General features: G+C 41.8%; 2 protein-coding genes and 2 long non-coding RNA genes across 5 annotated transcripts in view; 1 reads left to right on the plus strand and 3 right to left on the minus strand.

The window, feature by feature from the left end:
* Nucleotides 1-8,532, minus strand: part of DNAH7 (dynein axonemal heavy chain 7) — a 153,138-nt gene extending 144,606 nt beyond the window's left edge. The window contains exons 1-3 of the mRNA XM_081886711.1: nt 8,396-8,532; nt 2,288-2,353; nt 959-1,067 (exon numbers count right to left, since the gene is read on the minus strand). Coding sequence (XP_081742837.1) covers nt 959-1,067; nt 2,288-2,353; nt 8,396-8,410 — 190 coding nt within the window. The 5' untranslated portion in view covers nt 8,411-8,532. The remainder of the gene's footprint in view (nt 1-958; nt 1,068-2,287; nt 2,354-8,395) is intronic.
* A 21,142-nt stretch (nt 8,533-29,674) lies between these two features.
* Nucleotides 29,675-31,923, minus strand: LOC309363441. The gene is made up of 2 exons (XR_014165349.1): nt 30,488-31,923; nt 29,675-30,457 (listed from the first exon to the last, which is right to left on the minus strand). It is a non-coding gene; the product is annotated as an uncharacterized lncRNA (long non-coding RNA).
* A 1,698-nt stretch (nt 31,924-33,621) lies between these two features.
* STK17B (serine/threonine kinase 17b) lies at nt 33,622-57,834 on the minus strand. Its single transcript, XM_081898092.1, has 8 exons — nt 57,570-57,834; nt 51,151-51,316; nt 43,858-44,070; nt 39,647-39,791; nt 39,233-39,359; nt 38,466-38,514; nt 35,910-36,089; nt 33,622-34,357 (listed from the first exon to the last, which is right to left on the minus strand). The coding sequence occupies exons 2-8, from the start codon at nt 51,270-51,272 to the stop codon at nt 34,072-34,074; spliced, it is 1,122 nt and encodes a 373-aa protein (XP_081754218.1). The 5' UTR covers nt 51,273-51,316; nt 57,570-57,834; the 3' UTR covers nt 33,622-34,071.
* Nucleotides 57,835-58,100: 266 nt separating this feature from the next.
* LOC309363431 lies at nt 58,101-59,504 on the plus strand. Of its 2 annotated transcripts, none has more exons than XR_014165339.1 (2): nt 58,101-58,552; nt 59,040-59,504. It is a non-coding gene; the product is annotated as an uncharacterized lncRNA (long non-coding RNA). The 2 variants fall into 2 exon arrangements; XR_014165340.1 differs by having other exon boundaries at nt 58,101-58,546.
* Nucleotides 59,505-64,365: the final 4,861 nt, after the last annotated feature.

Here is a 64,365-nt window from a genome sequence, read left to right on the forward strand (position 1 = left end):
GCAAGAGTGTTACTGGCCCAGAAATGGAAATAGCAAGAAATACCGACTGTGAAAGGCGAAAGATTTATACGATCTGAAGAGAAACCAGTGAGGTTGGATAGAAAGTAAGTGGTTTCCAGCTGTAATGTTTTAAGAGATATGAACAATAAGATTTGGGAATAAGCAAAATTAATGGCGAGAATTAATAATTTGCTGAGTTAACAATTTGAACTGGAATATAAGGAAGGGAGGTATGAGGAGGTCTGGAAAATAAGTTAAAAGAAAATAAGTAAATGGAAATTTTATGTGTTTTTATTATTTATTTTTTTATTGTTTTTTTCCGTATTTTATGTATGATGTATTTTTGTTGTGTGTTTTTTTTTTACAATGTATTTCTTTTGAGAAAGTTTAATAAATATTTATTTTAAAAAAAGAAATACCGACTGTGGAAGAATGGAGAATGAAGTTGTTGGACTATATGGAGCTGGACAAATTGACAGGAAAGATTAGATACTTAAGAGACCAAAAGTTCATCGAGGACTGGGGGAAATTCGTGGAATATCTGGAACATATAACTGAGGGACAGATAACGCTAACGGGATTTAAAGAAGCACTGTGAAGGACTATGAAATATTGTCTAAAGGGAATAGAAAGAAAGATATAAACAATGTCAATACAAAATTAAGAAATGCGTAACTTAAATTATAACTACGGATGATTTACGGATAAGCTGGAGGAAGTCCTAAAAAGGTATATGTTGTGAAATTTTGATGTGAAACTAATATGTTTTTTGTTTGTTTTTTCTTTTGATGTAAATTAATAAAAATTCATTTTTTAAAAAAGAGAGAAATGCAAAAATACAATCCAGTAAATGATCGATAGAGCACCCACATATCTTCCAGGTTATTATAATGGGCAAAAAACAATGCATGCCTAGAGATATAACCATTTTCATCTGTACACAAGCAAGTATGCTTACCTGGTGTCACCTCGTTTCTTATCATAAACTCCTCTGGAACATGTGCCTCTTCCTCTCCCCGCAGGTGAAACGAAGGAGGATTCTGATGCCATATCGGCTTACAGTTTATCTGAAACATTTAATTTCTCATTTGTAGAAAGATGCCAGCAACTATTTCCTGACAGTCCTTAATGCCATTTGTAAGCCATTTCAAAGAAATTAATTCAACGATATCAGTAAGCAGGCAAATGAAAAATAAAAATTTGCAAATCGAATCCATTTGCAAACAAACATGCAACTAATTCAATTGTCTGGATGACCACTGCATTTTGGACAGGGATGTGCATTCAGATACGCAGTTGCCTTGTCAAACAACACAGGAAAGGATGCAGAGATCTCTCTTGCTGGATGTGTAGATCTCTTTCCCGATCTAGAAATCAGTTTATGGTTACAGTAAGGGATCTGTACTCCTGAAATTGCTGTCCAGCAACTACAAACCTGTATTTGATACTGCTGCACAGGGAAGGGACAATACCAGCAGATGCAAATATCTGCCTTGTGTAGACAAAGGCAGTACTCAGTGCTGATCTCACAGATCTACTCACAGATCTACAGAGCCAGTGTGATGTAGTGGTTAAGAGTGGTAGACTCGTAATCTGGTGAACTGGGTTCGCTTCCCTGCTCCTCCACATGCAGCTGCTGGGTAACCTTGGGCCAGTCACACTTCTCTGAAATCTCTCAGCCCCACTCACCTCACAGAGTGTTTGTTGTGGGGGAGGAAGGGAAAGGAGAATGTTAGCCGCTTTGAGACTCCTTAAAGGGAGTGAAAGGCGGGATACCAAATCCAAACTCTTCTTCTTCTTCTATGTGAGTGGTGATCCATGCACAGACAGCCATATGCACAGAGGCAAAGCAGTTGCAGCCCTGAACTTCCTTTCTAATAGATGTGAATGGTACCTTGCTATCCTTCAATGGAAATGAAAGCCAAAACCATTATGAGTGGTTATGCCATGTATTTCACTACGGGGATGCATGAGTTTTGCTGCTTATGGCTGTATCTGGATCAAAGGCACTGCCATAACCTTCAGTAGAATCAGGGCATTCATAAAGCTCACTGGGAGAATTTGGGCCTGCCAGCATCTTTTGCAGACTAGCCTACCTCCCAGGGATGCTGTGAAGATAAAAGGGAAGGGGGCTCTGTATACTGCCTTGAGCTCCTTGGGAGAAAGGGAGGGTATAAACGCAATAAACGGAGAAACTATTCAAGATAGATGCTTGTACGCATTTGCTATTCACCAGAATTTTCTCTCCAAAGGCATGCTTAAAAATGTTTAGCAAAGCAAAAATTACCTTATCCACCAGTGGTAAGAATTTTGCTATAGGCTTCTCCAATTTCCCTTTGTTGGGTGGCTTGGGCTGCAAGGTAGTGAAAACAGTAGGCAAAATAAGACATGTATACTTTTAATATGAAACTTTAAAAACGTTTTTACAGCTGCAGTCCTAATCGCATTTACGAGGCGCAAGCCCTGTACAGGACTGCAGGGCTTGCTTCTGAATAAACATGCCTAAGCTTAGGTTCTTGCTCGTTTATTGCAGTACACTGTCATCTTTTTTCCTCAGCATTCAACAGCTACATGCACACCAGTATATATTTCTCCCATTAACGTTAGCAGAGCATTTGAAAGAAACACATTCAAATGAAAGATGGAAGTGCTGCTGCTGCTGCATCAGTTTCACTAAAACGAATGAGCTTGCACAAGAACTGCGGCTGCATCCATTTCGCTCCATTGAAAATGCTCCACAGTCTAAGAGGCAACAGCTCACTCCTGAGTACTCCCAGGACCCGGGTAGCACTGTGGTCTAAACTACTGAGCCTCTTGGGCTTGCCTATCGCAAGGTTGGCAGTTCAAATCTCTGCGAAGGGGTGAGCTCCTGTTGCTCACTCACCTCACAGAGTGTTTGTTGTGAGAGAGGAAGGGAAAATGAGATTGTTCACCGCTTTGAGACTCCTTAGCGTAGTGATAAAGCGGGATATCAAATCCAAACCTCCTCCTTCTTCTTTGCCCCAGCTCCTGCCAACCTAGCAGTCCAAAAGCACGCCAGTGCAAGTAGATAAATAGGTACCACTGCAGCGGGAAGGTAAACAGCGTTTTCGTGCGCCCTGGCACTCATTATGATATCTCGTTGTGCCAAAAGTGGTTTAGTCATGCTGGCCACATGACCCAGAAAACTATCTGTGGACAAACGCCGGCTCCCTCATCCTGAAAGCAAGATGAGCGCCACAACCCCATAATCACCTTTGACTGGACTTAACCATCCAGGGCTCCTTTACTCCCTGATTGCTAGGTAAAGGTAAAAGGACCCCTGACCATTAGGTCCAGTCGTGGCCGACTCTGGGTTTGCGGTGCTCATCTCGCTTTATTGGCCGAGGGAGCCGGCGTACAGCTTCCGGGTCATGTGGCCAGCATGACTAAGCTGTTTCTGGCGAACCAGAGCAGCTCATGGAAACGCCGTTTACATTCCCGCCAGAGCGGTACCTATGTATCTACTTGCACTTTGACATGCTTTCAAACTGCTGGGTTGGCAGGAGCAGGGACCGAGCAACGGGAGCCCACCCCGTCGCCGGGATTCGAACCGCCAACCTTCTGATCGGCAAGTCCTAGGCTCTGTGGGTTAAACCCACAGAGTTTGATTGTTGATTGTTAGGAGCTACAAATTCACCTTTCTCTGGATTTTGAGCTAACCAACTAAAAAACGACCCAATCACCAATCAAACCATTATCTCTCAAACTGTTTCACAGACACATCTCCTGGAATCAAAGATGGAAATCTCCAAAATGGTGTAATGGGTGCCTTTCAAAAACAATGCAACACATACCCAAGGCTGCCACCACCACAATGCATAGAGATGCATGCTTGATGTGAGCTGGTTTCCCCATTCAGTTCAGTGGAACAGAATTCCATTGTGCAGTGCATCCTTGCACTTGCAAAACACTTTAGCTGGATACCACCCACAGAAATTTAGCCTCTGAAGCTTTCACATCCTTTAATCTCCATAGCTAAAAAAAATAAAAGCTTTACCTTAAATATTTACACCGTGGGGTGATGTTTACAGGCACCAGAGCAGCATCACTGGACTGGAGCAGAAAATTGTTATAGAAATACCAAATGAATTATTGGAAATAGCATCCAGCTTCCAACAGCTTTGTTCCTTCAAGGTATAACCTATTCTATACAGTGGTACTTTGGTTCTCAAACGCCTTGGTTCCCAAATGCTGAAAATCCAGAAGTAAGTGTTCTGCCAACAAAGGTCCACATAGTTAAAGCCATGGTTTTCCCAGTAGTGATGTATGGAAGTGAGAGCTGGACCATAAAGAAGGCTGATCGCCGAAGAATTGATGCTTTTGAATTCTGGTGCTGGAGGAGACTCTTGAGAGTCCCATGGACTGCAAGAAGACCAAACCTATCCATTCTAAAGGAAATCAGCCCTAAGTGCTCACTGGAAGGACAGATCCTGAATACTTTGGCCACCTCGTGAGAAGAGAAGACTCCCTGGAAAAGACCCTGGTGTTGGGAAAGATGGAAGGCACAAGGAGAAGGGGACGACAGAGGACGAAATGGTTGGACAGTGTTCTCGAAGCTACCAGCATGAGTTTAACCAAACTGCGGGAGGCAGTGGAAGACAGGAGTGCCTGGCGTGCTCTGGTCCAGGGGATCACAAAGAGGCGGACACGACTAAACGACTAAACAACAAAAGTGTTCTAGTTTCCAAATGTTTTCTGGAAGCCGAACGTCCAATGCAGCTGTCAGCTATTCTTTCTGGGCAACTGCACTAATCAGAAGCCATGCCTTGGTTTTCAAACATTTCAGAAGTCAAATGGACTTCTGGCGCGGATTAAATTTGGTGCATTTGTTTTTGCTATTTATTTTGCGTTTTTGTTTTTGAGGCTTTTCCAGTTAATTTGTTGTTGTGACTGTGTGGAACCCAGTTCAGCTACTGACTGACTGACTGACTGACTGACTGTGTCACTGTGGAAATGGATAAAAGCCCCCCATCCAAACAATGACTATCATCAGTGTATGTAAGAAAAAATAATAATTTTAATTGTTATCATGTACAATACTGTCTTATTTATTTTATAGTACAGTACATTGATTATTGCTTTCGTTTTATGGATCCATGGTCTCATTAGATAGTAAAATTCATGGTAAATTGCTGTTTTAGGGGTTGTTTTTAAAAGTCTGGAACAGATTAATCCGTTTTGCATTACTTTCTGTGGGAAAGCGCACCTTGGTTTTGGAACGCTTTGGTTTTGGAATGGACTCCCAGAACGGATTAAGTTTGAGAACCAAGGTACCACTGTATTCTATATTTATGCAATCCATGATTTTGGAAGAAATTATGAGCCGAAGTTTCCTAACTCTGCCCTACCTACCTACCTACCTACCTATTTATTTCTTTATTTCCTTATGTATTTTTGCAAAGGAATCTGCTTCCTCTCTTATTGGAAATGCTTCTAGGGAAAAAAGCGCTGCCACTTTAAGGTGTTATGAGAGCACCAGCCCCCCCCCCATACAAACTCCCTGCTTAAGTTTATTTTTCAAAAACTAATTTAAAAATTATATGAACAGCTGCAAGGAGGATTACATCCCTTTTAAATGCCTGACTTTGAAGAGCTTGGGCTGCATTCTTGTTTTCCTAGAGGATGTCATCCTGCAATCAACTTTCCGCTAATGAGATGAATATATTAAAGTCTCCTTCAACAAATATGGCTACACCACCTGCTCCTTCCTCAAACAGCACGGATGTTTAAGTAAATGTCAGGAAGGGAGGGGGGGAAAGGCATTTCGAAAAAAAGAAAGCTTATGCCATCTATTTGCTTTATACTAAATAGCAAAAAGAGAGAGAGAGAGAGCTCCATCAACTTCTGGGGGAAAAACACACAACCTCCTATTCTAGAGTAACATTAAGTGGCAAGCCTTACCGGTACTTTTTAAAATAAATTTCGGTAACCAAGCTAGTGAAAGACCGCCCCCTACTGCTGAAAACAATGATGCGCGGATATTTTTGTCCATGTGGACACTGGTCCACCACACTGACAGGTCTTGTGCAAAATCATTTCTCTTATCATCTCTCCTTATTTGATTTCTGTGTACATCAGATGTTAATTCCTGACCAACTAATCTCTCTGCCTTACCTTGAGAAACATGTACGGTTACACGATGCATGGTTATTATCTCAGTAGGTCTACAATTTACTTCAAGGTGACATGATCTGGCATAGTCCCAAGATGTTTCAATTTCTTACCGGTCATTCATCAGCACATTAACAACAATTGAAACAAATTACAGTCACAGGACTATTGACCAGGAATTATAAATAGTCTGGAATATCCAGTTTAATAAATCTGTGGCTAAGACTGAGTTCTACAACTGACTTTTTAAAACGGCACTTTAAAAATCTGCTTTTGCTTTTTTTTTTTATAAAGGAGCCTGATTGGGGTAAGTGTTAATATTAGTGCAGCCTCTTTGCATTTTTGTAGACCCAAACTCCTCATGAGCTGAAGAGTTTAAAATTTTGCCTGACAATTTCACCACCCATTGCTAATGACTCTCTCTTCACCTCCAAGCAAGAGTCTCTTGGTAGCTCTGCCAACTTCAGAAATGACAGGAATGTCCGCTTAAGAGGGCCTTCTCTGTAGCAGCCCCTAAATTCTCCTGCAACATCTGTCATGTGTCAAAAATGCACCTCTTTACCCCTGGCCTTTTGACCGTTAAGGTACTGGGACTCACCCCTTCTGTTTTGGTTAATCTACACTGTGCTGCTTTTGCTTGGAATCGTTTTCCTTGTTTTCATAGGCGCCGACTCCATGGGGCTTGAGGGGGCCCGAGCCCCCTCAAAAATTCGTTTGGGGGGCTCCGCCCCCCCAATAATCTCCGGCGCCCCTCCAGCAGAGCGCCATCGCCGCCCCTCCCCCAGCCCAAAATGCACAGGGAGGGGCGGGCTGCATGCCTCCTGCCCTCCCTCCCGAGCAAAAGCTCCACCCAATTTCCTTTGGAGCTGATTAATAGGCGCAGCACGCTCTCCCCTATTCGCTCACGAGGAGGCGGCGCCACTTTATTTGCATATTCATGAGCTTATTTATTATTCATGAGCTTTCCCGGGCCCCCCCAATATTTTTTATAAGTCCGCGTCCCTGCTTGTTTTTCCTGGTATATTTAAACTTATTTACCGGTACTCCTTTTGGATTGCATGATTTGATTGCATGTAACCTGCCCTGGGACTTAACAGTGAAGGGTGAGTAAGAAATCACTTGAATGAATGAATGAATAAATAAGACCCCGCACCAAGCCAAGCATAGCCCACCCCCCCTCCACATATTGTGGTCTGCCTGCTGTACACTGCCCTTCATCCATAGATCTCAGGGCGGTTCACAGCATAAAAATACAAGATAAAAACACATATGAGCATACCAAGTAATAATAATAATAATAATAATAATATCAGTGACCTGCAAACCACTGAGCCTAGGGCTTGCTGATCGGAAGGTTGGCCATTCGAACCCCCGTGACAGGGTGAGCTCTCGTTGTTTGGCCCCTGCTCCTGCCAACCTAGCAGTTCGAAAGCACACCAGTGCAAGTAGATAAATAGGTACCGCTCCAGCAGGAAGGTTAACGGTGTTTCTGTGTGCTTCTCTGGTTCACCAGAAGAGGCTTAGTCATGCTGGCCACATGACCCGGAAAAACTGTCTGTGGACAGTTGGCTCCCTCGGCCAGTAAAGCAAGATGAGCGCCGCAACCCCAGAGTCGTTCGTGACTGCACTTAACTGTCCGGGGTCCTTTACCTTTAATATTGACCCTCCAAGTGTCCCTATTTTCCAGTCCCGGATTCATTTATTTAATTTATTTATTGAGTTTATATACCGCCCTAGACCCGGAAGTTCTCAGGGAGGTTTACAGAACAAAATCAAAATACAAAACCACAAAATAAACAATCAAAATTTTTAAAAAAACAAGAACAGCCCAATAACACACACCCATTTACAGAAGCCGTCCCAGTTTCTGATTTGATCCTGGAACGTCCTGTTTTTCCTTATGTCCCTATTTTCATCGGAGAAATGTCGGGTGCTTTGCTCAGAGCGGAAGGGAATGAGTTTCCCTGGGGGACAGTGAGCCGGGAACGGGGAGGAAAGCTAGTTGCGAAGTTCAAGAGAGAGACACCGAAAAGTAGCCAAGTTTTTAAAAACACTTTTAAATGACAAGCGGTGCCTCCTTTTTTGTGGCTCTTGGAGATCACTGCTAGCCAGGATCGACATTGGAAGCACTTCGAAGAGGGGGTTTCCATGTGATTTTTTTTTGGGGGGGGAGGCGAAGCAGCACTGGGGGGAAAGAGGGAAAGCTGAATTGTAACTACAAGACACACAAACAATCACACAAAAATACTTTTCCATCCCTCACCTGCTCGCTACTCATGGCTGGGTGGCCAGCTGCTTGCCCCTACGCTGAATACAAAGGGAGTGGGTGTTTTTGGGGGGGATGCGGGGGCGCCTCCCGCTCATCCGCGCGTCTCCCTGCTCTCGGTTCCCCTGCGGGGATGTTGTGCTGAGCAGGGAAACCCCGTCGCCTAGCAACGCCTCCGACTCAAACCGCGCTTTCCCCCCTTTCTTTCCTTCGGGAGCGAATGAGAGAGCGGAATCTCAACAATCCAGTCGCCGAAGCAGCGAACCCAGAGTTCCCATTGGCTCAGAGGGAGAGAGGGGCGTGTCCCCCCAGGAGTGAAAGTTCTGCTGAAACAAAGAGCTTCCCGCTTTGGCTTTTGTAAAAACAAACACCATGAGTTGGACTCCAACTCCCATTAGCGCTCTGCGTCAGACTGGGTGATGGGAGTTGTTGGGCTGGTCACCTTGTGTGGACGCCGGATTGTTGTCTTCCAAAGCAAGGACTCTGTTCCGAACTTAAAAATTGGAAAACAAAAGAGGTTCAAAGACTCTCGCAAGGCAAATACAGTGGTACCTCGGGTTAAGTACTTAATTCGTTCCGGAGGTCCGTACTTAACCTGAAACTGTTCTTAACCTGAAGCACCATTTTAGCTAATGGGGCCTCCCGCTGCTGCCATGCCACCGGAGCACGATTTCTGTTCTCATCCTGAAGCAAAGTTCTTAACCAGAGGTACTATTTCTGGGTTAGCGGAGTATGTAACCTGAAGCACGTGTAACCCGAGGTAAGGTAAAGGTAAAGGGACCCCTGACCATTAGGTCCAGTCGTGACTGACTCTGGGGTTGCGGCGCTCATCTCGCTTTATTGGCCAAGGGAGCCGGTGTACAGCTTCCGGGTCTTGTGGCCAGCATGACTAAGCCGCTACTGGCGAACCAGAGCTTTTCATGGAAATGCCGTTTACCTTCCCTATTTATCTACTTGCACTTTGATGTGCTTTTGAACTGCTAGGTTGGCAGGAGCAGGGACTGAACAACGGGAGCTCGCCCCGCCCTGGGGATTCGAACCACCGACCTTCTGATGGGCAAGTCCTAGGCTCTGTGGTTTAACCCACAGCGCCACCCGCATCCCTAACCCGAGGTACCACTGTATAAAAAAAGTAGTATAAACACTGACAACTGGGAAACACTGGCCTGCAAGCGCTCCAGCTGGAGAACAGCCTTTAGCAAAAGGCATTGTAGGCTTTGAAGACACTTGAGCTCAAGACAAGAGGGAGAAACGTGCTAAGAGGAAGGCACGCTTGGCAAACCCTCAACTGCCACCTGGAAACCTTTGTCCCCACTGTGGAAGGACGTGTGGGTCCAGAATTGGCCTCCACAGTCACTTACAGACTCACTGTTAAAACCGTGTTTATGGAAGACAATCTTACTTGGCTACAAGAAGTCCCCACAGCCTGCCAGGAAAAACAAAAACACAGTTAATATTTCGCCTGGCATGGAGACTGCTCACATGCTAGAAGAGAGTGCAGCAAACACACCCGTAAGCTAAACAACTAGAATTCTACTAAGTGGGAGGGGGGTCTAAAAGCTGCAACAAAATGTTGCAGTTTCTCACCACTAAGGAAATACAACAAGCGAATACATAGTAAGAGAACCCACACAAGTGACGCTGACACAAAACCCCACACATACACTAAGCAGAAGAAGAGAAGCATTGCCACCCCTGACTCCAGCCCACTCACCGCTCCCCTTTCCCCCTCTTTCTCCCTTTTCTTCCTAATCTAACAGTAATGCAGGCTTCCTCAACTTTGGCCCTCCAGATGTTTTGCGACTACAATTGCCATCATCCCTGACCCACTGGTCCTGCTAGCTAGGGATCATGGGAGTTGTAGGTCAAAAACAACTGGAGGGTCAATTATGTTACAAAATGAATATGGATTTTGAGTTTGATGTTTGTAATTCTTTTTCAGTTTTGGAATAAAGTTTAAAAAAAATCTGGAGGGCAGAGGTTGAGGAAGCCTGCACTAATGCCTCACAACAAATGAAGCTGATCTGTCGGAAACGCAACTTTAAAAAAGAGACAATTTTTGTAAACTAAGAACTCTTTAACAAATATATATATATATATATATATATATATATCTCAATATGTTCAGTGTGTCAGCCAGCCATGACTCCCCCACCCCACCCCCACAAGCTACTCCATTCCAGAAATCACTCGCTTTCCACTCCGAGTAGAATTTATTTCTAAATAAACATGACTAAGGAATATTTATGACTGAAGGACTGCAATGCCAAAGTTAATGTGAGGAAAGCTCTGCATGATTGTCCCTGGAACTTCACACACCAGCCCTTAGAGGCATTAGTGAGTGTAAATACTGTTATATACTGAAGTTCTCACCCTGGGCCAGCAAGGAGATACTGTAGATAGTTATGCAAATGAAGGATCGAAAGTGACGTTCAGTGATTGGATAGTTTTAGAAAATGGCAACAGTTACATTGTTCTGGAGCTCTATATAAGCAGGCTGCCTGAGCTCCTCAGATCAGTTCTGTTCCAGCTTACAAATAAAGAGCTGCTTTGGAAGAATCACTGTGTTGTCTGATATGTTCGCCCACGACTTAACAAATACCACATCCCAAGCTTTTAAAGGAAAGATTCCAACAGCCTACAGGGACACGGGTGGCACTGTGGGTTAAACCACAGAGCCTAGGACTTACCGATCAGAAGGACTTGCGATCAGAAGATCGCGAATCCCCACGATGGGGTGAGCTCCCATTGCTCGGTCCCAGCTCCTGTCAACCTAGTAGTTCAAAAGCATGTTAAGTGCAAGTAGATAAATAGGTACCGCTCCGGCAGGAAGGTAAACCGCGTTTCCGTGCACGGCTCTGGTTCGCCAGAAGTAGCTTAGTCATGCTGGCCACATGACCTGGAAGCTGTACGCCAGCTCCCTCGGCCAATAAAACGAGATGAGCGCCGCAACCCCAGAGTCAGTCACGACTGGACCTAATGGCCAGGGGTCCCTTTACCTTTACCTTTAATATAGACCCTCCAAAGTGTCCCTATTTTCCAGTCCCGGATTCATTTATTTAATTTATTTATTGAGTTTATATACCGCCCTATACCTGGAAGTTCTCAGGGCGGAAGTTCTTTACCTTTACCTTTACCTTTACCTTCCAACACCCTTGCATCATTCCTGAGCTTTAGCTGGGGTTGAGGGGCGTCTTAGTCCAACAATAGCTGCTGGGCTGCCCCTGCCCATAGGTTACTGAGAGACTAGCAAATATGTTTTTGTTGTTCAGTCGTGTCCGACTCTTCGTGACCCCATGGACCAGAGCACACCAGGCACTCCTGTCTTCCACTGCCTCCTGCAGTTTGGTCAAACTCATGCTGGTAGCTTCAAGAACACTGTCCCACCATCTCGTCCTCTGTTGTCCCCTTCTCCTTGTGCCCTCCATCTTTCCCAACATCAGGGTCTTTTCCAGGGAGTCTCCTCTTCTCATGAGGTGGCCAAAGTATTGGAGCCTCAGCTTCATGATCTGTCCTTCCAGTGAGCACTCAGGGCTGATTTCCTTCAGAATGGATAGGTCTGATCTTCTTGAAGACTAGCAAATATAACTAATAATATACACCATCCCTGAAACATCACAAAACACACACATGCACACACCACCCAGCCATAAAATCTTCCCACAGCTTCTGGTTTTTTATTAGGAGTTGTAGTTAAAGCTATGGTTTTCCCAGTAGTGATGTATGGAAGTGAGAGCTGGACCATAAAGAAGGCTGATCACCGAAGAATTAATGCTTTTGAATTATGGTGCTGGAGGAGACTCTTGAGAGTCCCCTGGACTGCAAGAAGATCAAAAGATTTTTTATGTATGCGACAACAGCCGCACAGATGTTAGTAGCCCAGAGATGGAAAGAAGACGAAGTCCCTATTAGAGAAGAATGGCAAACTAAGCAGCTGGATTATGCCAAAATGGCAAAACTGACCGGAAGGCTCTGGAACCAAGAAGACCAAAACTTCAATAAAGAATGAGGGGGAAATGCAATAACTTATCTAGGAGACCACTGTAAGCAGATGAAAACATTAGCAGGATTGCAATAACACTTGTAATGTAGCAAATATTACAGACAAAATGGATTATGGATTATGAAATAATATGCAGTTAAAAAGGTTGACAATAGGATCCAGGGAGGGGAAGGTGGGAAGTCCAGAGATTTGAAGAAATCTCTAAATATGGGTCTATATTTTGTATTGTTATAATTCTATATTTGTAAAACCAAATTTAAAAAAACCTCAAAAACCTTTCCACAACCTTTGAGACAGCCGCCATTTAAACCATCTGATTACAGACAATTAGAAGTTGCAAAGTATATTTGCATACGGAAAGGTCCTTTGAACTGTGAAATGTGAAAGTGACAGTGGTACTTCATTTTAGATTAAAAGTGAGAGCTTTTTATGTCTCCCAGAGTGTAGAATCAAGATCTTGTATGCTGTACCACCTGTTAGTAGTACTCACTAACTGGGTAGTCAACAAGGGGATATGATGGCTATTCTCAATTTATCAAGAGTAAAAAGGCTGTGTGAGCTTGTCTATGCTTCCTTAATCACCACCAGTAAAAAGGTAAAGGAAAAGGACCCCTGGATGGTTAAGTCCAGTCAAAGGTGACTATGGGATTGCGGCGCTCATCTCACTTTCAGGCCAAGGGAGCTGGCGTTTGTCTTTTTTTAAAAAATAATAATATTTATTAAGGTTTTGAAAGGTTACAAAATTAAAGAAAAAAGAAAAAAAGAAAAAACACAGAAAAATAAAAACAATTAAGAAAAAAAACAAATCAATCCTTCCATAACTTATCTTTCATTTGCTTGTTCCCTTGACCTCCTCACACCTCCCTTTTTTGTATTCTAGTTCAATTAGCTATTTCAGCAAATCCTTTCCATCTTTGTTTTTATCTTAATAATTTATCTTAATATAATGTAACTTTACATTCTCACCAATTAACAATCTATTTTTACTTAATCCTTTATAACATTTCTGCTAAAACCACGTAACTTCATTCCAACATCCTTCTAACATTCCTTAATTTTACAATGTTTCTGTAAATAAACTTTAAATTTCTTCCAATCTTCTTCCACTGACTCTTCTCCCTGGTCTCGGATTCTGCCCGTCATTTCCGCCAGTTCCATGTAGTCCATCACCTTCATCTGCCATTCTTCCCGGGTGGGTAGATCTTGTGTCTTCCAATACTTTGCAATAAGTATTCTTGCTGCTGTTGTAGCATACATAAAAAAAGTTCTATCCTTCTTTGACACCGATTGGCCGACCATGCCCAAGAGAAAGGCCTCTGGTTTCTTCAGAAAGGTATATTTAAATACCTTTTTCATTTCATTATAGATCATCTCCCAGAAAGTCTTAATTCTTGGGCATGTCCACCAAAGGTGAAAGAATGTACCTTCAGTCTCTTTACATTTCCAGCATTTATTACCAGGCAAGTGATATATTTTTGCAAGCTTGACTGGTGTCATGTACCACCTGTAAATCATTTTCATTATATTCTCTCTTGGAGCATTACATGCCGTGAACTTCATACCTGTGGTCCATAACCGTTCCCAGTCAGCCATCATAAGGGAGCTGGCGTTTGTCCACAGGCAGCTTTCCGGGTCATGTGGCCAGCATGAATAAACCGCCTCTGGCGCAACAGAACACCATGACGGAAACCACGGAAACGCCGTTTACCTTCCCACTGCAGCGGTACCTATTTATCTACTTGCACTGGTGTGCTTTCGAACTGCTAGTTAGGCAGGAGCTGGGACAGAGCAACAGGAGCACACCCCATCGCAGGGATTTGAACCACTGATTTCTGATTGGCAAGCCCAAGAGGCTCAGTGGTTTAGACCACAGCGCCACCTATATCCCAGTACGGAAACTCGTAGCCCTAAGTTTCCAAGGAAAGGTTGGGCATATTAAAGGGATACTAGGGAAACTACCTCACTTGCCCTGTTCTCAGACATTTGGGTTGTTTCTTAATACAGCTTTTTCCATCTCTCGCACTGGGGATTCAAATAGCTGTTGACTCATCATTACAGTGCAAGCAAAATCAGAAAGTTTTGCTAATAGGGAAGAATTGGAACTCTTGTTATGATTAAGTGTAATAATATTATTTGACCACTAAGGGGCATGTGCTCCCTTTCAAACCAACTTCTACACCAGGAAATGCTCTGCATTACATGAATGTTTGTGTACAGGGTTTTCCCTTAGAATATCAATCCCCGCTGCCTAATCTCCATGAAGTTGCTCAAAATATTACCACGGTCTTCCATTAATGTTTTGCACATTGCCTTGGGACTTATGTGGAAAGCAATTAATAAATAACAATCAGTACTTCTGTTGTTAAAAAAATTAGGGGCTGGTACACGGATGGCGCTGTGGGTTAATCCACAGAACCTAGGGCCTGCCAATCAGAAGGTTGGCCATTCGAATCCCTGCGACGGGGTGAGCTCCCATTGCTTGGTCCCTCCTCCTGCCAACCTAGCAGTTCAAAAGCACACCAGTGCAAGTAGATAAATAGGTACCGCTGCGGCAGGAAAGTAAATGGTTTTCTGTGCACTGCTCTGGTTCGCCAGAAGCGGCTTAGTCATGCAGTCCATATGACCCAGAAGCTGTACGCCGGCTCCCTCGGCCAATAAAGCGAGATGAGCGCCGCAAGCCCAGAGTCGTCCGCGACTGGACCTAATGGTCAGGGGTCCCTTTACCTTTACTTTTGCCCTTATCTTGAAAGTAGTGTTATGGCTGCCAGAACAATGGGGCAGTAAAAAAAAAAAAAGAGGCACCAGTACTCCATACCAGTAAGAACTGGCAGAATTACTTATAACAATAATAATTGCAATATATGATTAAGACATGTGTCTGGTCTGCTATATGTGGCTTGACGTACACTGGAAGAAGCAAAGATCACCAGTGTTGAAGCAATGATTCTTCAACATCAACTTCGTTGGACCAGTCATGTTGTGCGGATGCCTAATTATCATCTTCCAAAGCAACTACTCTATTCTGAACTTAAAAATGCAAAGCGTAATGCTGGTGGTCAACAAAAGAGGTTTAAAGACTCTGTCAAGGCAAATCTTAAAAAATTTAGTATAAGCACTGACAACTGGGAAACACTGGCCTGTGAGTGCTCCAATTGGAGAACAGTCTTTACCAAAGGTGTCATGGGCTTTGAAGATGCTCAAACTCAGGATGAAAGGGAGAAACGTGCTAAGAGGAAAGCACGCTTGGCAAACCCTCACTGTGATCAACTTCCGCCTGGAAACCTATGTCCCCACTGTGGAAGGACGTGTGGATCCAGAATTGGTCACCACAGTCACTTACAGACACACCATTAAGACCGTGTTTATGGAAGACAATCTTGGCTCCAAGCGATTGCCAAAGAAGAAGAAGTGGCTTTACATCAAACAGTTTGTTGTTTATGTTAAAGGGTTTGCACCAAGAAAAAAGAGGTGCTGGACCTCACCATGAACGCCTCCCCATTTCTCTTCTAATGGCAATGGTGCCCACCTGAGAAGTTATGGCTGGGAGGAGGGAGCCCTGATTTGCACTGCTTACTTTCCATGTGCCCTAATCTTGGAGGGATGGAGCCCTGACAGATTCGGAATGAGTCTGTCAAAAGCATCTGAGTTGATGTTTCTACCAAATGCCATATATGAAGCTGTTGTCGTGGAAGTTCACTTCCCCCATCTTCTCATCAGAAAAAAAATATGCCTTGCTTGGCTCCTCTGTGACATGAAGAGCAGAGATGGGGAACCTCTGGCCCTCCAATTGTCGCTGGACTACAACTCCCATCATCCTTCACCACTGGTGACGCTGCCTGAGAACAACAAGTTCCCCGCCCTACTAAAGTCAGAAGTGCACTAGGCCTCAATGCCAGGAGCAAGTGGTTGGTCATTGAGAGAACAGAATACTGGACTAGTTGGCCCGTTGTCCTGAGTCAGCTGGACTTTTTTGTGTACTTATGTGGGGTGGGGGGATTTTAATTTGCACTAGGCAGCAAAAGCAAAGCATAATACCCTCCAACATTTCTCCAGTGCACATACCCTATTTCATCAGCAGCAGCATTTTATTATTTATACCTCACCCATCTGATTGAGTTGCCCCAGGCGCTCTGGGCGGCTTTCAACATATAAAAAAAGGCAAATAAACATTAAAAACCTTCCCCATACAGTTACAGATAGGTAGCCGTGTTGGTCTACCATAGTCAAAACAAAAAAAATTCCTTCCAGTAGCACCTTAAAGACCAACTAAGTTAGTTCTTGGTATGAGCTTTCGTGTGCTTGCACATGTATCTGAAGAAGTGTGCATGCACATGAAAGCTCATACCAAGAACTAACTTAGTTGGTCTTTAAGGTGCTACTGGAAGGATTTTTTTTTGTCTTCCCCATACAGGGCTGCCTTCATGTCTTCTAAAGGTTGTATAGTTACTCATCTCCTGGACTCAGGGGTTGCACAATTCCATACCCTCCAGCATTTCTTCAATGAAAATAAGTACATCCTAAGGAAAAGCAGGACATTCTAGGACTGTTCCTGGAAAATAGGGAGACTTGGAGGGCTTGAAACACCCTATCCCTGACAGTTCTGTATTTCTCTTAGTTTTGACATGTAACAATCATTGATAATTTTGTGGGGTATGTGTTTCATTTAGCACATCTTACTGCACCTGATGAGTTACTGTTCTCATTCCAGCCCATTTGCACAATTTCTCATTTCCTTGCCCTTTATCGCCAACTGCCTGAACTTTACACCTAATCTATTATGTCATGTGTCAGTCCCTTCCTCACCTGCTGCCACCAGTATTTATAAGATAAGCTAGCGGGTGTCACAGCTAGGTTCATATTCCATCTTTTTTTCCCCCTTCATTTTATTTAGTGCAATAAAACACCTTATCACATTCTTTTAGTCCTTGACCTCACTGCTATGGAATTGTGTTTACATAATTGCCTGTGACAACAACCAACAAGAAATTTCCTGCCACTTCTGTCAAGCGGGATGTCGTAACAGATCGCCAAGCAAATGACTGCAAGTGGCAAAAACAGAATTTCATATGCTGAGAAGGAATTTGACAGCAACATCTTTCCAATGTCTGCAAGTGATTAAAAAAAGAATGTGGTTTTGGAAGGAAAAAAACATTATGTGAGGAAGACACACACTAACCAAGGCCTATGTGCAAAGATAACATTTTCTTCACCGATAAGTAACCCAGCAAAGGCACTTTTTGACAGCATAGTACAGTGGTACCTCAGGTTAAGTACTTAATTCGTTCTGGAGGTCCGTTCTTAACCTGAAACTGTTCTTAACCTGAAGCACCACTTTAGCTAATGGGGCCTCCCACTGCTGCTGTGCTGCCACTGCTCTACCTCTCTTTTAAATCAGAACCAGTGAAGGCGGTAAAGGTCCTGTGTGAGTGTCTGGAAGCGGTTGGAGGATGGATGGCGGCTAACAGATTGAGGTTGAATCCTGACAAGACAGAAGTACTGTTTTTGGGGGACAGGAGGCGGGCAGGTGTGGAGGATTCCCTGGTCCTGAATGGGGTAACTGTGCCCCTGCAGGACCAGGTGCGCAGCCTGGGAGTCATTTTGGACTCACAGCTGTCCATGGAGGCACAGGTCAAATCTGTATCCAGGGCAGCTGTTTACCAGCTCCATCTGGTACGTAGGCTGAGACCCTATCTGCCTGCGGACTGTCTTGCCAGAGTGGTACATGCTCTGGTTATCTCCCGCTTGGACTACTGCAATGCGCTCTACGTGGGGCTACCTTTGAAGGTGACCCGGAAACTACAACTAATCCAGAATGCGGCAGCTAGACTGGTGACTGGGAGCGGCCGCCGAGACCATATAACACCGGTCTTGAAAGACCTACATTGGCTCCCAGTACGTTTCCGAGCACAATTCAAAGTGTTGGTGCTGACCTTTAAAGCCCTAAATGGCCTCGGTCCAGTATATCTGAAGGAGCGTCTCCTCCCCCATCGGTCTGCCCGGACACTGAGGTCCAGCTCCGAGGGCCTTCTGGCGGTTCCCTCCCTGCGAGAGGCCAAGTTGCAGGGAACCAGGCAGAGGGCCTTCTCGGTGGTGGCGCCCGCCCTGTGGAATGCCCTCCCACCGGATGTCAAGGCGATGGAGAACTACCTGACATTCAGAAGACATCTGAAGGCAGCCCTGTTCAGGGAAGTTTTTATTATGTGACATTTTAGTGTATTTTTCATTTCTGTTGAAAGCCGCCCAGAGTGGCTGGGGAAACCCAGCCAGATGGGCGGGGTACAAATAATAAATTATTATTATTATTATTATTATTATTATTTCTGTTCTCATCCTGAAGCAACGTTCTTAACCCGAGGTACTATTCCTGGGTTAGCGGAGTCTGTAACCTGAAGCGTATGTAACCTGAAGCGTATGTAATCCGGGGTACCACTGTACCTCTACATGTTTAAAATTCTCTCTCTCTCTCTCTCTCTCTCTCTCTCTCACACACACACACACACACACACACACACACACACACACAGAGAGCACTCTCAGTACTTGGGCATGTTACAGACATGTTATAAATTCAGACATTATTATAAATTCACATAAGATTGTGACTTTGCAAAACATTATCTGGATTTTATTAAACCTACTTGGTATGCTTTAGTTCAATGTTCTTCAGCCTTGGGTTCCCAGATGTTGTTGGACTACAACTCTCATCATCCCTGACCATTGACTAAGTTGTCTGGGGATGATGAGAGTTGCAGTCTGTGATATTGGGAGTTGCTGCTCTTCCATTTGGGAACCAGTAGGTATCTTCTATTTTGACGTTTTCCGGCTTATGCAGACAGTTAAGGAAACGTCTTTTGTAACACTAGTTAGCTGATGGGCTAAATTTTTATGTGCATTTTTGTAACCTTTGTATATAACGAAATTGTAAGGCTGTCGTCATGCTGCAGTTCACACAGATGCCTATAGGCAGCAATGGGAACTGCAGTGCGACAACAGAACAGTAGGTGTGCAGGCATGCAGGCAAGCGACTAAATGAGCAGGCAGCCCAGGCAACCTGCAGAGCAACAGCTAGAACAGGCCGGGGCAATTCCCCAGTAACCATACTGCTGAGCTGTTGCTGCACACCTCACACCAACGATGACGTTTTGGCCACAGCAATGTAGGAGTCTGAGGAGGAAGGGAGCAGAAGCAGTCTTGACCTGGCTGTCTTTTGTGGCTCACCTGGGCCGTGGTTTGGCTGAGCTGGAAGGGGTGTGGTTTGGATGTACCAGAAGAATTGAAGTGGGGTCAGGAAGACAGGGTGGAACGGATCAGCAAAGATTGGGCTGTGCAAGCTCTCCTGCACTCCCCCTGTCACCACAGCCTTTGGCAGTAGGGAGTGGTGTTAAGTTGTGGGTGAACATATCAGACGACACAGCGATTCTTCAAACAGCTCTTGTTTATTCACAGGCCAGAACAGAACTGAACTGAAGGGTTCAGCCAACCTGCTTATATAGAGCTCCACTACAAAGCAACAGTAACAACTTTCTGTAACTATCCAATTACTGAACATCACTTTCAATTCCTTATTTGCATATGTGGACCTGAGTGAAAACTATCTACAGTATCCCCCCTGCTGGCCCAGGGTGAGAACTTCAGTACATAACAAGCGGGAAAGGAGGGGAAGTCTCTCCCCCATCATTGTCCCCATGCTGCTGCCACTTCCAAGGCTGCTGCTGTGGCAAGGAGAGAGAGAAAACCCTGCATTGTAAAATTAAGGCTTCCTTCTCTTCAGGCACTGACAGCAACAGCGGCAGCGGCGGCGACAACAGGAGGAAACAAAATGGGAAAATAAACTTTTTTATCTCCTTCGTTCCCAGCAGCAGCGAGATGAAAAGGGAGGGAGGTTTGGTGAGGTGTAAGCAAAGGGGTGGTTTGAGAGACTTGTGAGGGGAACAGGTTTTGGGGTGAGCTGTGAGGGAAAGGGGGGGTTGGTGGGGGTGGAGGGGTTGTGGGCAAACTGTAAAGGGAAGAGGTTCTTCAGGTGTAAAGTGAGGGGGTTGATGGGGTGGGGGGGTAAATGAGGATGGTTAGGTGGTTTTGAATGCTTGATATTATATTGTGTTTTTATTTATGTTGGAAGCCGCCCAGAGTGACTGGGGCAACCCAGCGAGATGGGTGAAGTATATTATTATTATTATTATTATTATTATTATTATTATTATTATTATTATTATTATCAACAATAAGAGCAGGGGCACAATCCCCAGTATATACCTAATTGCTGTACATTGCTTTGATATTTTAAACGAAATTGCAATATATAATTTAAAAAAAATCACCTTTGGTTCTGTGACAGAAGAAAGGCGGGATATAAATGAGTAAATAGAATGCATTTGGGGGGAAATATGGAAAACAGAGACTAAAGGATTATCTAGCAGGCCCACACACTTTGACCCATTGTTGTCCAGTGGAATATAGGCAGCTATGTTCCCAGTCCTGTTATCACCCTGATCCATTTATTTAAGTAAAAATTTTCAATTAAAAGGAGTGGCTCCTTTTCAACCATCCAAAAATATAATGTAAGATGGAACGATGTTACTGGGTTGTTTTCCCCACACCATAAAACCCCCAACAAATTAATAAAACAAACTGTATTTATTACATTTCTGTTCCATGGATTCCCAGGGTAGCATGCAAGCCATTCCCCCATCCAGGCCCGGCCTGATCCAGACCTGCTTAGCTTCAGCAAGGTTGCTACATCATGTGCCTTCTTCTCATCAATCCATCTTTGCTGGGCAAAGTTTACGAAAAGCCATAAATGTTCACATGCGTGTTTAAAGACAACAGCAGGATAAACTCTGCCCTTGCCAACGAAGGTTCACAGAGCACGTCGGCTGTGTGTCAAAGGGCTCTTACAGCCTATCAAATAAGTGCTAGTGAAAGAAATAGGACTTTACACATCATAACAGGTATGGAGTAGTTTGGTGGAGAGGCCATAAATACCAGAACATTTTTATTATATGCCTGAAAAAATAATAATTAAGGGGTCCTTTCTGTATAACACCAGGAATACATTTCAAAGTGAGATGGGGACAGTGTGGCTGTATCATAATGTATCATAATGCAAAGCTATTTCTCTCAAGTTTACTGGTATATCTGTTATCTAACATTAATGTTTTGATGCGACACGGTGGTAGAATCCCAGACTGTATCGCCTCAGGTAGAAAATAGATTTTTGGACTGAACTGCTTTGAGTGGCAGGATGGTCGTATCAAAAGGATGTTGTAAAATTAGCATCAGGGAGGGGGCTACACTAATAATTTTCTCTATTATGTGCTCATTATCATGAGTAAAGGTACCCCTGACTGTTAGGTCCAGTTGCGGACAACTCTGGAGTTGTGGCTGGCACTCATCTCACTTAACCGGCCGAGGGAGCCAGTTTTTGTCCATAGACAGCTTCCAGGTCATGTGGCCAGCATGACTAAGCCGCTTCTGGCAAACCAGAGCAGCGCACGGAAACGCCATTTACCTTCCCGCCAGAGCAGTACCTATTTATCTACTTGCACTTTGACGTGCTTTCGAACTGCTAGGTTGGCAGGAGCAGGGACTGAGCAACAGGAGCTCACCCCGTCACGGGGATTTGAACTGCCGACCTTCTGATCAGCAAGTTCTAGGCTCTGTGGTTTAACCCACAGCGCCACCCACATCCCGGTAGCCAAGGTGGTACCCTCCAAATTCTGTTGGACTACAGCTCCCATCACCCCTCTCCATTGACCATGCTGGCTGGGGCTGATGGGACTAGGAATCCAATAACATCAGGAGGGGGCACAGATACATTAGCTACCCCTGTGCCGTACATTTACTACGAGGGGAATCTAATTAGGCTGAAAACCTGCTGCTTCTAGGAAGCAAGTCATATGTTTTAGAAATAACATGACTGAAGTATGTAAATTCTTGAATGGATAAAGGAAAGTGAATGGGGAAATTGATTTGCCAAATTATTAGCAGTGGAAATATCTGCTGTCTGCTAGTGGGTTGTATCAAAACAAGTTCTCCCTTGGCCCAATTAAATTCATGGAACTGTGCTAAGCATGCCCATTCATTTCAATTGGGCTCCTCTGAGTTCAGGGCCAACCCACCCTGAGGCAAGGTGAAGTGATCACCCCAGGCAATTTAAAAATATATGTATTATTATGTATATTCTGCCCATCTCTGACGGGGTTACCCCAGCCACTCTGGGCAGTTTCCAACAAATTAAAATACAGTAAGACATGAAACATTAAGAACTTCCCTAAACAGGGCTGCCTTCAGATGTCTTCTAAAAGTCAGATAGTTGTTTATTTCCTTGACACTGATGGGAGGGCGTTCCACAGGGCAGGCGCCACTACTGAGAAGGCCCTCTGCCTGCTTTCACCGGAGCAGCAGATCCCAATGTCGATCTTTCTTACCCTCCTTGTTTCTGAGGTAGATCATCCTTCACCCCTTTTTCCCTGGTGGGGAGGAGGGGTGCCATTTTGGGGTCTGCCTTAGATGTTCAAATATCTTGGGCTGGCCTTGCCTGAGTATGAACAACACTGGATGCAGCCCACTATATCTGAATTCAGGAGTTTGCAGACTTCTGGAGAAGTTCATTGTGCCGTTTCCGGCATTGCTCTGGCTTGCTAACAAGAGGAATAAATTTGTGACCGGCAAGGGGAGGGGGGCATTTTGTGTTGCCAGCTGTTACCCACCCACAGAAATTGAATTATTGCTGTGCTTTCCAAAAATAGGCTGCAAGCAACTACATGTTTATTACATGAGCCAGCCACCTGTGCCGTACAATGTTGCCGCGAGAAAGGAACCGGTTTCCTCAGAGCATACTTTTGTCTTCTGTGTGCATGGAATGCACTTGCTGGTAGAGCCTTACGTGCCATAAATATAAAGCGTTCAAGCTCTTCTGAGAAACCTGAAGGCTGCTGTAATGCCAAAGCAAATACATGGGAACATTGTTCCTTCTACTGAAGACACAAGAATGCAGTCATGCATTTCTCCCCCACCCCCCCAGCAAGGTCAAACTTCCACTGATGTCAACAGAAGATTTGTCTGGTGAGGGTTTGCTGCAGCAGGACATCGGCAGCAGTGAACTTTTACTCACAAATGTTGTCGCTGGCTATGCCAAGTTGTCTGCTATGCCAAGAAACCAACCTTCCCTTTTTTATTAGTCTAAAATGTAAGATTATGTTTACATCATCCCCCTTTCACCTATTACTCATGGAATACGAAGGCATCAACTGGACCATTTATTGTATTTTAATCTTTTGTTGGAAGCCACCCAGAGTGGCTGGGGAATCCCAGCCAGATGGACTGGGTATAAATATTATTATTATTATTATTATTATTATTATTATTATTATTATTATTGGTTCAAATCGAGATGCTCTCAAGTTCTTTTCCTTTCCCCGTATTAATTGCACCACATCTAGCTCCATGGCATCTCCTTCGCTAATTATTTGGCTTCTGTTTTGCACACACACTAAAACAGTGTGCCATTTTTAATCACGCACACACACCCCAATTCCTGTGTGCACTAGCTAGTCTATATACCTTTCCCGTGAGAAACTGCAGAAATAGTGAACATACCAACAAGACTTTTTAGTTAAATGAGTTTTGACCAGGTAACCACCAGTGATTGCTTAAAAACAACAACAAACAACAGTTATTTCTCCCAGCTGTACCTGTCTTTCTTCACTTTATTTCGTTTTCTTATGAGTTGCTCTATATGCGTTTGCCAAGCGACAAATACACAGCAGCTTAACAAAACCATAGGATACCAATCAACCATACAAACCAATAACCAAGGCAATAAAACCATTACCTGACTCCTTTTATTGCACTGTAATATTTTATTGTATTGCTAACCTTAAATAAAGGTCATTTTACATTCTTGAAAGCTGCCCAGAGCACTGTGATTACAGTGGAAGGGTGGAATAAATAGTTCCTTAAATTAGGGGTAGTTTGGAACACATTGCTGGATTCCAACACTCATCAGCCCCAGCCAGCATCACTAATTGGGAATGATGGGAGTTGTAGTCTAGCAGCACCGGGAGGGCAACAGGTTCCTGCATCCCTGCCATAAATAAATGCACAAACAAATACCATTTGCACAACTATCCAGGTAAAGAAAAGAAGTTACTCTGTAGCTGAATCCTTCTTTTGATCCTGGCTGCCTTTGTACAGAGCAGGCATGGGGTGTGGTGCTGATAACGCCAAGGTCACAGGTTTGATCCCCATATGGGACAGCTGTACATTCCTGCCTTGCAGAGGGCTGGACTAGATGATCCTCAGGGTCCCTTCCAACGCCACCATTCTATGATTCTATAACTCCCATCAGTCCCAATCTGGCAAAACATTCCACTTTAACTTGGCCTTTGGCTGATTGACATCCAATGCCCTTTTAAAATGTGTTGGGGAGGTTATTGGGTTGTTGTTGTTCATTTTACACTGTATTTTGTGTTGTAATTTTATGTCATTAGGTAAAAGGTAAAGGTACCCCTGCCCGTACGGGCCAGTCTTGACAGACTCTAGGGTTGTGCGCCCATCTCACTTAAGAGGCTGGGTCACGTGGCCAGCGTGACAAAGCTGCATCTGGCGAGCCAGCGCAGCACTCGGAAACGCCTTTTACCTTCCCGCCAGTAAGCGGTCCCTATTTATCTACTTGCACCTGGGGGTGCTTTCGAACTGCTAGGTTGGCAGGAGCAGGGACCGAGCAACGGAAGCGCACTCCACCGTGGGGATTCGAACCGCCGACCTTTCGATCGGCAAGCCCTAGGCGCTGAGGCTTTTACCCACAGCGCCACCCGCGTTTATGTCGTTACCACCTACCTATTGGTCTAGAGCCATATACAAATTTAATAAATAACAATAAATCAGGGTGGCAATGATCAAGGGTGATGGAATTCATAGGTACAAAGGTGCCATGGGCTTTGAAGATGCTCAAACTCAGGACGAAACAGAGAAACGTGCTAGGAGGAAGGCACATTGGGCAAACCCTCACCTGATCAACTCCCACCTGGAAACCTATGTCCCCACTGTGGAAGGACGTGTGGATCCAGAATTGGCCTCCACGGTCACTTACGGACTTGCTGTTAAAACCGTGTTTATGGAAGACAATCTTACTCGGCTACGAGTTATCGCCAAAGAAGAGATTCATAGAATTGTAAAGTTGGAAGGGACCGTGAGATGCAGGAATTTTTTTCTCAAACCCATGACTCTGAGGTTAAGAGTCTTATGCTCTACTTGCAAACAACGCTAGTGGGGTTTCAAGAAGCACTGTAAAACTCTAAGAGGTATTGTTTAAAGGAAATAGGAAAAATGAGGGAAGATAAATGGCAATATAATGAAAGAAATGTGTATTGAATGGTAAAAATGGATGATTACCAGAGAAGCTGAAGGAAGACCAAAATTTGAACTTTGTTAAAATCAGATAAAATGTGTATGAGTGTGATGTATTGAAAATTAATAAAAATAATTTTTTTAAAAAAGAGTCTTATGCTCTACCGACTGAGCTATCCTTGCAAATGTGCCTGATTGAGCACAGCTCACCCACATCTGGAGGGACACCGATGTCCCATCCCTGATAGAGAACTTTTCATTGCTAGATCATAAAAAAAGTTCTCAGCCTAACCACCAGCAAGGAGCACTCGTAACAGTAGCTACAGCAATAAATGCACTCCCTTTGTTTGTTACCTATGTTAATAAAGCTTTTTATTTAACTGTGAGCCAACAGGGAAGTATGTTGGTGCCTTGCACTACATTCCTCAAAGCCACAAGGTTGCTTTCTTTTGAAATGTCAGAGGCAGGTCAGCTTTTTTCAGAACAACATCGACGGTTCTGAGTGCAAACCATGACGTTTGTTATGCAGAAGCCAATGGACTGGTCTTTGCCAATATCTAGCCCACTTCAGCAGATCAGAAACGAGTCTTTATTCAAACCAGGAAAGTGTTCAGAAATACATTACTGCAGCTTCAAAACGTTTTAGTCCTGTTCAGAAGGAAATATCCTTGGAAATGTATTCTTTAGAATGGAATTGAAAATTAATAATGGGGAAGACAAATGCATCTCACTGAGGAGGGTACTACACAGAGAACGACCACTTAGGAAGTCCATCATGGGCCAACTGATAGCCCTCAGTGGCAGCAGAACCAATAGGGCAAAAAAAGGTAAAGGACCCCTGGATGGCTAAGTCCAGCCCAAGGTGACTGTGGGATGCAGCGCTCATCTCACTTTCAGGCAGAGGGAGCCGGCGTTTGTTCACAGACAGCTTTCCGGGTCATGTGGCCAGCATGACTAAACCAATTCTGGCACAATGCAACATCATGACAGAAACCTTGGTTACCTTTCCTCTGCAGCGTTACCTATTCATCTACTTGCACTGGTGTGCTTTCGAACTGCTAGGTTGGCAGGAGCTGGGACAGAGCAAGGTGAGCTCACCCCGTCGCAGGGATTTGAACCGCTGACCTTCTGATTGGCAAGCCCAAGAGGCTCAGTGGTTTAAACCACAGCGCCACCCGTGTCCCCTGTTGATCGTAGGGTCCCAGGTGGTTATATTGAAGAAGGTGCTTGGGTACTTAGGTCTCAAGCTATTTAGGGTTTTGTATGCTGACACCTCGAATTGGGCATGATAGCTCACTGGCAGCCTGCACAGCACTTTCAAGGCCAGTGGTCCCATCAGGCTACCAAGCAAGCAGCCGCATTCTGCACCAGCAGCAGCCTCTGGATTGTCTTCAAGAGAACCCCCATGGAGAGTGTGTTGCAATTGTTGAAGCAGGTCACCAAGGATGGATAACTGAGGCCAAGCTATCCCCATCCAAGAACATTGACAAGGGCCGAACCAGCTTCACCTGGCCATACACAATCCTAGCCACCGAGGCCACGAGGCTCCAGTGAGAGGCTGGAATCCAAGCCTGTTCCTTCAGAGGAAGTGCAATCTCTTCCAGAACATGCTGTCCACCTAATTCCCAGGCATGGGAACTCTCCAGCCACAGCACTGCTCTTTTTCCAGGATTCAGCTTTGGTTTATTGACCCTCCGTCCTCCAGCCCAACACCAAACCAGCACCAATTCAGATGGAGAGAGCAGTGTGTCATGAACATACTGATGACACCATCCTCCAAATCCCAATGACAAATCCCCACAGCTCAAAAGCCTGTTGCCTCTGCTCCTGCAGCTACTCAGGAGACACCCACTCACTCATAAGGGACTATGTAGTAAAATGAGTCCACCCCCCACAAAGTCCCTGGACCTATTGATCTGCAAAATGGCAGGCTTAATCCACTTTGGAGGGGACACTTTTGACTTGATATTGACTAGTCCTTTTAGTATTTAAAAGATGGAAAGTTAATTCTTAGAATGGAAAGTTAATTCTTAGAATCATCTCAGGTGCCCCCAAAAGAACTCCAGTGGTTTAACAAAACAAAAAAAAACCCTGGGATCTTGCCAGTTAAAATGGAAACTTATTTTCTTATTTTCAACTACTGGTTTAAGATCATCCAGCTGGTGAGGAGAGGCTGCCAAAACTCCTTCTTCAGGATCAGAGTTCAATTACTGTTATGAAACAAATTATGGCTCCAGAACATCACAGCTTTTGTATTCATTTGGATTTTTCTGGGCTCTCTTTGGTATGAAACAACACACTAAATTACATTCTGGTGCAATTAATTTGTCAATGGTCAAAGAACATGGGTTCTTTGGTACATGCTGAGATTTTAGTATACGAGAACTTTAACAGAGATCATGAAGTTTCATCAAGAAAATGTTGATGTTTTAAAGGAGGGTGTAAGAGAATCAGCCCCACTTTATGAGGGGAGATTTACATACTTAGTGCACCAGATATCAAATACTAGTCACTCGTCAGATGAACAAAAAACATTTAATCATCTTACATAGACTCATAGATTCTATGATACTATGTAAGCTGATTAAATATTTTTCTGTTGAGTTGCTAATATTTAGACAAGTGGAAAGATGGTTTCTTTTGTGGCTACCTCTGTTCAGTAGAAATATTTCTTAAACAAAAATACTGGGCTGGTTAAAAGCGTATGAATGTGTACCTGTTTTCGCTACCTTGGTGAAGCTTGCCCTTCTGTTGTGACCTTTAGTCTAAACAATTATTTGTCCGTCCTGCACACACAACAGGTGAATCTTACCTGTGAAGCGGCAGTCAGCTCCAGAGCTTCTCCCACCCTCCCCTCCCTCAGTTAAGTCATCTTTTTGCAAGATAACCTCTTCTTCACAGGTACGCGGGCGCTGCTACGTCAGGGTCACTGTTGAAGGGCCAGAAAGGAATTTTTCTGCATTGGCAGGTTTTGCCTTTTGCATAGCAAAATGTCACAACTTTGGCGGTTTCAGACCTTGGGCAGAATCCTTTAGTCTTATCTCCCTAAATGGGGGGGGGGGCATGAAGCAGTGACCCATGCCCCCCTTGCAGTGGTTATACCAGGGTTCCCCGTTAAAGGGGTCTTGAGGGGAGGCATTCCCCATACACCGAGAAGTTGTCATTGCTCTCCCCTGCGACGGCAGCAAAACGGGGGGCGGGCTCTCTGCTTGAACATATGTTCTCCAGAGCCAGCCCAAACCCCACACATTCTGGATAACCCTGATGTCTCCTAGCTCTCTGGCTGGGGACTGGGAAGGATAAATGCCCAATGCCTGAGCCAAGGTCTCCCTACATCTGAAACTTAATATAGGTTGTGGCCAATTTTAATCCCATAGCACATTGTCTTGAGTCATTATTCTGCTCGGGAGTCACCTGGGGTTGGGGGGACTCCGCCTGTCCACGCAAATGCTCTTCCCTTTTTAAACTTCAAACAGCTTCTCCAGTGGCAATGTTCTGCGAGGAACATTAATGGGGTGGTGATGTTGTCAGTTTATCTGGACGCCACTGAAATAGAGTCCCAGTGATCAGGAGCAGTTGAGAATTTGATCCACACAATTTTAAATTATTTACATGGTAGACCAAAGGGTGTTATGTTAAAAGTCCGTTTGAAAGGAAGATGATGAGTATATTATTATAAGGGTGGCCCCATTTTAAAGTTTGGCAATCAAGTACTTAATATGATCTCAGTGAGTTTAAGATGGATAGTTTTGTATTTTCATTTGTATTATACTTCATGCTATATGTAACATTCCATGTTGTTTGTGGTCTATTATTTCCCCTCTGTTTTTATACTAATGGTCTTATGACCTTATATATAAACCTCACCTGATATAGTCACTTTTATCAACTTACCAAGACCCACACATTCTGAACACAAAACAGAGAACTCAGAGAATACTTATAATTTGAATAAAATTATATACAAACTTATGGCATAAACAAGCAAGAAAACTTACAAAATTAGAGATAGTCAAACAAATCTTAGCATTGTCAGAAGCAAGTGATATCCTGAATTTACATACATATATACAAGTGCTTATAAAATCCAAAAACCTCTTGACTAGAGACAAAAAACTGACTTCTTCAAAAAAATTAAAAGTGGTAAGACTAAAAGGAGTAAGAAATGTAAACATTTGTTGAAAATACCACAATGGAAACACTTATTTTTACTATATTCTGTTTTATAAAGTGCTGGCATAACTTATTGTGGCATGCTCATTTCACTTTTTTTCCATATTAAAAGTGTATTTATGCAAGATGATCTTCTATTTTAAACCATCTAAAATTAACACTTTTAGGAAGGAAAAAAGGAAAGCAATATTAATATCCAATATGACATCCACCAGGGGGAAAAACAGAAGAACGAAAGGCATCCTTAGATACCCAGAGTACAGTTGATTTGATACAGAAGATGATGAATGAGCAGATGGAAATTCTTAAAACAGAAATGAATGAATTCAAAAATGAATCTTAAAAAGACACAGCCATTTTTCAAATACAAAATGTCAATGACTGGAGGAGACAATAAATAAAATACCATCATCTTATGCACAAATGTCTGGAGAAATGAAACAAGTAAAGGACAGAGTGGAAATGTTGGAAAGTGGAAGTCAAGTGGCAAATAGAGACATGGAAAGATATTGGATGACATAGCATTATTGGAACTGAGAGAAAAAGAGCTCTACTTATGACACAGAGCACTTCCAGAAGATGATGATGATGAAGACGATACTAGGTATAAAGTCAGTATAAAGAGAGTTATGGTAATGGTTTAAAAAGAAACTTACAAACTAAGAGCACCTGCAAACAATTTGATGTTAACTTAAGAAAACCCATTGCAGAGAATAGGAATTATTATGGATAAATTAAATGATTTTGGTATGTTGGCAGGCTTTAAGATTTATTGCCAGAAAACAAATTTTAACAAAAATCTGACAACAGAAAACCAGAAGGTTCTGATGGAGAAAAAAGGGTTACAATTTTTAAAAAAGTTAAATACTTCGGTATTACTATGACAAATATGAACTGTGCATTTTTAATAATTATGCTAAAACATCGTCTGAAGTTAAAAAAGGTATGTCAAGATGAGAGAAGTTAAAACTCTTGCTGTTAGGTAGAATTTCAGTGATAAAGATTAATGTTCTGCCTAGAATGATGTTTTTATTCCAAACAATACCTATTGTGAATATTTAAAGGCAAAAAGATTTATCTAAGTTCTTATGGAAAGGGGGGGAAAACACAAGTCAAAATGAAAGTGTTGCAAGATGCAAAAGAAAGGAAAGCGGAGGTTTGGGTCTGCCTGATTTGAATCAGTATGTTTTGGCCTGTTTAGTGTGGATGAAAGAGTGTCTCTGAGAAATGAGAGACTTTGGGAATTAAGTCATGACTTAGGTTTGGATGGCATCATATTTGTGTTATGATAAGGTCAAAGTCAATGTGGACTTTAAAAAAAACATTTTACCAGACATACTATATTGAGAATCTGGAAGAGATATAAACCTAGGTTATACCTGAAGATACCCTTATGGATCTCAACGCTAGAAGCATTTCATAGAAAAGACATGATAGGCAGAAAAAGGGTTAACATACCAAGAATAATTAGAGTGGAACCAAGAAGACTAAAGTTAAAACAAGGGAAGGTCAGTCTCTCCAATGGTTTTCCTACTTATAACACAGATTTAAGTCAGATAAAGAGGATTTTCGGTATAGAAAAAAGGCAGACTTTGAAATAGTGGTGTACAGATAATGAACATGTTATTGCGATAATGTATAAATTACTGTTGAAATTTGAAATGCAAGAACAAGTAGTAGTAATAATAATTTTATTATTTGTACCCTGCCCATCTGACAAGGTAAAAGAATGTATGATTAAATGGGCAAAAGACTGGGCATAATATACAGATGGAACAATGGGAACATACGTGGATTAAAGGGTTAAAATACACATTGTGTTAAGATTTTTATAAAATGATGTACCATGGCATTTAACCCCTGAGACGTTATTTAGGATGTATAAAAATATTCCAAATACTTGCTAGAAGTGTAAAGAACATGAAGGGACATTCTATCTTGCTTGGTGGACACGTCAAAAAGCTAAAAAATATTGGACACAAATTCATACAATACAGAGATCTTTCTGCTTGGACAAACAATGAGAAACGGATTGTGGAACTTCCAAAACATGACTATAGCAGCAAGACTTTTATATGCACAAAGATGGACAGACTCATATTTACCAACAATAGAATGGTTGTTAAAACTATTGGACGTAGCCAAGATGGCGGAATTGACATGTTCAGAGAAAAGACACTTAACATTTACTAAACATTGGAAACCCCTTATAGCCATTTTGCGTGAAAAAGAAAATGAACTAATGGCATTTGGGTTTGAAGACTGAAGATAATGTTGGTTTATAGAAAGTGGCTTTTTTAGGTGTAATACTGGAGTGGATGAGTTGAATAATGTTTACAAATTGCTGATAGATGAGGAATTGGAAGTTATTTATTTTCTTTTTTCTCCCATTATTATTTTTATCTCCACTTTTTATCTATTTTCCTTTCATTTCTGTTTTTTGTGCTTTTATCTATATATATTTTACTTTTGACAAAAATATATGAGTTTCTGTATACCTTTTTCTAAATTCCAATAAAATATGTTTTAAAATAAAGTCAACACTTTAAAAATGCATATTAGGCAATTGAATTTTGTATCCCAGCCTTCCCATAGGGATTTTTAACTGATAGTCTTAAGAAAATATGGCTTTCAAATACTGAAATTCTGTACTGAGTTTCTGAATGTGGGCTTGGGTTCTGCACCACCTTGATTCTAACAGTATACCTCAGTCCAACTATTTGCAGTGCCAACCTCATGTCACTGTTTGTGAAATTCAACACATGGCTTTAGGCTTCATTCCCGTGTACTCTTACCTGAGAGTAAGCACCATTGAACATAGTGGGGCTTACTTCTGAGTAAAGAGGCATTACACACATATTAGTGGTATCATATATTTGCTGGGATACCATCAATGGATTCAACTGATGAATGGGAAGGTAGAAGAGAGTTGTAATTTAGGAGAATAATTTGATGAAGTCAACTTCATCTATAAAAGATAAATTATGACGAAACCTAACATTGCACACTTTTATGGAAGTTCTCATTCAATATAAAATTTAGTCTTCAGACTTAATACCTCACAAAATTGAATGTGCCCTTAAGTAGTATATAGCATTGCAGATTTTCCTGCCAGAAAGGTATACCACATGGACACAAGTTTGTGAGTAGATAGGTAAAGGCAGTGCTTTTTTTTCTAAAAAAATAGGTGCCGGTACTCATCATGAAGTTATTAACAACAAAGAAGAGGTGCCGGTACTGCGTACCCTTGCGTAGCCCCTGAAAAAAAATTCCAGCTAAAGGTATTTTCACATGACACAAATGCATCTTTGACCCCTTTCCATGTTATTTGTATACACAAAAAGGTTTTTAAATTAAATCAGTATTTTAAAACATCTGGGTACTATATTTGCATAACAGAATTGTGGAATGCAAATGGTTATTTAAGTGCCTCACGTGAAAATTGTCTAAAGCTGCAAACCTCTCTACACTGAACCCCAGTGAGGCTCACTTCTGAGCAAACATGCAAGAGCCTCCGGGCTGCCAGTCAGGAAGCCACTTGAACTCCAGTCAACATTCCAAGTGGGAAACACAGGCTCAAAGGATTCATTGTAGTACAGCTATATACTAATAAGTCACTGATTTGAATCTGTTCAACAAAAAGATGACAGCATGAGGCTGCTCTGCTGGACTTGAACAAAAGGGCCCATTTCTCTGCTTTGTCAACTTCACGTAGCTTTATTAACAATGCAACTGCATATGTATTTTTACATCACTCTTTGGCTTAGAACATGGTTATGGTGTGTTTAACAAGGCTAACTGTTGGCTAACATTAAAAAAATCCTCTTCCCAGTTTGCCTATTTTATTTATCGACACACCAAAATCCATTATTTGGACTTCAAATGTAAAAATGCAAAAAAAAAATACTCAGTTGCTTGTCTGCCTCCAAAGACAATCCACTTCAGGTGCCAGGACTCCAGTTTCCCAGGAGTCAAACCCATTGCCAGCAATGGTAGCACAAAGAAGGGCCAACACAACATCAACTGAAAGTGCATTTCTTGGATAACCAAAATGCAATAGTGGACAAGCCATAATCTGAAAGCATGTGCCACAGGAGTAGATCAGAATCCTAAATTCAGTTCAAAATAGCATTCAGGAGTGCATCTGTTAGCATACAAAGTCTGTTGTGAATTCTTGGGGGTACTGGAGAGAATCATCAAAGCGAAATCGTTTGGAGACTGTACTGCTGTCTTCTGGAATATTCTCTTTATCCTCTCGCTCGCTGCACATTCCATTACACATGCACTTATTAGTATTTCTTTCTTCTGTGCACTTATTCATATGATCATGTGTTGGAGAAGAACTGGGGCTTTCTTCAGGGCTGTACAACAAGAAGAAATCTCTTTGCTGAAGCCAGGAGTGAGACAGACAGGCCTCTGCTGTTGGTCGCTCTCTTCAAAATAAAAATCAAAAGATACACATTTAAGACATGGAGGTCATTTGAAAGCAACAGTTTAGCCAGTGAAAGAAGGGTTAAATACTACCTGATGTTGGAATAGCCTTACTGCCTTCAAACAAAACTAAATCCCTAATCAACTAGATTTGGCAGAGATCCACAGGGAGGAAGAGATAGGCAAGCTCATCTTCCCCACACAGCATACACTTCATAACTTGCCCTCTTGTAACTCCTCTCACTGACCCCACCAATTCTCATCACAAGGAAAGACAAAATATTTTTGGTTTAAGTGTCTATAGCTTGCTCTTCCTCTATTTGCCATCAATATGTATTTCAAGCAGTGGGAAGGTGGCTGTACGGTGCAGGCAAGAATGGACGGAAAAGGCAAAATGAAAAGGTTTCCTTCCTCAATCTGCCTTCCCTTTCTTATACCACTGATACTATTCTGTGCACATAAACATAGAAACTAACAAGGATTATGGCTGCAACATAATAGGGAGTCAGCCAACTAACACAACTCTTCACTGCTTGGAGAAATTGTAGAAGCACAATCCATTTTCGTGAAAGGCTTTGCAGCTTGCTGAAATGGCTACAGCTGTTCAATTCCGTACCTTAAAAGCAGGAGTGGGGAACCACCGGCCTGTGGGCCCAATTATGCTCAGCAGGGTTATTTGGCCCACAAGCCATGTCTACCTGCTCCACACCTGACATCCTGATTGTTCCCTAGAAAGAGATGTTCGCATTTGTCACTTTTAAAATTTAGTGCCAAATGCAAACCACACTGGGATTGGTTCCATTTGGGAGCCCCCAGATGCTGCAAAAATTAGATTTTGCAGTCAGAAATCACTTGATTGGCATAAATGGAATTAAAGCTGGCCTGCATAGGAAGAAATGAAAGAAGTGGGAGAACACTTATGGTGCACTCCTGATTCTTTCCTTCAAAGTTGGGTCATGATGGAGAGGTGGAAAGCTTTGACCACCTCTGAAAGTGCCCCACAAGGAACAGATCCTTTTCCGCATCCTGCACTAGAGAAAGCCCTGGTCCACCATCTCAGAGGGTTATATAGAAAGTATTAACAAACACAGAGGGTTGTACATAATGTTAGTCATGCTCACAACAGACCCATTGGAATTAATGGACATGACTAATTTAGGTCCATTAATTTTAATGCGCCTGCTCCAAGTAGAATTTAGCTGGATGCTACCCAGAGTCAAATACTGCTAGTTGCTCTTTGGCATTATAAAGCCAAGCACATAGGGAAGTATTTCTGATGGAAAATACACAAAGGTTCACCCCAATTCTAGACCCATAAGAATTTCTGCGCCACTGCAGTGTGTCAGGTTATACAATGCAGTTCTTACAAAAGAGGAAGAGAACTCAAGAGTAAATAAAATGATTTTTAATTTGAAATTAAGCTTGTGATACACAGACATGCAAAAAATAGCCTTTTCGTATGACTAAGCCCCTTGCCACTATATTTATGTTACAGCAAGACAGAGATTCCGCTTAAGTTTTCTTCCTTTGCCCTGCTCCAAATCATCTACTTACTCAGGATTTTTAACAAGTAGCATTTGAATGAAGTCTCTGGCCAATGGTGAAATTGAAGCAAATGTTTCTTCTGAATAATCCACATTTACTTGAGAAATATTGAGGTACGTTTCTTGTTTGTCGGCTCCCACAAAAGGAGATTCGTGTGTAAGCAGCATATAAGAGATGACACCCAAACTCCTGAAATTAGAGAAGTTATATATTTAATATTAAAATATTTGTAATTACACATACCAAGCCAGATTTTTCTTTTTAAGTTTTCAGTTATCTATCTCTATCTATAAATCAAAATTTGTAGAAAGTCATTACAGGTAAACTAGAGGCATTCATATAATCAGCTTGGTTTCATGACACAGAACAAGTGTACTTCTCACACACTGAACTGTTCCATTTTCAACACAGAAGGGCAGAAGGCAAAGTATTTGCCTATTTTTACAACTATACTTGTAACCAACATATCAATCAAAATATTTAACAACAGGACACTGGCAAGCAACCTGCTTGTTATCAAAATATAAGCAGAAAGATTCTCTCCACAAGGACTCTACAAATCCTGGCAGGCATACATTGTGCTAATGCCACAATCCAATTCTCAGGAGACCCAAATGGAGACAAGCTCATAAACATTTCATTGCACTTCTTGCACTATGATAGATATCAAATGGATGATACTCTCTCAGTGAGAAGACTTTACCTTTCAGCACAGTGTTTAGGGCTTGCCATACAAATGAACTGGGCACTTATATATGCTTAGAGCTCCAATATGAACATCCAAAACTCTAGATCAGGCTGCACATTTAATGGATCAACAGATTTTCAGTTTAACAAAAAATGAAGCCAGTGGGCACAGGGTTAAGAATTCAGAAGTTTGCGTAACTGTAACAGTGGTAATGAGATAATCAGAAACTGAAATAAAAACAGCAAACATTGGCAAAGAGATTCTATTTCTGGCACATGCTGGAAAGCAGTGAAAGCAAAGACGAACACCACCACAGGATATGTTTAAAAAAGAAACAAACAAAATCTAATTACTTCCTTAGCTTATGAAGCCAAGGCTGGTAGTCCATCAAATCATAAATATGGTGCTTGGTCATCTAAGGTAAACAATATATAAGCAATAAAAGGTTATAAGACCCTTTCCACTGAAGCCTTATACATTCTGAAAATAAAGGTGTAACAGGAAACCTTGTCTGATCCCAGGTTTGCTATTAATCACCTGCTCCTTTTCATATTCACCTCAACTAACAGCCAATTTACTTTTTGGGCTGTTAGTTGTAGAATTCTGAAAAAGTGCTGTGGCAACAAGTGACAAAATGGCCACCACAGGGCATAGAAAAAGAACATTAAGTGTAATTAAAAACACATCCTCTTATTTTTGCATGATTTTTATACAAGATTTTCCCCAGGCCACCATCAAACTGCAAGTCACATCTGTCTCCATAGCCTTAATTGTAAAAATTGCAGATCCAGGACTTTTCAGTACCACCATGAGTACTATCTGAAGAAGTGTGCATGCACACAAAAGCTCATACCAATAACAAACTTAGTTGGTCTCTAAGGTACTACTGGAAGGAATTTTTTAATTTTGTTTCGACTGTGGCAGACCAACACGGCTGCCTACCTGTAACTAGAACCATGAGGGGATAACTTGCAAAAATCATAAGGATCCACGCCTTACACTGTAAACGTCAATCAAGCACTTACCAGCACTAACCTGGGACAAAGAAATCCATAGATCTAAGTCACAGATCTTCATGGATTTTACAAGGCATATCCTCAAACCACCATCAGAATGAAAGGGTGTGGTATAAACGCAGCTGATTATAGGATAAGTTAAATCTACCAAGAGGATTGAGCCTATACAGTAGAATCAGAAATGTGCCCTCATCTGGTGCTTATTCCTTCACACAGAATATTAAATACTTGGGGGGGGGAGAGAGAAAGGGAAAGCCTGTACCTCACTGTTTTTTGGGTGCTCTATCCCCTTCCATAGGGCTTTTGGGTAAAGAATTCCAGAAGAGATTTCCATCCCCTTCCTATAGGGGCATCAGGGGTGGGGGAGGGAGCCAGGTGGCCCCGCTCCTAGGTGCTGGCTGCTGGACAGGAATGCCCCTATCCTTTGGCCATCGTCTCAAAAAGAAGCCAAATGTCCTTGCTCCACCACCACATGCTGCTTCTTTTTCACACACTTCTCACCTTTCTGTTCATCACAAGCATATCCACTATAGACTGCTGCCACCTCTTATGTGGCTTGCATTAAGAAGGGATGGGGATTCAACCAGATGGATGGGAGGCATATTTCAAAGTTTGTACAGAGGCAGAGGGCAAGGAGAGAGGCCCCGGCATTGGGGCTCATGAGCAACATATGGAAATCCCTGCTTTAGGTCACCATGACTATAACTTGTTCCCTATAGTCACAAATAACAAATGAAGGGCCAACAAAGACATTATGTGAAAAGCAGTTTCCAGAAATTTAAACTGAAACGATATAGTAGCTAATATATAAGAACTAGATAGTCTTTACAGTTGTTTTAACTTCAAAAGAAGTGATCTTACCATATATCTGTTGCTGGAGTAATAGGTTCATAATTTAAGACTTCTGGTGCTGGACAGAGGGGAAAGGAAGAATACCATGAAGTACAGCAATTGTGTTCTAGTATACTCATGACAATTATCTTATTCTGAATTTGGGCATCATTTTAAAATTATAGGTTTGTATGATTGAAAAAAGAGCATCCTCTTCAACATCTACGGAATAGTCCACACAGTCCTTGCAAGTGTATTTAGTTCTAGATGCAGAGCAATGCAGGAGTGAACCGGCACAATCAAGCCATCCTTTTGTTGAAGTTGGTACAAGGTACATACACTAATCTCAAAGTAACCCATTTACATTCTGGAGACCAGTATATATTTATTTCTTTAAAGTTATACTTTTCAACTTGAGACAATTCATGTTTCCTAATCAGTGATTGGGAGAAAACTGAAGAGGAAATTTCCTCTACGGCTTATATGTAGAACAGAAATGACTCCATTATTTTTACTAGTCCTGTGTCAGGGGCTGATTACCCAATGCCCGTTTTATTTTATTTTTATTTTATTTGTAAGATTATTCATAAACCACTACCTCATAAAAAAATGTAAAGGCTGGCATTCAAGAAAATCATTAAAACATTGTAAAATCATGAATCAAATTAATTCTCTAAAAACATTTTCAGCAGGTGATAAAATATCAAAATTGCAGGTACCTCTCTAATGTTGAGTAGTTCTACCATATGTGAAAATACATAGAAGCATTCAAAGAGCATGTGTGCACAGTGACATACCTTGATACTCGGGAGTCCCAACAATTTCCCGTAGTTCAATGCAATTGCCAATCTTCCGAGACATGCCAAAATCAACAATTTTTATATCGCCAAGGGGACATACACTACTCAATAAAATATTCTGGGGCTACAACAAAGAAACAAAAAATGTTCAGTGCATGCATAACTCACCACATATTAAGGATATAAATTTAAGATTAATTCATAGTTTTAAACTACTCTAATCCTACTGAAATTGGCATATCACCAATTTAGGAGGCCAGTAGTGTCTTACCAAAAAATCAAAGCATTTTTATAAAAGCCTAAAAGGCCAATTTGAAATGTTAAGGAGTTATCAAGATACAGATCAATATATTTATGAATTTATATCCTAGAACATCAACAAAAGTGCAGAAAGAAATACATTATAGTTACCTTTAAATCAAGATGGACAATGTTGTTCTGATGCAGATGACAAATGCCTTCAAGTATTTGTCGTATAAGTCTAACAATATCTGTTTCATCTATTGCTTCTTCTAGGTCAGGGACACATAAATTAAAGATTTCTCCTCCAGCAGCACTAAAAAAAATATAAACAAACACACTCAGTTTTAAGCATCTTACTCTCTAAATGACCTCATCACAAAGGTCAGTATCAGTCAGAAAGTAAACTCCAGTTCTACTGCCTTATTGTTTCAAAGAGTTTGGTACAGGTTCATATTTAATTGGACTGAAATGACAATTGTAGAGATGGAGGGTAAAGTAAAATGCTCAAGCTTGGGATTTTCTGTTGCTCCAACATGAACTTTTGTAGGGATAGTCAAAAAGAAGCCATGAGGATGTGATGTAGAAGGCAAAATCATTTGCAAGCTTCATATTTGTGAGGTCAGTGAAATGGCATCTATTTCCAGAACACCAGCAGATACCAGAAAACAAAGAAAAAGGTTTTAGTGGAAACTTAAATCTCAGCACAGCATGTTACTGACAGCAAAGGAAATGGATATTTTTTTCTAAAGTATCCAAGAAGTCTTTTAAACCAACTAGAAAAACAATCAACAATCCTGAAAACAGTCTATGTTGCTCAACATTAAGACAGCTTTATTTTCTGTGAACTTTCTAGGAACAGCCCCTTAAGAGGGACTCAAAACACTTTGTCCTGGACTACTTTTTACCTAAGTTTCTTAAAAAAAGTAGTTTTCAACTACTATATAATACTCATTCACCACAACCTTTCAAGAAATGCTAAAAATGTAGCTGTTGCTTTTTTTTCTGGAATGCATTTTGATTTTGGCACTCCAGTTACATACCTTCCCTGAAGCAATCATATTAAGTTATATTTCTCTCTCTCTCTCTCTCTCTCTCTCTCTCTCTCTCTCTCTCTCACACACACACACACACACACACACAGAGAGAGAGAGAGAGAGAGAGAGAGAGAGAGAGAGAGAGAGAGAGAGAGACCTTTGGAAGAAAGATGAAAACAAAAGCAAGATGAAAACAAAATGTATGCCCGAAACACAGCCGCTGCTCTGGCATGTCTTCCACTGCAACCCACGATCCCCTTGTGTGAACACACACACACTGTTTGCTTTTGTAATTTCTTCATCCAACTGTAGCTCCCTGCGCTGGAGCAAGTAATCACATGCACTCAAACATTAGAGAGGATGCCTTTCCACACATGCCTGCTCACCCACACTAGCAACCTCCTCTTGTAAATTTGGTATCAAATTATACTTCAAGCAAGCTTGAGCACAAAGCATAATTTTGGTTTCTTCTGTGACTGTTACTTGACCAATCCATATAAGAGGATAGACAACAGTTCACCTCCATTTACACAGCTCTCGTCATGGTCAAAGAACAGCAATGATGAGGCTGCTTTTGCATGGATACAACTCCAACAGCTGAAGGCTGTCTCTTCACCACCATCACTCATTGTATACAGGCATAAACTACTCCTTATCCCAATGGACTTTGGAAGGATGCCTCAAAGCTTCATCAAGCTGCCCTGTACATAGTAATCTAGGATAATGACATTTCAGATGACTACAGCTACAAGTTTTACAGTGGTCTACTAGGACAGCAAGGTTTCTATGTAACTCAAAGAAGTTAAGCTGCATATTGTGAAGTTGCTGTTGGTCCTTATGAGCATGCATACATATTCAGCATCCACTGGCCTATCTAGCAACAGTGATTCAGGAATGTTGCCTTCCTCTGTGGCAGAAAGCAACTCAACAAATGTCCACTGACACTATCTAGCACTCTTGATATCTAAGCTGTCATCTCTTTCAGATGGTGTCCTTTTTCAGTTGAAGGCTCTCTCACAATAAATCTTCTATAGCCTCACTGGCAAATTAGATATAATCCCAGCATTTACACAAAAGCATCTATTATATTTAACAAAGGTTATGATTTATTAAAATTAATGTTTGGTTTAAAAAATAGCAACAGCACACAAGGACAAGACACTAAAAGTTTTAGCTACCATGAAACTATAGTTACAACAGATTTATCTCAAACAAATCTGACACAGAGTTAATGCTGTACTTATTAAGTGCTGCAAAAATGGAAATTACACTTAAGAGGGAATGTTGAGAAGTGCCAACGCTGAACAGTTGAATAACAAGAATGCAACATTGTCAGAGAACTGGTCAAGCTGACATTAATAAGAAGTGCAAAGATGACAGTTACCGTGATAATAAAAAAAACCCTGGTTCTTTGGATCACTGAGGACAGCAACTTGCAACTGACTTTCATTTTTAAACTTGTTGAAGCTGATATTTCATAACATTCCATTATTTTAAATTAATCTAAAGCTCAAATGTATTCTGCTGAAATCTGCACATTAAGATTATTAATATAAAAAGCTTGATTGAACAATGAAGAAATAAAAATTGAATTAACTAATCAGTAAGTTTATATAAAGACTGTTTAATAGACTACATGATACATTAATGTCTCATAAAGGAAGGGCAGTGCCAAAAAAATAACCACAGATACATTGTATCCAGCCTGATAATGCAATCAATCCTACATGAACATTTAATTAAGAAAGAGCTTGTTTATACCAAAAAGTGTACTACAATACCCATGTCGTATCTTGTTATTCTGAGCCCTAACTATAAATAATAATGCAGGGCTCTTTATAGGCCCGAGACAGCATGTGGAATACAGTTGTGGATGTAGGTACTAGCAAGTGGAGATAGGAGCAGCAGCTTTGGTAAGCAAAACAAGTAATGACTATCCCAAATAATTTATATCACTACTGGTATAAATAGTTGTCTATAGTCATCTCAGGTATAAAGAAATGGATGGTGCATCAATATCCCTTGCAAACAGATACTGGTGTGTGTGATTTAGGACAACTGCAGGGAGGGGGAGGAGAAAACTGAATTATTTGTTTGTGTAGAAGAATGCTGTGTTAGAAACTGAGATGTGAAAGCTAGGAGCTAAATGGCACCTTAAACCAAGGTTATGGGCGCAACAACGGAATGTCTAGGCACACTTTTTTATAACAATACAAAGCTGAAAATGAATGAACTGCAGCAAAAATATTATGTTCATTTTCACATGGTCTAGTCCTTCCCTTGCCCACCCCCTAATATTCTTAAGGAGGTCGGGAGGCAGAAAAAGGTCCTCCTCTCCTTCCACTCTGCAGTTTCAATCTGAAATCTTAAGTGTAATACTGTGCCCAGAATTCAGAAACTGCTTCAGCTAATGAAATTCGCTGTCGCAAAATGTTCCTAGAACAAAGGGAGTTTTGATCATTGGAATAATGTATTTAATCACACAAAACAAGTCTGATCACTGTTAAACAGTCTTGCACTATCTTCTTATAGCAGTTGAAGTACATGGGAGAATGAGAAAATAGCTCAGAAAAAAAATTCTTGGGATATTTCTTAATTGGTTGTGTGATATACAATTCAAATGTAAATATATCAATAAAAACCATCTGACAGAAATGGGGAACTCAAGAATCACCTAGGGAACAGGCAGCTACCTATCCTTATCCATTCTACAAGGTACAGTGCTAAGAATCAACCTACGGAAGAACCATGCATGCACTGCAGTTTAAGTTCCATTTTATTTAAGTTTCCCCTGAAAGCTTAAAAAGACAGTTGGTTGTATCCAACAAAGTGGAAATGAGGACAGCTAAACTGATTTCAGTGGGTCTAAATCAGTTATAAAACACACACACACACACACACACACACACACCAGTTTTTAAAAGAATATTTTAACAATACAAATCCAATGTTACAATAAACATGAATATTTTTACTCCCCTGCCCCTTTTGTGGTTTCTTATATTGTTTTTATTTTTAATACTGCATTTTCTTCATAGTTGTGACTAATATGTGCACCAATTACAATGAGTCCACTCTGAGTATGCCTCAGTTGGAAAGAACCCAGAGATCTGCCATGCCTACAACAGAAAACATAATATAGAAGGTCAATGACAATAGTGCCACTGATAGAAGGTTCATTTTAACAAAGGATTAAGATCCAAAACCTAGAAGAGCCAAACACAACAGAAAGTACACTGTACGTATTCTCTAATGTTACCTCACGGTTATGTTTGGTGAACTTATGCAAACAATGACAAAATCAATAGATCTATAATCAAACATACTGGCACAAAGCATACTTACTATTCCAATACCAGAATGATTTCATTTGTTGTTTCATAGACTTCATGGAGATTTACCACACGGGGACTCAGCTTTGTTAATTCTAGAACAGCAATTTCATGTAGGATCTCTGCTTTGCAGTCTTGGCCTCTTCTTCTCTTCTTCAGAAACTTTGCTGCATATTCCTGGCCTGTAGATTTTGCAATACATTTTCTCACCACAGCAAATTTTCCTCTGTAAAAGGACAAAAGTATTTGTGAAGTATCAGAGCTGCCGAAGAGACACAAGAATATGGAGATATTTTAAAAGTAATGTCAGCATCACAGCTTTAGCTTACTGCAAACAAGAATGTGTGTATTTTTTGCAGTTATGGTTTTTGCAGTCTTATCATTATCTAGACGTACCGAAGACTTGAAAAGCAAAAATAGAGCTCTGGGCAAAGTTTTCTGCAACCCAGAGATAAGGCTTCAGTGGCTGGAGCATCTCCTGACCTTACCTCTACCATAGTTACAATTATCTGTACCCTGATTTCTCATGCAACACTGCATTTCCTTTATCCTGCTTCACTCCAAACCTTTGCAAACTTGAATCCCAGCAGCAGACCATTATTATGTAAGAAAAGTTCCTCTTGTATATATCAGTCTATATGCAAAATTTGGGTTTCACTATTTTGAGTGTGAGGAAGGGCTAACTCGTTTTAAGGCCACAAATCTGTATGAAGTCAGGTTGCCTGATGTAAATGGAATTTAAGCAGCCTTACTATATGCAAGTTTGCAGCCTTCAACCTCCAAGATAAATATACTTGGATACCCAATACCAATTAGGAGATTACTACATTACAGGGTTTTTTAATCAAATATTCTTAGTTAAGAACTTAAGACAAAACTTGCACAAAAAATGTATTAAGATGCTTACAACTGCCATTTTAAAGATTGAAAATACTCTGCAAATGCAATTTACCAGGTACAGGTGACTCTCATCTTATGCAGGGGTTATATTTCAAGGTTAGCACATAAACCAAAATTGTGCATAGTCAAGACACATTTTCCCCCTGATACCTTCCCCTTTCCACCTTCACTTAAATTTTTAGTATTTTTTTTTGCAAAGAATATAAAGCTGAATGCGCCCAAGTTAAATGTGCATAAGTTGTAAGTTACCTGCACATAAAAGATACTTCTGTATTTAAGATCCTAGGATAAAAGGCCATTTAAAGTGTTGCAAATGCATTTTAAAAAGCTTCACTCCACCACAGTGCTGGCAAGTGTATTTAATACACAGTGCAGGTAAGAACATGGTTCTGTTTTTTAAAGATCTCTGAAATGCTTCTTCTTAGAAGAGTTTAAGAGGTTGTTTGGGGGGGGGGGTTGGCAATAACTCCTTCAGAAACTGGTTTCAGGTTTTTAAAAGGATGTTTTAAAACACATTTTGCTTAAACATATGCTCAGATTTTCAATTTGCGGGGATAATGTCTCCTTTTAACAAAGTGTAAAGCTTTACCCTTAAGGTGCCACAGTACTGCAACAACACACTGGCTATGCTGCTGAGATGAGTTTGGGCCAAATCAAGTACTTTGAATCTGAGAGAAGTTACTACATTCCTGGCTTTCAAAGGGTGGATTGTGACTTGTGACTTGGTATAAGGTAGATTGCATCACTTTTTAAAAAGGTGTTCTTTTTTTTCCTTTCCTTCCAATACAGAAGAACAGGAAGTGCAGAGAAAAAAGACAGCTCACATTTTGAAGGTGGAGAAGATCTAAAATGTCTGCTGCTGGACACTCGTAGCCAGTGTAAAGGTTTTGAAAGAGTTGTGTGTGAATGAGAACATTTAACATCAGGAATAACTGGACAGATAAACTGAGGCACAGGGAAATTAAACAGCTAGTCAAATTAAAACAATGTGTTCATGGTAAAACAAAGTACAGCCTAAAGCCTCCACACAAAAGCCCATTCTCAATTGCTAGCAAGAAACAAGTCATGCAAATCTCATCTCTTACCAACTGTTTAACTTTAGAACCAAAAATGTATGTTGGTAAGATTGTGTTTTTAGAAGAAAACCACATACTGCTTAAAAATGAAGCTGACCTTTTAGGAAGTAAAGAAAAATGTGTTCCCTTGGCCAAGTTAGGAATGCCTGAAAACCAGGATTATGATTTTAGTGTTGATGTTTACACGAGTGCCCAGAAATACAATAAGTGAAAAGTTTAATATAAAACGAAGAACAGAATCAGGTCTTTAAAGTGCTTGAAGTTACAGAAGTAAAACATGTGTACAGTGGTTAAGTACTTAATTCGTTCCGGAGGTCCGTACTTAACCGGAAACTGTTCTTAACCTGAAGCACCACTTTAGCTAATGGGGCCTCCTGCTGCTGCCGTGCCGTCGGAGCACGATTTCTGTTCTCATCCTGAAGCAAAGTTCTTAACCGGAAGCACTATTTCTGGGTTAGCGGAGTATGTAACCTGAAGCGTATGTAACCTGAAGCGTATGTAACCTGAGGTACCACTGTACTGGATTTGCCTAAAATGCTTTTTATTCTAAAGTAAAATTTTCAGAACTTCTCTTCAACCATTATTCCAGGCACGTGAACACCATTTTTTTTATTTACAGGTAGATAGCCATGTTGGTCTGCCGTAGTCTAAACAAAATAAATAAATAAATAAATAAAATACTTCCAGTATCACTTTAGAGACCAACTAAGTTAGTTATTGGTCTCTAAGGTGATACTGGAATGAATTTTTAAATTTAATTTTGTTTCAATCATTTTTTATGACATCACATAAAAATATACTTCGAAAATGTCCCTGTTCTGAGCCCCTTCTTATTAACAACTTTTTAAATCAAGGGCTTGTAAGCAACTTCAGGAAAATGTCCAGATTTGGAGGCCAGTGACTAAGAACACTACAAGCTTTCACTAACTGTAAATATGGGGATGAATATCAAGCAGCTATTTTTTTAAAAAGACTCAGAGGTAGGCAGCTTTAAGTGTGCGTTTTCATTTGGAAATTCTGCAGCTACTAGAAACAAAATATTTAATAGTCTAAAATATGTTACTATCATGGTGGGGGGACGAAGGAGTGAATCATAACTTCTTTCAAGGCTCATCTAAGATCTTTAGAGATTAGTTAACACGCATCTGCCCACACTTAAAATGATGTGCAACTCTTAGAACCTGGCAGAAAGCTGTTTTGCTTCCTTTAAAAAAAGAAATTGAGCAACTCCCATAGGACCTCCAGTATAAAGCAGTTAAGGAAATAATTTATCTAGTAATTAATAATGAAATACAACAAGACAACAGGGTGCCTCATTCCTAAATTAGTATTTGAATTCTCCAATGAAATGCAAACATTAAAAACTGACCCGCAAGAAACATATAGTATTAGAAATTTCACCTGTAATTTCAAGGTGTTTTGACAACTTTCCTACAAATGAAACTGCATTGCTGAAAGTGAGTCAGCCAAATTCTGTAACACAATAAAGCCTGAATATACATCAAGCAATTATTATTGCCTCACCCAGCATGATGCAAACTTACTATGAGGAAGCTGACTAGCATTCTACAAAAGGAGGAATTACCTCAGTTTCATGAGAACAACAAAATGTTTATCTTTCTTCAGGTGCTTTTTAGAGAACTGCCACACATTTGACCAAAAGACTTGGTATCTGGAGACTCAAAGCTTTCAACTCTTTTCATAACTGTTCAAAAGGTATGAGCTAATCACTTTTCTGCCTTGTGTATCCTCTCTTTGTGGCCTGTCACCCTTTAATCTAATGCCCATCCACCAAAGCCTTGCCCTCATCTATATCTTATTTCTCTACTCTTTAGGCATGATAAAGACTATACATAACAGAAACACAAACTTGTTTTAAAACCAATCAATTTGAGCTTCCAGCTACATGCATATGGAAGATGGATACATCTGAGTGCCACAGCTGAGAGCATACATACATGATGTGTGGACATCTTACACATGAAACTGCAGTAGAGGAAAATCAAGAAATGGAAGGACTATGGAGGAAGATTAACAAATTTTAGTTTGGCTCACTAACAGTGATGAGGGATTTCTGGAATTTTTTTATTTTATTTTCAGTTTTACCAGAAACGTTTCTGAGGCACATGCACAATGGCAAAAAAGTGAGTGGATGGAGGCCACAGACATGAGAGAAGTTGGACAGTTGCAGTTCGTATATTCATCTGTAGTCAGGAATGGAAATCAGTCAAGCAAATATGATTAGCATTCATTGAAATTGTTGTTGTTTCTTGAAGTCCGCAAATGATATGTAATTAATTACGAGGTTTTTTTTTCATTCTTCTGATGTTTCCTTTGCATTGAAATGAATATACACTGAGAGCCAGTGTGATGTAGTGGTTAAGAGCGGTACTCTTGTAATCTGGGGAATGGGGTTCGCGTCTCCGCTCCTCCACATGCAGCTGCTGGGTGACCTTGGGCCAGTCACACTTCTCTGAAGTCTCTCAGCCCCACTCACCTCACAGAGTGTTTGTTGTGGGGGAGGAAGGGAAAGGAGAATGTTAGCCGCTTTGAGACTCCTTAAAGGGAGTGAAAGGCGGGATATCAAATCCAAACTCTTCTTCTTCTAAATAGCTATGTAAGCTGCATTAACTTACGTTAAAAAGTGGACAGTGAAACAAATAATGTATTTGGTAGGACCGAACTGCAGTGGAACAGAAAAAGTGTTGATTGCAACAAATACAGGTCAGAGGGGAAATTGCTGCCTTACATTCCTTGATTGAAGCCACTATTTGCTCAATAACAAAGTCAAATCATTAACACTAAGCAATTATACAATATATGTTCCAAATGTGAGCATAGGACATACAATGAATTGGATCCAAAAGCTGCTAAAGTAGAACTGCCCCCTACTCCCAACTCTCCACCCCTAAAAGCCTTCTCACCCTTCTCAGCAGTATTGGCTATGGCACAGATAGCATAATCAAAGATCAGACAATGGAACCTTGTGTGAATAGAGAAGAACTTTCAAGAGATGCAGGCAAATAGTTCTAGTCACAAAGCTTCAAATCCAACCCAATAATACACCAATAAAAATTCAAGAACAGAAAATATTCCAATGAAGAGAACAAAGCCATGAGCTTATATTCAAGGATAATGAATTAGTGACTCAATTAAAACTGTGAAATTCATCCTATCCATATATCCTCTTCCTTATTGCCACTCTGCTTGACCAGGCTCATTAAAATTTCCTATCGCCTAAAACCTATTGCCAGTTTTCATCTTGCTTCAGAAAACTACCCCATATCTAGTGCCTGAATGATGTTTCAAAGTCAGCCAGATCAACAACCTTCTGTGTCTTCACAAAAGTTGAACTGCAAACATATTGATAACTTTGTTCCATGAACAACTGGAACATTCATGAGCATTCAGTGACATCAACTTAGCCACTCTGTGTTAGATTAACTGCCACAACTACTTAGATTTTCTCCACACAAACTCTTAATTAAGCTCAAGTACTTCAATTTTCAAAATTTTACTTCTTGAAATTAAAGTCTGCCTCACTAAACACTGGATTGGACTAATTTTGCTCCATCTACCTTTCATATTAAAAATGCTACAGGGAAAGAACACACTGTGTTTCAATAATGTCATAGATTCACAAATTAGGCAAAGGAGTTGTTGTTAGCTCACAAGTATAAAGCTCAAACAAGTTACTAATCTGCATTAACTAGTTAGCAAAGGCAAAAAGAATACATTTGGAGTATGTCTTGAAATAGGAAGGTGAATTAAGAGTTTTAAGAACTTTAGCACACACAATTCTAGAGCCTCTGCAATGGCTGCCATCTATTTTAGATGACATTTACTTCAAAGCTGTCAAGTTATTTCTCACAAAGAGAATTACTCTCCCAATAAGCAAAGAGAATCTTATGCACTCAGTATTTTTGTGTAGAAGGATCTGTAGAATTATTTGCAGTGTTAGATATTCAGATATAAAAGTTAATCGCCAAATCACACCTTTAACCTAGGTTGTGGTTGCCACAATGGAATGTCTAGGCGCCATTTCTTTCAATGGGATGATGATTTCATTTCATTTCAATAGCACTTTATATTTTAAAGAACAAAACTCAAAGCAGTTTACTACACATTAAAACGTCAAATCAAACAATCCAGAATAAAACAAATTCAAGCTTCAAAGAAAATATTTCCGTTCCTTCTCTAAGTAACATTTTGCTTTCCCCAGTTGCCAATCTGGCATCCAGAGTTCTCCACGTGGTCGTGACTGGGCCCGCATCAGTTGCAAAATGTGCCTGGCGCCTAGCTAATTTCTAACACTGTATTCTTGCAATACTAATTTCATTTTCTCCAACCTCTTTCTTTCTCACTTTGCCTGGCAATAATGAAGGACAGAAAATCCTGTAATGTGGGAGCATAATTGCACTTGTGTTACTTTTTTTTTTAGTTCCAGTTTTAAACTGATTTGGGCATCCTTACAGAAAGAAAAATCAAGTAGTACTAGTAGTTTTAAAGTCTAGGACAGTAGCCCACCAATACTGATAGTTATCAATTGCCCTACTCCCTTCCCCAACAGCCACCCTTTAATAAACAAAGAAGACCTAGAAATCAGGAGTGGCTAATTTCTTACTTCATGATGGCTTTGGGGACACTTGGATGTTGTTATCATCTCTCCTGCTGCTTCCAAAAGTTGGCAACACCAAACACAAAATGAGGGGCTGATCCCTCCCCATTTTTTACACATGACGAAGAACCTGAAAGGTTCTGACTTTTCCCACACAGAATGAAGTGGTTTTTTCCCACCTTCAAATTCTCTGTAATTCATGGATATCTTATGAGTCTCTCACGTTATGCAACCAGAGACAAGTGGTCCGCAGAAACATATTTATGGTCATCACTGTCCACCAGAGAAAAATTCGTGGCCATGTGGCTCCATATCAGGAGACAAGTTTCTTAGGTGTAATCCTGATACTGGCTTTAACATTCACTTCCCTTGCTTCATACTGAAGCATTCCATGAACTGCTCTTCCACCAGGCCCCTGCATGCAGGCTATTAGCAAAACAGATGTAGAGCTTTACAAAAGAATGGGTCACTGACACTTCAATTTCAGGTACAGGAGGTATTGGAAAGTGAATGTTCTGGTTGCAAGCCAGCACGGCAGTGGTTTGCTCTGGATTAGGGCAAGATAGGAGAGAAAACTAGACTTCAAAAGTTGCTCTATACCTTATACGGAAAAACTTAGGTTAATGAATCAAATTATTAAAGTTTGTATTTGTATTATCGCAGATCAGTCTTGGACACAAAGTAAAATCCAAAAAGCATAATAGTTTCTTACCTTCCCAACTCTTTGGATTCAACTTCATAGAAACTGTAAAAATTATCCATTTTTATTTGTGTCTGAAGAGATGTAGACAACAAGCCTGGAGGACTTTTGCTCTCCGACTTCCTCCTGGACATAGTTAATGCATGAGGTTTCTCCAACACTCGTTACTGATTTCCACCTGTCAAAACAACATTTATTTAAATACAAGTGTCACACAGTCCAAGTAAACTACCAGTTCTCATTCTCTTGGCTTGTTAAAAAAAACTTTTAGCAGTTTTGATGTCCAAAAATAAACCTTTATGGTTGTATCCAATTTTGTCATGCTCAGAGTAGACCGACTGAAATCAAAGGACATTACTAATTGAATTCCACTGGTTTCAATGGGTCTACTCTGATTTAGTTGGCTACCTTTTGGGAAACATGCAATGATGTCCACCTGCTTGTACGACAGAAAACTGGGCAATGGAACTTCTTTCCTCTCTTACCTATTCCACGCTCCCCCCCCCCAGCTCTGCTCCAGAGTGTGTCTCAGATTTGGGGTACACAGGAACTAAGAGGGGAAAGTAAAGCAAGTGAAAGAATTGTGCTAGGTTTGATCTTACCCTCTCTCTCTCTCTCTCTCTCTCTCTCTCTCTCGTTACATATTTATTACGCAGAATTCAAATATTTTTAGATCCTATCATGCAACATGTAAGCAGTATGACATTCAAGTGCTAAAATTATTAATTTCCACTAAAACACACTACATGATGTATCCAACACCAACGGCTTAAAAACAAAGCAGATGATCCAGGATGTGGCGAAGGCACAGCAATATAGAACAAAATGAAGGGGAAACATAAGTATAATTTTAATGCTATATTGTTTCCTAAAATGAATAATATGATAAATGGGTTACAATAGTAACTGGGCAACTGAAAAGTTGTAATTAATTTTGCAGAAGAATACACGTCAGAAATATATCGATATCTAATGCATAGCTGTTTCTATGATTCACGTTAAAATCAATGTTAACCATTTTCAGTGCATTCACTTCAGTGCCTCCCATTTCCAATAAAAATATTTCCAAATAAATCTATTAATTTGCTTGAATTGAAACCCCATTAAGATTGCTTTATTCTTTTTCTCCTAATTAAATATTACACTTAATTAGAGATTGGTTAGCCTTAAGTTAGTTGTCTTAGGTAAATCAGTGGAAAACCTTATTAAGACTAGAATTGTCTTCCTTGCCAAGGAAGAGCCATCATGGCTTTTACAACACCAGGTAGACTACTAACTGGGTGATTTTTTTTCAAGAAGCTCCTCATTAAAACACTTCTAAGGAATTGTACTAGTCATAGGATCTTCTTCGGCAATCACTCGTAACCGAGTAAGATTGTCTTCCATAACATGGTTTTAACAGTGAGTCCGTGACTGTGGAGGCCAATTCTGGATCCGCACGTCCTTCCACTGTGGGGACATAGGTTTCCGGGCGGGAGTTGATCATATGAGGGTTTGCCAAACGTGCCTTCCTCTTAGTACATTTCTCCCTTTTGTCCTGAGTTCAAGCATCTTCAAAGTCCATGACAACTTTGGTTAAGGTTGTTCTCCAATTGGAGCACTCGCAGGCCGTAGCTAATAAAGAGATGCCTCTATAGTTTCCGCAATCCGCTCAATCACCATTTTTTAAAAGGTTGATAATTTTGGCATCCCTAAAGTCTGTTAGGATTTCCTCTCTCTCCCATATTTTTTCAATGAGAGCTTGTGAAATTGTTATGTAAGTTCAAATCCACCCACTTTGATTATTTCGGCAGATATCCCATCAGGTCCGCTGGCTTCGTTGTTTTTCATTTGGTTGACAGCTGTACACAACTCTCCCAGATTTGGAGATACTGCAAGCTCATCGCTAATTTGTTTTTGCAGAATTTGTGAGAGGATCTCAGCAGCTACAGGGGACTTGCAGTTAAGGAGATGCTAGTAATGTTCTTTCCAGTGCAATCCCATAGTTTCTTTATCTTTTAAAAGTATGGTACCGTCTGTTGAGCATGGGGGCATATGCCATGATTTATTGGCCCATAGATGGTCTTTGTGGCTTTAAAGAAACTCTGTGCATCATGAGTGTTGGCTAAGTGCTGGATCTCTTGAGCTTTATTTTTTTATCCAACAGGTGTTCTTTACTTCTCTGGTTCTTCTTTGAACCTCAGCCTTAGCATTGGCATAGGTTTCTTTTTCTTAGTGGCACAGTTTCTATCTCTTTGCCAGGTCTGAAAGGCCTTCCTTTTCTTGTCAATAATGTGTGAGTCATGGGATAAGACAAGATCTTACAATTGATCACTATCTATTTAGGAGATTATAGGCAATAACCAGGGGTGCTATTTCATGCATTCATAAATGATCTACAGTTAAGAGAGAACAGTGTGGTTCCTGGTATCTGTAAACTGGAGCATTATTTAGGATGGCAATTCCTAGCAGATTGGAAAGAGTTCCAAAATAATCTCTCAACTATTTAGAGCAGATCACTGCAATTTTAGTTTAAGTGCCCCATCTTTTAAATTAACTTTTCAGGTGTGTATCACATTCAGACCCTGAACTAACTGTAGTCTCATATTCATACACTATCTAAGTAACAGCTTCAAATAGCTTTAGAAGCATCCGTCATACAGAAGTTGAAGCAAATGTTGGTCAAACTCTGTATAAGACTACTTTTTTCTTTTTCAAAGAAGTTATCAGTAACTTGGATACAACGTCACCATTACCACATATTTACCACAAAATATGTTCCGGAGAAAAGCAGAAGTCTTGCACTGACGTCTTTACTTTATTAGAAAAAAAGCTATGTTTTGACTCATAGCTCGATAGATTCATATCAATCTCATTTCACTGACCTGCCTGAAATTCTTAGGTATATGTGCTTTTAAGTGAACTGCAGTCATTCAAGATGCAACCCATTACAATTAGTAATGAAGTTTTTAGCTAAAGCAGTTTCAGAGGAACAAAAAAGTTAGGCATGGGATGCAAGCCTATTTTAAAAAATATGAACCATACTGAGAACACAATGTAATCAAACAGCTGGTTTAAAAGATTCAACTGCAATTAAAATATTTTTCACACATAGCTTAAGAGCAAGTGATTTTTTAAAAGACAAATGTACTGTGTATGCCATCAAGTCATTTGCTGAAGAGGAATTTGGAATTCATGGTTGTCATACTATACACACAGTTACTTGGAAGCCCTGCTGAACTCAGGACTTCCAGAAAGCATACAAGTCTCATGTCAGGCTACAAGTCTCATGTCTAACATTATGTCCACTGAAACACCCTAACTCATAGCATGCATGGGAACTGGAGATGCATTTTTATAACACTTCAATGATATAATGGAACCCACTGTACTAGAACTTTCAACACCAAACACAAAAGTCCTTCCCTTGAATTCTGTTACTTATTTGAGCACAAATTTAATACACAAAGACTTCTGTGCAGAAAATCCCATAAATAGCAACTGGTCACAATCTGAAACAATTCACAAACTTTCAAACACTACAACCGGAACCATGCCACAGAAATCAAGCAATTTCCTTTATAGAAGGTCATAATGTGTGATACAGGTATTTCCAATCCTTGCTAATTGGAATCATTTAAATTTTCACAGACTGGAACCCACAAACTTTAGAAAGCCCTTCATATTAATCAACTATGGCTCTGCTTCATATTCCACCATTAAGGGAGATTAGAACCTTGGATGCTGCAATCCTAAAATCATTAAACTCGGAATTTACTCCAGAGTAAACTTGCTATTAATTATTATTATATTACTATTGTGCAGTGTTGTATTGCAGGGTACTTAAATGGTTTGGGGACAAAAGCTAAATTAAGAGGACATTACAAATCTATTTTTAAAATTACCGTAAGTAACTAGAAATAACCAGTTCAAAAAAGCATCACAATGGCAATGCTCTTTGCAATCAGGCACCCACACCTGTGCCAGCTCCAGGTTCTGAGACACCCTTGGGCATGGGTAGGCAAACTAAGGCCCAGAGGCTGGATCCGCCCAATTGCCTTCTAAATCCGGCCCGCGGACGGTCCAGGAATCAGCGTGTTTTTACATGAGTAGAATGTGAGCTTTTATTTAAAATGCATCTCTGGGTTATTTGTGGGCCATAGGAATTTGTTCATATTTTCCCCCCAAAATATAGTCCAGCCTCCCACAAGGTCTGAGGGACAGTGGACCGGCCCGCCAGCTGAAAAAGTTTGCTGACCCCTGCCCTTGGGCAAGATGATTTCAGTGGGCCAACTTTCTCCTCACGCTCCAATTACTTACCCTTTCCCTCTGCACTCAATCTATACAACTACTAAATGGGAGATGACCAAGCAAGTGAAAGATGCTGCTCCGTCACCTTGCTCTAGTCACTGCTTGCATGTTCAGAGAGGACAGGTGAACAGGCAGTGACAGCAAAGAGCTAAAGAGTCAGGAGGCGCTAATAGCTGAAGTGGACCCCCTGCAAGGGTATGAACATCAGTGATTACTCTGATTAGGTGCTGCAATTGTTAAAAGATTTTCTTTTTCATATAAGGTTTCTTTTCATATAAGGTTTCTTTATTGTTTTTAGGGTTTAATCTTAAGTATTTTGAGCAATATTCTTTTTATTACGCATTGTTTACAGGATGGGGGGTTGTCCCTATAAGTACACCTTGTATAAATTTTAGGAGATATCAGAAGTTGCACATTGCAGAAGGTCTCCAGTTCAACAAATCTGCACACTCAGTCAGCTGCTGCTCCTACACCATATGTGCACATTTCTTCCACAGTTACCTAGTCATCTCCCAAACTACATGAATTTGACCTAAGCTAGTATTATGTCCACTCCACATCTGAAAATAGAATTCCATAAGTGAAAATGGACTTTGTGAAGAAGTAGTTCACAGAACTGACCGTGTACTTTAAACAACTAGACGCTCCAAAAATATAAAAAATCAAAAGGCATCCGCGTAAGGGGTGAGATGGGAAGTATGAAAAAAGATCTGAAAAATGGCAACCTGAAGATATAGACCTGCAAGGGGTCAGGCAAGGATGCTAGCCACCACCTTAGAGACCCATCATCAAACAAAATACTAGCTGTATGAGCTGAAATGGCTGCGCGCACATAACCCACAACTTTATCAACCCTTTTTTCCCTGGACACACCACACACTACTCCAAAAATTCCCACTCCCAAATGTCTAACACAAACTTATGATTGTGACAGCCAAATTGCCATTATTATTATTAAGGGAATCCATTTGCACAATCTGTGTTTTCAAACGTTCAAGGCTTGGCTTTTAAACCACTAGTCACCTTTTCCTTTTTTATTAAGGTGCCCGAAAAGCACTACAGGTGTATCTAAGAGTGAGACGTCCTTGAGCCTCTCTCGCAATCTTGAGCTGCAGTTTGCCGGTAATGTGTGTGATCTCTCTCTATACACACAAACAAACACATATAAACACACACGCACATATAGTACCAACTCCTAGGGCCAAGGTCTCTTGGGTCTCCTACAATAAAATATCTGAGCGGGGCCAGGAGCCACCAAGGTTGATGGGCATTGCCGTTTGAATAGCGTGTGTGCCACTTCTTGTGATTATGTGGGGCAGGGCTTGCCTGCCCCCCCCAATATTTTATTCAAGTTGGCACCACAGCACAAACACACATTTCTATAAACACAAACCAAACAACACCCCTATGCACATATAAATATATGCAAAAGCACACATTTATATAAAAAAACACACACACAAAACCCCCAATGAACAAATACATGCACGCGCGCGCACACACAGAGGACCAACTCCTAGGGGCCAAGGTCGCCTAGAATAAAATATTTAAGGGGGGCTGGGAGCCACCAAGGTTGATGGGCACTGCCATTAGAATAGCGTGCGTGTGCTACTTCTTGTGATTGACTGATTAAATAAATATTTTATTTAAGTTGGCACCACTGCACACACACACATTTATATAAACACACACGAACAAAAACACCAATAAACAAATATATGCACAAACATATATACACATACACTCACACACACATACATGCACACACACTCACTCAAGAGAAAGCTGGGGAAAGGATGTCATGAGGCGAGCGAGAGAAGCAGAAGCGACCGGGTGGCGGCGGCGGCGGCGAGAGGGAAGCTCATCCAGGCGCCCCACCGTCGCCGCCGGCGTGACCCACAAGAAGCGCCAGCCTCAGCAGAGCCGCCATCCCCACAGGCAGGCGATGGGGATGGGGGGGCGGACTTTGGGGAGGGGGCGCTGCTGCCGAGGCCGCCAGGGGGCGCTTTCCTTCCTCATTGTCGGCCGTGCTTTTCCCTCAGCAGCAACGCCGCCCCCCTCTTTTCCGTGAGGTGAGAACCCTCCCCGGCCTATAACACTATTAATAAGAATAAGAATAAATATTCTCAGGGCACACTCACCCTTTTTCCTTCCTCAGGGCTTCGTTTCCCGAGCCCAGACGGCTCGCCTTCTCTGCCTGTCTCGCCCGCCGCCGCCTCACGCTCCTTTTTATTTCCTCCCCCCTCAAACACACACCCGCCCGCTTCGTCCCTGTTTCCAACGCGGGACAGCAGCACCTCAAGGGACAGACCAGCCTCCCCTGACGCGGCTCTTTTCTTGCCGCTCGGTGCCAGCGGCCCCCCCAGCGCGCTCGTGCCCGGCCCCGCGCTCGCGCTCGCTCGCCACACAGTTGGCGTTTGAAAAGCGCAAAGCCGGTTTGTGCGGCGGTTACAGCGCCGGCTGGCTCGCGCCCCGCCCCGCCGCTTCCTCGCCCCGCCCCGCTCTTCGCCTCTCAGCCAATCCGCGCTGCGCGGTCGGCCATAGCGGGAGGGGGAAGAGGAGGGGGGGAGGAAACAAACAAGGCTCTTGTCTTCAACCGACGTTTCCCATCCGCCTCCCGCCCCCCAATCAGCGTTTCCCATTCCGATAGGCTTTCTCGTTGGTGAGTGGCGGGAGCCCAGCCAATCGGCTAGAAGAAAAAGGTTGGGAGGCGGGGAAGACGCGCGACTAAACCTGTCAAGGAACGGAAGTGCAAAGGGGCGGAGCGAAAAAGGGAAGCGAAGAAACCCTGCTGGAAGAATCTGGGGCAACAGGGCGGCGGTGGCGTCCCGAGAGACAGGAGTTAAGGTTGTCGGGATTTAATTTCGAAAATAAGGGGCACCTGGGCTTAAGATCTGCTCTGATGCAACGTTCGCTTAGCACAGAGGGTGGTTTTGCACTTTGTGCATGCTCAGAGGCACTCATTTCTCCAACTTGCCATTTGCCATTTTTTTTTAAGTGCAGGTGCAAAGTCCAGGAGTGGTAGGTACACCCTGGTGAACAAGGAAAGAGAGAAATGACACAGGGCCAAAGGCTTGAACCTCTGATGCAGCCTTGAATAAAGGAACCACAGTACTAGGTAAAGGTAACGGGACCCCTGAGCAATAGGTCTAGTCGTGGCCGACTCTGGGGGTGCGGCGCTCATCTCGCTTTATTGGCCAAGGGCGCCGGTGTACAGCTTCTGGGTCATGTGGCCAGCATGACTAAGCCACTTCTGGCGAACCAGAGCAGCGCACGGAAACACCGTTTACCTTCCCGCCGAAGCGGCACCTATTTATCTACTTGCACTTTGACGTGCTTTCGAACTGCTAGGTTGGCAGGAGCAGGGACCGAGCAACGGGAGCTCACCCCGTTGCGGGGATTCGAACCGCCGACCTTCTGATCGGCAAGTCCTAGGCTCTGTGGTTTAATCTACGGCGCCACCCGTGTCCCCACAGTACTACCATGGGGCAATTCCCTGCTGCCGTAAACTGCAGTTCCTGCCTATTAGCATACCACACACGGCATAAGCGTTGGTCAGAAAAGGTGTCGCCTGACAGGAAAGTTGACAATTGTTCATCCCTTTAATTAAGGACTTGGCACAGCAAGATCCATGACCCAGCAAAGCAAAGCAAACACACAATAGGAGGTGACGTCTCCAAAGCAGGGAAGAGAGTTGTAAAGATTCTGCTGCTGGCCTGCTTACTAATTCAGTTCCATTCAACCGGTGTTTACTGAATTCAGCTGGCATTGAAGCCCGCAAGCAGCTTGGAACCCAAAAACCTGAAGGATCATCTCCCTATACGAGCCTGCCCAGCTCCTCTACTTCCTGCCCCATTGTATCTCTTCAAAATCCCGACTTCTTTGTGCCAGAGCACCTTCCTCTTTATTGGGCCTCGGTCTCACAGGTCTTCCACTTGTGGTCTGCTGGCAAAGGAATGATTCCTGCCTTCAGAACTGGCCTCATGCCACTGATCAGCCTTTTCCTGTGGCAACTGCCACAAAATATTACTGCTCAGCGCCACCTTGCCTGAAAATCTTAAAAGGCATTCATCCTACGCCCTTTTAAAATGTGGCTCTCTCTTTGGGGGGGGGCGTTATTGGGTTATTGTTTTTATTTTGATTATATATTTTGTGGGGGGGGGGGTTGTTGATCTTTTCTGTGAATCGCCTTGAGACATCCGGTTATAGGGCGGTATATAAATTCAATAAAGAATAAGAATAACTTACCATTGGTGGCCAATGGTATGCACAGGAATCGGGGTAGGTGGGAGGGGCTTGTGGGCCTGGGCCAAATGGCCCCAGTTGCCTTCACCCACCCACTGGGCAGCTCTCTAACTTTGCAGCATCGGGATGCGGGTGGCGCTATCGTTAAACCACAGAGCCTAGGACTTGCTGATCAGAAGGTCAGTGGTTCGAATCCCCGCGATGGGGTGAGCTCCCGTTGCTCAGTTCCTGCTCCTGCCAACCTAGCAGTTCGAAAGCACGTCAACGTGCAAGTAGATAAATAGGTACTGCTCCGGCAGGAAGGTAAACGGCATTTCCGTGCTTCTCTGGTTCGCCAGAAGCGGCTTAGTCATGCTGGCCACATGATCTGGAAGCTGTACGCCAGCTCCCTCGGCCAATAAAGCGAGATGAGCGCCGCAGCCGCAGAGTCTGTCACGACTGGACCTAATGGTCAGGGGTCCCTTTACCTATACCTTTACAGGCCTGCTGCTCCCAGTCTATTCCCCTCCCCCCCAGTGTCTATGAAAAAGGACCAAACTGAGCTACCTCTTGGTCTGCTGTTCCACTTCTAGGATCCCAGTGAAGTCTCTGTCATGTCGTGTGGGTGGCTGTCAAAGCATAGCTTTCATGGGGTTGTTGGCCTAGATTCTTTATCGGGTTCCGCACAAACAAAACAGAGCCAACGGCAAGCTCTCCTCCCTGAGCTCCAACACTCCCAACCTCAGCTACAAAAAGTAGGTCTTCTACCTTGAAGGACAGTATCACCATATATGACTGTCTTCAGTCTTCTCTTGATGCTTAAAAAAAAATTACATAAAATATAGAGTGACTAAGCCTAGCAACCGCTTTGATTTGCTTTTTGTTTTGTAGCAGTTCCCTATCTTTTCACAAGCATTCTTTTGTTTTATAACATTTACTTATAACAAAAGTTATAAGTTAAAAAAAAAAGTATCCAACTGACCTCCCACATTCAACCACTTTATTTCATTATCATTTATGTAGTGTTTATAAGATCTGAAGTGCTAAGTGCTTGGTAAAATCTGCCCCAAAGTCAAGCTGTGTTCCACCATTCCCCCCCCCCCCCCCAGCCCTAGCATGGATTACATCAACATGAAAGCTGAAAAAGAAACATACTTTACAGCTAATTGAAGGAAGATAATCTGTAGAACCTTGGGGATGGGGGGAAGGTCACAGACGTTTGCTTTTTGCCACTCTAGCTCAAGGCAGATGAAACATTAAAAAAAAATCACAGCCAGTGAGCTCAGCTTGGCACCCCCCCACCAATAGCCCCACGCAATTGCACAATGCACCCATCCTGTAGCCGTATGACAGGTGTCTCGATGTTACAATTATTTTAGCATCAGCACCAAATTCATTTATTTGCCCAGGCGCTTTAAAGTTTGTTTTCTAGTCTGTTTTAAAATGCACCCAGTGGTTTTTATTTATTATGTGTTGTCTTTAATTAGAAATACAGTGGTACCTCGGGTTAAGCACTTAATTCTTTCTGGAGGTCCATTCTTAACCTGAAACTGTTCTTAACCTGAGGCACCACTTTAGCTAATGGGGCCTCCCACTGCTGCTGCGCAATTTCTGTTCTCATCCTGAATCAAAGTTCTAAACCCGAGGTACTATTTCTGGGTTAGCAGAGTCTGTAACCTGAAGCGTCTGTAACCCGAGGTACCACTGTAATCATAAACCTTCAATATGAAGGGCACAAAGATGGGAAGCAGGAGACAGGAGTTTGCACTGTAGCATGAGAAAGGATGGAGGGACATTATTGTTTTGTTCTTGTTTGTGTTATATGCCCTTTGTGGTTTTATTCTGTAATAAATAAATAAATAAATGAATGAGGAGAGGGAAGGGAACATGCCAGAATTCAGGGGCATGGGTGGGAGAGAACCCTTGTGATTGAAATCAACACAGCAAGTTCTGCATACAGGGCTGCCTCAATGCGTTTAGTTGCCTGCGGCAGATCTGCAAATGGCATATGCACCCAGAGCCAGATTTAGGTTTGATGAGGCCCTAAGCTACTGAAGGTAATGGGGCCCTTTATACGTCCAGCTGTCCTTTGTCAACAACAAATTATCACTGTTTTGTGTGTGTTGAATATATGCTATATGGTAATTTATGGACCCAATAGGTATCTGAAATATCCTTGGAGTCGAGAGTGGATTTCATGCTCTTTATTCAGCTCATAGTGGTGAGGAGGAATGGAAGTTCCCCCAAAATACCTGCTTTATATACATTATTTACACAATGGGCTGCACATGATTGGCTAATTCTGGGATTCTCCTGTAGGCCAATCAGGTTGGGGATTCACTTCCACCTGGAGCTGGATCGGGTGGCCCCAGCGGACCAATCATACTGCTGCATTGTTCTAGGACCAATCAGACTGCTGCATTGTTGCAGACAGTGCGAACTAGGTTCATCTTAAATGCAGTGGGGCATTTTTTTAACCATCTCCCAGCACACGTGTCAGCCTTAACCGCTTAGACTACTGCAATGTGCTCTATGTGGGGCTACCTTTGAAGGTGACCCAGAAACTACAACTAATCCAGAACGCGGCAGCTAGACTGGTGACTGGGAATGGCCACCGGGACCATATAACACCAGTCCTGAAAGATCTACATTGGCTCCTGGTACATTTCTGAGCACAAAGTGTTGGTGCTGACCTTTAAGTCCCTAAACTGCCTTGGTCCAGTATACCTGAAGGAGCATCTCCACCCTCATCATTCAGCTCAGACACTGAGGTCCAGCTCCTAGGGCCTTCTGGTGATTCCCTCACTGTGAGAAGCGAAGTTATAGGGAATCAGGCAGAGGGCCTTCTCAGTAGTGGCACCCACCCTGTGGAATGCCCTCCCATCAGATGTCAAGGAAATAAAAAACTACAGTCGTACCTTGGGTTAAGTACTAAATTAGTTCTGGAGGTCTGTTCTTAACCTGAAACTGTTCTTAACCTGAAGCACCACTTTAGCTAAGGGGTCCTTCTGCTGCTGCACCGCCGGAGCACGATTTCTGTTCTTATCCTGAAGCAAAGTTTTTAACCTGAAGCACTATTTCTGGGTTAGCGGAGTGTGTTACCTGAAGCGTATGTAACCTGAAGCGTATGTAACCCGAGGTACCACTGTACCTGACTTTTAGAAGACCTCTGAAGGCAGCCCTGTTTAGGGAAGCTTTTAATATCTGAAGGACTATTGTATTTTAATATTTTGTTGGAAGCCTCCCAGAGTGGCTGGGGAAACCCAGTTAGATGGGTAGGGTATAACAACAACAACAACAACAACAACAACAACAACAACAATAATAATAATAATAACTTCCTCCCTTCTACCCAAGGAATCCTACAATATATTCTCTGGGGCTTGATCAGGTCAGATCTCCCGCTCTTCCTCTGTCCTCCCCACCTGCCCTTATCAACATAAAACATTTTGTGCCTCTATAACTCTCAGCTATACTGACTCACACTGTCTGCCTGTATCCTGCATTCTTTAGAAACCCTTTAATCTCTCTCTTTATCGTTTCAACTAGCATCAGCACAGTGTAAGCCCACAGATTTCTGTTGACTGGGGTTCCTTTTTTTTTAAAGCCATTTTCTTTTAAAATCACAAATGCATATACTTCTGCAATTCTAAGTCATTGCCTGTGGATGCAGAAGCCACTATTTTATTTTTGGGTGGCCCCGTCTTGCTTACATGCCGAGAGACTCAACCACCCAAGTTTGCTGTTAGAGAACCTGCATTAAAATTGCTGGCGTTAGGGATGAGTGAACCTGTCAATTTCTCAGATCTTAAATTCAGTTAGTGATGTTAAAGTCATGAAAATTCATCAGCGTTCTAGTATGGATATCGACTAATACACACGTTTTTTTGCCCAATAGACACATTTTTGCAATACGCTTTCCCCCGAAATAACACGCTTTTGCATGCGGTTTTAACTATTATGTGAATTTTCAGAGACACTTTATTCCAGTATATATGTTTTTGGACAGATTAGTTGGCTGGAGTGCTGCACCGCAGAATCTGGAGAAGTGTGAATTTCAAAGGATGGGTTGTGTTTCGGTCCACGTATTGTTTTGGAAAGTGCAAATTAGGGAAATTTATCTTTAAATGCAAATTAACTCAAATGTCTCTCCCATCCCTAGTTGGAATATCCCTTACAAGGAGCTTCCCTGTTCAAAATGCCAGCCAGCCAGCTCCTCCTGTAGAAAACTCCATTCCGTTCCTTGCCCATTTGGGAGGGGGGCACTGCTGCAAACCTTGGTGTTCTCCTAAGGATACTAATGCTTTTGCTTCTGAGTGGCTATGTAACTGTCGGCACTCACTGCCTCCATTTGCTATGACGATAGTGTACAGAATCTGTGCCCTATTCCAATTTGTATTCCATTCATTCATTAAATGTTTATCCCAAACACCCTTCCAAAAGAGCTCAGGGAAGCAAACGCACTTGTGGTAAAACAGTGCAATTAAAAAACAAAACAGAAACGTATTTAACACATCTGAAACATGTAAAAACATCCCTAGGCATTTAAGAGCAATAAACATAGTCAAACACTAAACAAAGGTAAGAAGAAGAGGAGGAGTTTGGATTTGATATCCCGCTTTATCACTACCCGAAGGAGTCTCAAAGCGGCCAACATTCTCCTTTCCCTTCCTCCCCCACAACAAACACTCTGTGAGGTGAGTGGGGCTGAGA

This window comes from Podarcis melisellensis, assembly GCF_964234715.1.
Source record: "Podarcis melisellensis genome assembly, chromosome: 1".
Classification (NCBI taxonomy): domain Eukaryota; kingdom Metazoa; phylum Chordata; class Lepidosauria; order Squamata; family Lacertidae; genus Podarcis; species Podarcis melisellensis.

What these genes read in the sequence shown, in the direction of transcription:
- STK17B (XM_081898092.1), bottom strand. Translation starts at nt 51,272, where the DNA reads ATGTCCAGGAGGAAGTCGGAGAGCAAAAGTCCTCCAGGCTTGTTGTCT. An exon ending in TTGTCCATCTTGATTTAAAG is followed by an intron (nt 39,360 to 39,646) that starts GTAACTATAATG and finishes TCTTTGTTGTAG; the next exon opens with CCCCAGAATATTTTATTGAG. An exon ending in TGGGACTCCCGAGTATCAAG is followed by an intron (nt 38,515 to 39,232) that starts GTATGTCACTGT and finishes CCCTCTGTCCAG; the next exon opens with CACCAGAAGTCTTAAATTAT.